Source organism: Haemaphysalis longicornis, unplaced genomic scaffold (assembly GCF_048455015.1).
Source record: "Haemaphysalis longicornis isolate Haplotype H1 unplaced genomic scaffold, Haemaphysalis longicornis Haplotype H1 scaffold_9, whole genome shotgun sequence".
NCBI classification, from domain to species: Eukaryota; Metazoa; Arthropoda; class Arachnida; order Ixodida; family Ixodidae; genus Haemaphysalis; species Haemaphysalis longicornis.
The window spans coordinates 155,407,790-155,479,878 of NW_027526460.1; the positions used below are offsets into that span (position 1 = coordinate 155,407,790).

The window sequence follows — 72,089 nt, forward strand, 5'->3', positions numbered from 1 at the left end:
TGCTGCACAGGTGATGAGGCGCAGCGTAGTGGAGGGCTCTGCATTCATTTTAACCACCTGGGGATATTTAATGTGCGTGCGCCGAAATCTCTAACACACCGACGTTTTTGCGTTTCGCCTCCATCAGAAAAGCGGCCGGCGCGGCCGGGGATCGAAGCGGCTTCCTTGGGCTCAAAAGTACAACGTCATATTCACTGCGCCACCGCGGCGGGTAATTGTTTGTTAACATGCTCCGTTGTCGCTTTTCGCGGTGGTAGTAGTAGTCATCGTCGGACAGCACCCCGCACGGCTCGCACGCAAATACCAAGATGTCAACGATCGCATCGCAAGAATCCTGGCTGATCACGACAGCAAAGCCTCAGGCAACACGCTTCGGAATATTGCCCGCAACATCCGCTTCTGAACTTATGCAGTGAACAACGTCGGAACCCAGCATTGAAGACGCCTACACTACGAGACAGCGAGACAACAGGGCAATTGTACAAATAGTACAACAGTACAAAGCAAGTGCAATAAACATTGTCTTTATTTCATGCACAACCTGTTGACTGCGTCATTTATAACACTTTGTTTACTTTTTCTGCGTGCCATTTAATACAAATTTGCATTCGATTCTCATTTTACTATAATTAACTCTGTACGGCATTTTCACTAAATTCCTACGTCAAAAACTTTGAAAGAACACTCGCTCACCTACATCCAGCTTTAAGTTAGCCTTGTACAATTATAGGTCCAGGATGATCTAAAAATGGTAAATTTCTTTGTTTTCATTGTCACACACGCTCTCACATACTTAGAGTCGAAGCTGAAACTCCAGTTTCTTGCCTTAGAATGGCGCGCTTCCATTCCTCACGCAGCTCCCCGTCGCTCGGTAAACATCAAGGAAAGTTTTTCCCTTGTAGCCTTGTACCCGGAACGACATCCCCGGAAACACCACGTGTTCGGCGTCGTCGTTGCATTACTTCAGTCGCATTACAATAGCGCGAGATGCACGTTACATTTCTTCCCCGCACAAAACAAACTCGCCGCGTCTCCGCCGTTCGAGCCAGCGCTACGCCGCCCGAGGGAGTGACCTCAGTGAGATGGTGGCGCCACCGCGCGGCGGCCAAACGCAGCATATGAAGCTCTCCCTTTCAGTTACGGAGCAGTTTCGTGACCAGTAAAGCATTGAAGGACTCTGGTTCGGGGCATATTCCTCATCACGGGGACTATTTCTCCACTTTCTCGTTTAACAATCTCAAGACAACTTCAGTTTATGGTAACTGGCGCACGCGACTCTTCAATACATCGTGTACATTGTTCGTTGTTGTGGGCAACCCTAATGCCGCTTCTGCGTCTCTGCGTAGTTTTCGAGCGATGAACCGCAGCTCTTGTCTGCCTTCAGTTCATCACGACGGATTCGTCGCACAGGAATACTCTGTACAGGTTGTTCATCTTCCACAGAGCAATAATCTGTCGCAGGAATTCTCAAACGAGGGTCTGCGGACCCCAGGGGATCCGAGAGAGCCTTTAAGTGGTCCGCCAAGCCTCCCTCAACACTTTACCCCTGCCATTCTTTTCTAGATTTTTGCCAGCAATTGCTCGCAATGCGAAAAGAAGGTGGCTCCACTGCATTTCATGTGGATTAAGTTTCGTCGCGTAGCACATATCTTAACATCTTGTTTTTGCTCAACACGCCAGCTATCACAAGAAAAAAGAGCAGACAAAGAAAAGGCAGCATATGGTGTTCAGAAAATTTTTAAATTCGAGAGCAGTTTTCTTAAAAGTATAACCCCCATCATCATTAACGTCCAACAGAAAAGGCAGATAGAAGGGTGGTTTGGGCTAGTTGGTGGTGCATACTGAAACTCGAAACAGCGCAAAAAGACGGGACGAGGAAACGACGACACAAGGCGCTTACTAACAACTACCATTTAATCAATGCACGTGTATCAATCTTGTATTTTGTGTGCACTGTTGGATGCACTTCTTTTTTCGTGCTCTTTTTTGTGCTTCCTTCTTTTTTATCGTGTTCCTTCTCGCCTTCTTTTCTGGGTATATTTCGCAACCCGCGCAATAAACCAACCAGTTGTTAGTCAGCGCCTTGTGTCGTCGTTTCCTTGTCCCGTCTCTCTGTGCTGTTTCGAATTTCAGAAAAGGCAGGCATTGGATAAGTGTGTGGGCGACGTAAGCTGCAAGTGCAAATTGTTTGAAATTATGACACCGATCAACGGGTTCTCAATCATGAGACCCTCCATCACTTTGGCAAGCCCAAATGGGCTCACCGGGCAGCCGTGGCTGAGAACCACTGATCTGTAGCATGCACCTTACCGTTAACCAAATCGGGGCCTGGACCCATTATGAAATCATGAGAGGGGACTCTACAACGTTTTCTCGTCTGCAAATCACGTCGGTCGCCTGAAGTTGCACCACCATGGCTCCGTCCATCACCATGGTCCGCTGTCGGCATCGAGGGGTCGTCTTTCTAATCGACCAAAGTTCGAATGACTCTGTGTCGCAGGCGGAACATTTTTTCAGGTTTCTCGGAACCAAAATGTAAAATAAGTGGAGAGACCTAGGTTCGCAACGTACCGCAGACACGGTGATAGTTCTATTTGCAATATGCAGATGCATCGAAGAGGAAGCGGCTCGAGCTAGAGCTGTTCACACGAATGCGGACACCGATGATGCGGACACCGACGATGATATATGGGAAGCCCATCGGTGCAGCTGCGAGAATTACGCATAAAGTATCAACACCCTGGATTGTTTTCGTACTCGACTCCAGCATAGGTATTCAGGTCCTTCTCGATCACTATGACTGGGCCACGCACGTTGTCGACTACGGGACCAAGGTCGACCGCGGAATGTCGAACCTCTACAAGGCCGTGGCCGGGATGTGAGAGAAACGCGGGGACATGGGTTACACCGACGTGTTCAAAGCAGTCGCTTTGAACACGGTCAAGGCGTTCTAGATTTTGGCACAGGAAGCAGCGTGGTTTCTCCTCCGTCAGGACATGTCCGAGAAGAGTCGAGGATTCATTTACATTCTCAAGCGCTTCCCCGAGCAGCAGATCGAGCCCGCAAGACCAGCAAAGAACTCAAAGAACTTCCTCCTAGCTAAAGCCGCAAGCACTGCGCTTTTTTCTGCCTTACGGGACTGGTTCAAGCCGGGCCAATTTTTTTGGTGTATTTAATAACTTGTATTTATTTACATTTACAAATCATTTGTATTCACGTTAATAACACTGACTTCAGTATTGCGGCTGTTTTGCACAAATAGCGGATGCTACACAGCGGGTGCTGTTGGTGTCTCAGGGAAGGAAGAATGCTTACGTAAGAAAATACTTCATCATCGTCATACCCATCCACATGTCAAAAGAACAGACGCAGGCAGCATCGGCTTGTTCCTCGCCATACGTCTACACGAGGTAACGCCGTCCTATTGAAGCGGAAGGCTAAACCGCGCGAGTGATATATACAAGTTTTTGAAGCTCATCAACTACAAAAGCTACTAATCGTGCCTGGGCACCACTAATGGACCGCCATGAAGGTGCGGGAGGAATTCTAGCAATGGTTTCATATTGACCAGACACTCCTTTTCTGAGGCTGAGTAGCTCTCTTCTGAACGCGAACCATTTTCCTCGACGTACGCTATGCCAATTCGCACTCCTCCTGCAACTGCAGGAGTACCGCTTCGAGCATAACGTTTCTGGCTTCGGTATGAAACGTGGTAGTGGCGACGTAGTTGAGATTTGCCTAAGGCAAGTGATGTTTCGAGTGGCGTAGGTTAAAGATAGCTTAATAAGGCGAACCTGTGCCTCCAACAACTCAGCCAAACAGTCCCCTTGCTCCCGCACACCACGCGCTATTCTTGCTCGCCCAGCTCGCTTCACGTGCTCTCTTGTAGAACCGCCCGAGACACTTCCCTCGTCTTTTTCGTCGTCATCATCAGTACGCGCTCGAGGAAGGCGGCGGTTGGCGTTCCCTTCGTTGTCGTCTTGTATGGAGCAGGGGAATGCGTTACAATATAATTTTAAAGACGATAGTCTTTCTTGGGCTACTTTAATCCAGAAATTTTGGTCTGTCTGTATGTCTGTTTGTCTGCCCGTCTGTCTGTCTGTGACTCGATTCAGCCACCCGGCCAAAGCAAAACAATGCCTGCGCAATAGTCTTATATAGTCAGAGCTAAATCTACCCGTCTATGTCCGGTGTAATGTTCATACTTGTCAACATTGTTGAAGAAGAACAAGACATTACGCAAATATGAGACAACAAATCAATACAGAAGTGATATTTGCAGTGTTCCTTTACAAAAAAATCAAACATGCTTGAGTTTGCGAAATTAAATACTTCATCAACTGCAGAAAAAGAATTCACTCCGCCGTCGCCTGCTGTCGCCCGCGCCACTATGGCTTCTGGCGTCATTTTAAGAAATCAACCGGCAACAGTTACGCAAGGTTCCACTAGATATGTTCCACGTTCTGCTTGCAGCGCACGTGGAGTAGGGAAACGCGGTTCTATAAACGTTGAAGTAGGGCGCCTCGATTAACGCGCGTCTTCGCTGTACGGCAGCGTTCGCATCGAGACACCCGGTTTGGAGCAGTGGAACGCGGGGACATTTAAAATGATTTAAGCAAACCTTTGGCGTCTTTACCTTGGGAGGAGCGCGATGCAAGAGGAACAACATGAGCGGTGAGCGGGAAAGCGAAGGGAGGCATTTACTTGGCAAAAGTCGATAAAGACTATCGTCTTTTGACGGCATTTGCAACGAAAGGAGCAGATACGCGGCCAATTTTATTAGGCTATAGCGCGATCAAGAAAATTTGTTATCAAATGAGAAATATTTGCGAAGTCGAATCTTATACGGGAAGATTCCGCTTCTTTCCTTCATGATTAACCGGCTCAAACTTGGCGCACACGTCGCGCCAGAAGTCAGTAATTTTGAGAGCGATAAGCCACGATATACTTGACACGGTTGAAACGTTTTACCGCAAACACTATTTATTTCTTTCAAGGCCGGAAATTGTTGAAATTTTTATTGTTCGGCAAATAGCACCGCGTCCAATCTATGGAAGGCACGTCTAATCTATGGAAGGCAAAGTTGCTGAAGGATTAGTTAATCCGGACTGTCACGAATGCATATTCGTATTATAGCTCTACTGCGTACTGGTGGGCGATAACATTATACACAGAATAATGTCCGGAAGGAAACATCGCACACATAAAAATAATAAGGTCGCTCATGGCAAGCGAGCCACTCCACATTTGAATGCAAGTTTATTGCACGGGTGAAAACAATGGCACAAGGTATTCAAATCCGAGATATCGCGAATTGTTTTCTTTTTCAATCTAGGCGACGGCCACCCCGTAAGCATGACGACTAAGCGCTAGAGGTAAGCTGACACGGATGTAGTTCACTTTCACGGTAGAAAATCCTGCGGCATACATGTCATCTTCGGGGATATCTCGGTTAATGTGGCAATTGCAGTTTGCGACCTTCATAAGCGGAGCGAGCAAATTCTGCAGAATTCGTTGCCATGTTCCTTTAGGAAAGGCGACGTGCTCCAGAAAAACGAGGTGACCACCCTGCAACATGATACACGCATAATGCTGAGTGAGGCCTTCACACACAAATAGAGGCATACATACACACACACAGACTGTTACACACACACGCACACACACACTGCAGATGAGGAGATAGGGGCCGTCCAACAATCTAGCGTCTGGCCCGATTTTCCAATTTTTCTTTTTTTTAATCACGGCAGAACGCAAAAGTTGCGGTGACCTGTTTCCCGTTTTGGTTTAGTTTTTTCTTTCAAGCATACTTTAGTCAGAACGATGTAATCTTGCCGTGCGCAAAGCCCCAACGTTGGACAAAAGTGTGGCCGCGAAAAATCACGCGTCACCCCCGCCACCTTTTCAAATTTTTTTCGCGTACAGTACGCACGCTAGAGGAAAACGGATTGCACTTTTACACTATGCCCTGGCTGGCGAATAGCTCATAAATATACTGGAACAAAAATGCTCGTGTACACGCATGTTCGTTCTGTCTTGGAATCACCCTGCTGCAACGTCCTCGTGTGGAAGACTAGTCGTCCAGACGTGTTCACCCCCGCCCATCGCACTTTGAAAGTATCGTTTAGACCGAACTGACGTTAGGACGCATCATATCGCTGCTATTCACTAAAAAGCTTAGCTGCACATTTCTTCGCTTTGCAACACTGGAACAGCGATGTCCATGGAGGAAAGATTACTTTCCTCCATGGCGATGTCTGTGCCGCTTCGTCACACACATGGCGCGGCTTGTGCCACTGCGCCTGCACCACAGAAAAAAAAATTTCCTCGCACTTCCCCGAGGGGGAGAGTGTGTAAGTGCGAATGCACGGTTGTTGATTGCGCGATTACGGTGGATATCGTGATCTTGGAGTGGAGAGGAGGCGCCCAACACCCGCAGTCACTGAGCGGAGAGAGGAGGAGGAGAATAGCGCCCGCCGTTACGGCGAGGGCTACACGAGCGCCCTCACGCGTCGGAATGCGGAGCGCCCGCTACGCGAGCAAGACCTCTCTCGCCCGAAGGGGAGAGGAGGCGCCCAACACCCGCAGTCACTGAGCGGAGAGAGGAGGAGGAGAGTAGCGCGCGCCCATCTCCCCCCGTTGCTAGGGGAGACGAGGAGGAAGACGAGGAGCGCGCGCACCCGCAGCTGTTGCTATGCGGACTACGGCGGCGGAAGATTCAGGCTCGCTTAAGAAGTGCATTCGCACTTAATACAATCGGCGTGCGTCGACTGCCCCGTTTCGACCCCATTCTCAACGGTGGGGTTAACAGATGTGTTATTAAGCGCCCTCACATTGGTGTCGAGGCATTACTTGGCGCTCGGTGGGGGGCAGTTTTGAACATCCAACACGCGTCGTGTGCTAAGCACGGACAAGTACCGCCATCTCGCGGGGCCAGTGACGGCGCACACACATGGTTGCCCGCATGCATGTCATGCCATTGCACTGCCGGACTGGATCGGCGGCGCGCGCTGTTTGATGGGGCCTTCGCAGCGGCGGCGAGAACAATGCAGACCAGTCTCTAGGTGAAGTTCCGCCGCTCTCCGCGTGGGGGCTGCGGGAGCCTACCCATGCCTGGTCCTTCCGCTCTTGCATTTGAAGTCTCTTTTACGCCCGCGGCGGCTTTTTTTCGCAGCGTTCGTGCTTATAGGATTTATCATCGATCATATCGGAGCAGAATTTTGTAGCTCGGTTATATTATAGCAGTGGAACCTGCATGCTTAACGGCGGACTTCGACGAAATTTCTGTCAGGGCCAGACAACGAACGATATTGACCAGTTATTCGCAATCAGGGGCGGATTTGTGGGTGCGCCGTAGAAATATGGTTTTTTTTTGCTGGGAATACGATGATATTCGACTAGACGATAATAATAATATTATTATTAGTATTGTATCATTCAATCATGTTTAATACGCCCCCTAGTATTGCCGATAGGCCTTCCTGGCCGCCGCCGAAAAATGGGTAATACTTGCTATATATAACTATTATGCGTATTATTGTATTGTTATATAATGTACTATTAAATTGGGCTCAGCGTCGATTAAAATTTTTAATTGGATTGGTCGAATAATCTATTATTCAACTAATTCGTCGGACGTGTTCATTTAAAAATGGCTTAGAAAGGGACCATTTTAATGGTTGTTTCAATTGGATTGTCGGTGCTACCGAATACAGGTCATTTTATGCGATCAATGGTAGCTCGTCCATGTAGTTGCGGAGGCCGAGAAATTCGTTGACAATTCGATCCGATAGCAGGGAGTTTCTTTTCTTGTTGACAGTCATCCCGGCTGCGCTGATCAGCATAGCAAGCGAGCGTTTCTTCAACACACGCTCGCGTTGAGGACAGGAAGTAAATGGGATTAAAAATGGCGTTGAGGTCAGAGGGACGCGGAGCAGCCTTTTTTACAATGGGTGATAGTTCCAGAAAGGAGGGATTTCTGCACATGGCACCCTTCCAAGGGATCCAGATGGTCGTTGGCGCTTGGCTCGCATTGACTTCAACCTATTACCTGATTTAAGAAAATAATAGCGTATAACAATAATCGATTAATCTGAAGGTTCATCGACCAATCGTCCACCTGTAGTACTAAAAAAGCCCTTACTACTACTTATAATGTACAAAAGTACGCAGTAGCAACATTCATTTTGGGGACATGAGTTCGAAAACTAAGAGTGATCGCGCGTAGCGACTGCTTCTGTCCGTCAAACGAGCAGGGCAAAATTATATAAGCTATGCGCAATTCAATACAGCCCGCATACAACAACATATACAAATGAATATTCAAACGGCTCTCATACCAAACGATCATAGTTTCAGACAACCTATCAAATTCATGTAATTTTCATGTGTTGCTGCCAGTCGCTGGACCTGAATTGGTGGCCAGAATTAACGCACTTGACGGAGGGTAGCTTCAAGCAGTTGGCGCTGCGCTGTACCAGAACTACCTCTACGCCAGAGAATGACGATGCACCCGCCTCTTTGTGCATACCAAAATGCCTACGGCTTTTACATACTTCCTATCACGGAGCGCTATTTTTTTGTCGCTTTCGTTTGGGTTCCTGAACACGCAAGGACATTTTCTCACTTCAGAGAGCGAGGGAAATTGTCAAGTCGTCTAGAAAGAGCCCCCCCCCCACCCCCCACCCTCTAATCAGGTACATTTAGATAAGGCGAAAAAATCTTCTGCCGCTACAGTGCTGCTCATTTTTGCCTTAAGTTCAGAGTTAAATCGTGAAGCCGATAAATAAAATGTCTGAAGAAACTCGTTTCCAGTCTGCCTCGTGCCCTTTAGTTCGCAGGTTGTGATCCACCGATGCATTTTCTCCGGAATGGTATCGTAACAGCCGCTGTGCTAGTTTTAATAAGGAACCTATGACAATTACAGTATTCTTCTAAGCAATGTACTCCAACGCTGCATACGAACCCGAGACATTAAAACTAGCAAAGACGAATCAGTTACGAGTTCAGAGCAAGATTAGTGAAATTTTGCTGCGATCAATCTGTTGCACCCAGTGGCGGGTGCCCACAACTGCTGAGTACTCAGGATTTCCGTTCGGGGGGAGGGAGGACCTGAAGGACCACAAAAGTAAATAAAACAAAAAAAGAGAAGGAAAATTTGATTGCTGCTTTGAGGTGGATGTCAAATTTTCCTTCCCATAAACTTACTCTGCATAGCGGTTTTCCCCTAAATCTGGCCAGTTAAACTAAAACTAAAAAACGGGAAAAACCAACGCTAGTAATATATAAGGACGATTTCGTGCTCCGTCTTATTTTCCAATGATTTAGTTAATTTCTTTAGAGAAATTGCATACATACATCGAAGCCGCGTATGGCTGGTACGTAGCGTGCGACACAAAAATATTAATCGGAACTCATTATTCGTTGATGAGAATGGATTTGTCTTCCGCGGTTGCTTCCTACCCCGCCCGCCTTCCCCCTCTTTTGCGTAGGCCCGTTGCCAGGCTTGTAGCGAAGAAGAAAAAGAAAACAAGAGCAGAATCGGCGCATAGCTTGCCCGCGGAGTGGGAGACGCGCGCATCAGCAGAGTAGGCTCGCAGCGCCGGCTCCTCGCAGCGGCCGCAGGCAGGAACTAGGTCCCTTGCGAAGGCCGTAGCAACGCGGGCACGCCACCGCTCTAGCCCGGCCGCGGCCAGTGAATACAAGTATAGACCGTTTACAGCGCGGCGCCCTAGGCGCAGCCATGGTGGCTCGCGTGACGTCATTCAGCATTACTGGCCTTTCCGGAAGCGTTTCTCGCCGTGGCCTTCGCTGGTGCCCGTGCGCATCGGCGGGTGCCGGCGAGGCTCGCTGGGCGAAGTTGACTTTTTTTTAAATGCAGAGCATTTCTTTAACTCACGATGTCACCCGGCGTTGGCGTGCCTCGGCGTCCGCAACAGCCGTTCCAGGTGCGCCCTCTCCCCCACTCCTCCTCTCCCGCATCACGCTACCCTCCTCGCTCTCAACAACAGGTCCGCACCCCTCCCCCTACACTATATAAAAAATAATACTTACCGGCGCCTGGTTTCGATCCCACGACCCTGCGGGCGGAACGCAAGGCACATGGTGCTCTACCCACTGCGCCACAAAGCCGACACAGAATGGAAGGCTACTAACGCGCCTTATATCCTTGACTCATTCAAACTACGTCAAGAAGCTGCTGATACAACGCATTCACTACCTGTGGGCGGAACGCGAGGTACATGGTGCTCTTCCCACTGCGCCACAAAACCGACACAGAATGAAAGGCTACGAACGCGCCTTATATCCTTGACTCATTCAAACTACGTCAAGAAGCTGCTGATACAACGCATTCACTACCACCAACTCCCCAAACACTAAACGTTAACGCAATACACCCACCCCCTATGCGACGCATTTACTCGAGTCCCCCTCGCGGGGAGATCTTCCTCCTTTTTTGTAGTGTTGCTATGTAGGAAGGCTGATTGTTAAAGTATGTAGGGTGTGCCAATGTTCACAGATTACTGTCACAACAAAGGATAAAGAAACATGACTGGCAGAACCGGAACGTGTTGTCCGCAAGCTTTCACACCCCTCCCAGAGTGGACCGCGTTAGCACGCGCTAAAGCCGCGGTAACCGGCCAACTCGGCGTTTGTAGCGCGAACTCGGCGTTTCTGATCCCCACTTGAGGCACCAAATGCACCACAAACGGCACCAGAATCCCGGGACGCTCGCCGCCGAGTCTGTACACAAAGCAGCCGCGTCGGCGGATTGCCTCGAAAGCGCGTCATCCCTATTTCATATTTGCCGCGCTTTTGAGGCGCTTTTTCAAAGAAAGTGCTACGAGTTGTGCCGCGCCTCCGCCAGATGGCGCCACGGGTCCCGTGACCGAGAGAAGACGCAGTGAAACATCTCCCTCGCGAGGGGCACGATCAAATGCAGAGCATTTCCGGGGGCGCACGACGTTAAGTAGTTTGCGTTACGTTAATGTTGTTGCACTTGTGGCAACTGCTGACGAGAGAGCGCTCGTCAGCAGTAATTTGAATGAGTCAACGATATAAGGCGCGTTCGTAGCGTCCCATTCTGTGTCGGCTTTGTGGCGCAGTGGGTAGAGCACCGTGTACATTGCGTTCCGCCTGCAGGGATCGAGGGATCGAAACCGGGCGCCGGATAGTATTTTTTTATATAGTAGGGAGGGGTGCGGTGCGGACTACGGACGTCAACGCGGGTGACATCGTGAGTTACTGAAATGCTCTGCATTTAATAAATCCCACATGGGGGTTGTTTTAGCGCTGTGTTGATTGGCGTTCGTCGCCTAGTTTCCTGTTCAGGCGTTTCGTGCAGATAAATCTGGGCGATGGCTCTACTTCTGTTTTTTCTGTTGCTACATACTGTCTTAGGGTAACAAAATAAATCTGAAGGGATGAAACATATTATAATAAAGCACAATCAATTCAATTATGCGTGTATTAATAATGTTCTAAGCGTTTTTTTTAATCTTTCCTTACCGGCCAACGCTAAATGGTTAGCTGTGGACGCAGTATATTATGAATATCAAAGGGCTGTAGAACAAAATATTCCTGCATGGTTCTGGTAGTTGTATATTACCTATTTGCCACTTCTTTATGTTTCGATGTGCGATGAAAAAGCTGCAGCGCTCAGCGTTATGATTGTCAGCTTACTTCCAGCTGACGCGTTTTGCATTGAATAGATCGCCCGCATTATGAGCTGTTTTCTGTTCGGTATGGGCTAATTTGCGGGTATGGAAACACACATGTTGCAACTGATATATCGCACAGACAATGGGCGGAAAAATCGAATTTGTGCCTGACTATTAACGTTACGCGCGCTCGCGCAAAAATCGCGAAATAACACTTAGCGCGTACAGTGAAGTTTATAAGCGCTCAAACCCGGTGTTCAAATTTTGACAACACTGCAACTATTTCCGGATGTGGCACATAAGGCTGTATTTCTGTATTTTTATATTATGTATTACGTAATTGGGTTGGTACCATTAGCGTCATGACAATTTTCGGATGTGTACTGAATTTTTATTTTTGCTTATGCATTCACGCATTATGGGTTGTTAACATTTTTTGTTATATTTCCAACTGCATGTTTTATTTATGAGTGACCTAATGGTTTGACTCCGATAACCATGTATGCCGCTGATTTGAACTTGAATTAGATTTTAATTACAGAGACTTCAAGCGGCGAACTTAAAAATTTGTGCAGCCTTAGTTGTGGGTGTGCATCAGAATACCGTGACAATGTACCGATAGAATAATATATTTCAATGAATTGCACTGAGAAATCTATCCCTCAAGACCTCAAGATTTGAGATACTGGTGTCACCGAGAGTGCCCTCACAAGCACGTGATGCTTGCTGAGGGCTCAGACTGAGCTTACTGAGCCACACCTCTAGCCTTAACGTTTTTTCTCTGCTTTTCCACACGTCACCTGATGTACCTGTCGTAATAAGTGCGACGCATGGGGCTTATATTGCGAACCTGAACGCTTCAGAGCGAATGATTGAGTCACGACTGGTGGTGCCGCGCCGGATAATTCACATGCTTTCGTATATTGGAATGCTTCCGCGAACGTTTTGTTCTATTTCGCGACGACCAATATAAGCTCAGACTGCGTTCATGATATTAAATTATAACTTTTCTTCGTGCATAACCCATTCTGCTAACGACAAAGTTCGAGATGACAATGGGAGTCTACGGAAAAACCAAAACTGAAAAAAGCTAGTACTGATGAGTGCAGCGCTAGCGTCATCTGGCTAAGGCTCGCCTAACTGCTGGTTGTAAACGGTCTATAGACACAGGTGACGCTAGCGCAATTTATGAGCGTCCATTCCACTCGTCTCGGGCTGGAGGCGGCATCATCGAAACCGAAGGGGATACGATGCTCTCGAAAGGGATTATAGAGCCTTACGGAGCAACCTCATCAGCTGTGGTGTCAATAAAAAAAAACGGCACTTGGTGCTCCTGCGTTTTTAGCGGTACCTCACTTACGTTCCGAAAGCGAACGCGTACTTCCTTGTCCACATTTACGGTTCTGTAGACGTCTTATTTCCTTTTGACAGTTTTCACTGAATTCCTTTAATTGACATCTGATATGGCTACATGTGGGTTCAAGATTTATTTCTTTTGTTATTAACTCCAAATACGCATTGCCTACAAAAGATTTGTTCCGCAAGCTGTTGTAAAGGGGCGCACTAATCGTTTCGGTGATTTGCACCAGATGTCCAATGCTCGCTGGCTTAAAACGTTCATCGCTTCTAAGGGGAATGGCAAGCTGATTTTCATGCATTTAACAGGTACCTGTCCAAAAATAAATTATTTAAAATTAACCACAAAATCATATTTGTAGCAGTACTGGCGACCGATGATGACTTGATGGTGCTCTTTACTAATTTGTTCCCACTGCTTCTTCAGCATTTTTTTCAGAGACCATAATAGGAAATTTGCAACGGGCAGAACATTACACCGGAAAACCTCTAAAACCGCAACACTACCGAAGTTCATTCAGCGGATTTTTTTTTTTTCACCAATGCGATAAGCCTAAAACAAATTACGTCAGGTAGCATAAGCAGACGCTGTACAAAGAGCAGACCCTGTACCAACGCGTTCTTTAAAAAGGTAGGTGGATACTTCGGCACCCCTGGCTCATTAACGGCACAAAAAATTCCAAGAAATGGTACAATAATGCCTCAAAGCAGAAAAACTCGAGGTCAAACGAAGGTTTGGCAATTTTGGGCTTCGGTGTTGGAAGCGAATTCGGAGCTTTCATTACGCGAGACCACCAGCACGCATCGCCACAAGAGACAACAGGTATACCAACAGAATTATTTGTTGCTTTCGGTTTAGAAAATGTTTGTTAAACACGTTGTGACGCCTATATGTCTACTTTGTGCATGAAAACAAGTATCAGCGAGGGGAGTAGCACAGCGCATCCTTGGTAAATGTCCTTATTTCTACCCTTTGCCAACGCGGATATATGTCAAGTCACAGTCACCGCGACAGGAAGCAAGATCAAAGGGCAAAGGACGGCAATAACAGTGGGAATAGGTTCAGCATTGGCACATTCGTGCTTTTGGAATCAGTACATCTTAAGGAGTACTTAAATGACGTCGTAATTTTTGGGGCTGTCGGGCACTGCAGCTCAATGTAGCTTCAAGTTGAGCAGGAGGGAGCTTTTGTTTTTGTGCGAAAGATTGCCCTACGGGATAAGAAAATAGTCTCATATGTACAACACTGAACCCGTAGAGCGCAGCAGAAAACCCTGATGACGAAAACCCTGAATCAGCTTACAATACATTTATGAATAAGTTCACGGCTGCTTATGATGTTTCTTTTCCTTATAAGACACACACCCCATCAAACAAAGCACGCAAACCATGGGTTTCAAAAGATATTCTGAAACTCATTAGAAAGCGTGACCGACTGTACGGCCGTTTTATTAAAACCAGGTGTCCTCAACTATTAAAGTTATTTAAAGAATTTAGAAATTACGTTACCAAAGAGCTGAGGCCTGCTAAAAAATGCTATTACCTCAATCTCTTTAGCTCATCAACAAGACGCTCAGAAGACGTTTGGAGAGTTTTAAATTCTTTAGTTCAACGCTCACCAGAGCCCATCAGCCGCATAATTAAAGATGATCGTGAAATAACTGGGGTAGATTTGGCTAATGCTTTTAATAACCATTTCTTGTCTGTAGCCCCCCCCCCCCCCATCCACAAGCCAAAGACGTAATCTATCATTTATGAAATCATGTAACCAAAATTGCATGTTTTTAGACCCAACTGATCCCAGAGAAATTATAACAGTTTTCATGAAATTAAAAAATAGCAAAGCAGAGGATGCATATGGTTTTCAGATTTTGCCTGGAAAATACGTAATCGATGTTATATCAGGCTGCTTAGCTCACATTTTTAACGCCTGTATTTTAACTGGTATATTTCCAGCTAGTATGCAACTTCCAAGAGTCCCAGTAACATATAAGAAAGGAAACCGCAATGAATTTTCCAACTAGTGTCCGATATCTATTTTACCCGTTTTTTCAAAGGGCCTGGAAAAAGTAATTCTAAAACGTTTAACTTCCTTTGCTGATCGATTCCAAATATTAACCTCGGCTCAATATGGTTTCCGAAAACACATGCCGACTGAATTGGCGCTACTAGCACAAAAAGAGTATATACTAGAAAATTTTGAAAATATGGTTCTCGGCGTTTTTTTGGATTTCACAAAAGCCTTTGACCTTATTAACCATGATATACTCCTTAAACTGGAACATTCTGGACTCCGTGGCAACCTACTATCTCTAATATCTTCTTATTTACAGTATCGCTGTCAGTTTGTTGACATAAACCGCAACCATTCTACAATACAACCCGTAAAATCAGGTGTTCCGCAGGGGAGCATACTAGGCCCATTTCTTTTTTTTCTATATATAAATGAAATCGTCAATATTGATGATTCTGTTAAGTATATTATATACGCTGATAACACTAGTTTGTTTTTCGCAGGTAAATCCTGAGTTAATTTACCTGAATGCGCCAACAAAACACTGCAACTCATAAACAATTGGGCTTTCCAAAATGATCTGCAGATTAATATCAGTAAAACTAAGGCAATATTATTTCGTCGAATGAATACAGTCTTTAAACGTCTTCCCATACGAATTAACAATACAGAGATAGAAACTGTGCCGTCTTTCAAAACTCTAGGTGTTTATTTCACAGAGCACAAGTCATGGTATAAGCACGTCAACTATATAACGGGGAAATTATCTGGTGTTACCGGTTGTCTGCGACAACACTGCCTTTATTTTCCTGTTTCAGTCAATGTTATTTTTTATAATTGTCTGTTTTCGTCATTGATGAGTTACGGTGCGCTGGTATGGGGAACAACCACGCTTGAAAACTTAGACAGACTGCTCGTGGTACAAAAGCGGATGGTACGTATAATGAGTAAAGTACACTACTTGTCCCATACAAGCTCTCTGTTTCAAGAACATAGAATTAATAATGTAAAGTCTCTCTACAGATATAAATTACTCCGATATTACAAATCACAAATAATAAAAAACACCAACCTACTGGCAACACTTGCACAACTTCGAAAAACCGTAAACACATATAACATCCGTCGTCCCGAGCAATGGAAAGTGAATACATGCCGTACCAACTACAGAAACAAATGCTTAAATTTTGTTTACCATCTTTGCTTAACAAATTTTACCTTGTACCAAATGTCGACATTTTTTCTGTTTCGTTCAAGGATTTGCGGAACATGTTCTTTTGATTGCGTTGTTTTGTAAAATTCTGCTGTTCCTCTTTTCCTGTACTTTGTTTATTTTCACATTTTTGAGTGTTTTTGTGCTTCCGTGCTACCGGTTTTTTCTGTTTATACTTTAGCCCTTCTTTTAAAAGTAAAACCTACGTAATCATGGGTTACTTAAAGAATGCCTAGTATTTGCCTGGTTATAAACATGTATTGTGTAGTTCTTTGTGGTCTGTAACTCTTATGATTTCCTTTTTTGTAGTGACCGTGTTTTTGTCATTGCTCTACTTGTGAGAGTTCGATGTTGTGAGAAGAAGAATAATGTACCTTGCCAAAGATGTACGTGCCCTTTGTAGCACTCACTGTATGCCATGTAGGGGGCATGGACCCCGTCAAGCCATTATACGGCTTTTTGTCCATGCCCCCAAACATCACTGATGTTGAAATAAAAAATGAATTGAATCGAATTGAAAAAGAATTGAATGTTCGAGGCCTTAGCTGACATATGTCACTTTTGCTAAATGGTAATCTTTCAATCACAAGGACGTTGTCGGCATTTTTTAGGTGGACCATCATTCTATATTTAATAACACACCCCAATACGTTAATTAAGCAAAGTTAATTGATTCTTGCGTCTATTTCGGCCTATGAAGGGACGCATGACTACCAATGCAATAGAGCTACAAACACAATACACCGAAACTGCATGCGATCGAATAGGTGTAGCTTACACTTGGCGTTTCTTGACTAAAATTGAACCGTATCCTTGGCCGTCTCTTAGTGTGCATTCCGAGCAATGTAGCACTAAAAAGGAATACTTCAAAACAATCCACTTGGCAGCTTCAGCATGGCTTTAATTTTCGTCAACAAACCGCTAGTGAAGAACAGTGAGCAAGTACAATGCAAACGGAAATGTTTTAGATTTTGCAAATACCTGCCACACAAAAAGGCCATGAGCGCACACGTTGATCGGCTTCCGTTAGTACATGCTGGTTTCAAGTTTTGACAGCACACGAAAGAAAAACGTGGCAAAAAAGACCAAAAGCAGTTTTCTACTCAATACTTGCATATCCGCTTTTAGAAAAATTGCTAAGACCATGTCAAATTTCCATAACTGAAGGACAAACAAGGGTGCACTACTTGCGACGAGATATCCAGTAGTTGGTTGCAATCAATGGGAAGCAAGAGGTTTGCTGCTTACCTTGACCAAAACCCTCCTAGCCTCGCGAAGTACTTTGAGCCGGTCCTGAACCGAGCAAAATGCGTACGTCAGCAGGACAACGTCGAATTCCCCGCTCGGGATCTCGCTCATGTCCTCCCCGTAACCGTGAACCCAGCGTTCCAACTCAATCTGTAAAGGGAGTGCGAGGGGGGATTAAGTGTTGTATGGCAAACTTCTGCTGGGGAAGTGACTTCCCTTCGGCAACAGAAGTCTGCCTCACATACAGAATTCACAACGATGACACGCAACTTCCTTACGGTACTAAAACCAGTAAACGCTTTTTTCGGCAAGGTAGGTCTTTACGCCAAGCCTTAAGATTCGATTGAAAAGATGTATGTTCCAAAACAACTATTGTTTGCTCAAGTAAGAAAAGTTATCGACTCACTCAAAACGGTTTCTGTTCTTTCTCGCCGCTCTTAAAAATAGGTAAACTCTTTTTGCGCTTTTCTGGCAGCACATGGTCAAAATATACTTTAAAATCAATAAACTGCAACAAAGAAAAAGAAATTGGATAGGCGTTTTTAAGAAATAATAAACATCATCAATGGAGATACCCAAAAAACTTCTCATAGGGCAAGAAAGGTGCGCTCTGTACTTGCAATACCTATAACTTTCGTAGCGCGTCTAAGCTCGAATAAAGAAAAGGAGGCATTCATAAGCCCTTTTACAGTGTCCTTTTAATGTAAAATCGTCGCGGTACGTACTAGTCACTTGGTTCTCAATCTACGACTTGGAATGAACCAATTCTTGCTTTTTGCGCTGTTTGGCTTTCGAATATTCCACTCAGAGAAGGAGGGGTTTGACAACAGCCGCACCTGTTCTTTCCCTTTTTAATATAGCTATTCACGGTTTTTACTCATTGTAACTCCTTCAGGCTATCAAACGGAGGCCATTCACGCTCCATGAGTGGTTGTGCGCAGTCTTATCTCATTTTCAATTCTAACAAATGTACCTGCCTCCCGATAAAAACAAACGATTGCAGCCGTTATAAATTTTATCGCGTCCTATAGCTAGCCTTTTAATTTTTGAAATGGTCGGATCTGGTACTTGAAAATCACCATTTAACTGTAGTAATGAGCACGGCGTGCCGGGTCGCTGGCGAAGACGTCAATGCGTACAGAACAAGGAAAACAAAGTGAATTATTGAATTGAGAATTTCAGCTATAATAGCGGTTGTCGCATCTGCAGAAGACGCTTTTTGTAACATTTGACGACAATAGTGTGCGTTTGACCGTGCAAAATGTATATACTAACAAAAGGTACGAGCAAAGGATGTAGATGGTAATAGCAGCTCATAACAAAATAGCGCAAGGTCCTAATTGTGGTCCTTTACCACTTCTTCGCGCTTCTCCCCTAATAGCCATCGCTTCATCCTAAGTTGCGAGATTTGACAGCATCATCATCATCCACAGCCTACTAGGTCCACTGCAGGACGGGGGCCTCTTCCATTGATCTCCAACCACTCCTCTCCAGCGCTGTTCGAGTTCAGTATTTGCTACAGATTTTCTTACTGCGTCTCTCCGTCGAGTTATTGGCCTTCCGCTTTTTTTTACCTATCTCTCGGTGTCCACTCTGTTTCAATGGTGGTCCAACGGCTGTCATGTCCCTAAGTACGCGGACAGCCCCCTCGAGTTTTTCCCCTTTATTTGAACTATGATATTACCCTCTCTAGTTTGTTCTTTCATCCAGGAAGTTCGTGTCCTCTCCTCTAACGCTACTCGTATCATTCTTCTTTCCATGACCCCCTGAGCCGGCATTAGTTTACTTTCAAGGAGTTTATTTGCTTTCAAGTAGTTTCAAGTAGTTTACAAAGCATAAATCCCTCAGCTTCAGGCGATGCAAAGAGGTCTCTAATATTCTCTAATTTACTGCAATGCAAACACAAATTTACGCTTGGTTGAGGCAGGATCATACACTATTTTTTGGCTTTTCCATTATTAAACCCTACCTTCTAAATGCATAGAGCATTTACGTCTCCTAATCAGGTCTTATTCATAGAAGCTTGATCGCAAAAATGAACTTTACGTGTCGATGGCAGTTGGAGGGAGAATTTAGAAATTACGTGAGAAAATATGGGCGTCACCGGTAGCAACAGTAATAAACTATCGGCAAACGCATACCTGTCCTCCTTTTAATGAGTTGAAGTAGTTTCGCCGTTAGCGTCCCTATATTAAGGGTATTGCTGCTCCAAAAAAATGCAAACACAACCGGGGCGGAACTTCGCCTCAGGTGGCCGTACAATGTGTAGCATTGCCAATTAAGGATTTCTTTGAAGTTGGAAACTGTAGTGGCGGTAAACAAATTAGTCGACACAGGCACCTGAACTTCGTTGGGAGTTTCTTGCTGCCTTTTCTAAAATGGCGGAGCTTGCCAAGTTCTAACGATTGCACGTGCACTGTACATATTACAACAGATAAGGCGCCGCGGCTTCAAACCATCCAACAGAGTTGTTCGAAGCCACCGTTCTAAGAATTTGTCAGTGAGGTTACAACAAATTCAAGCCATCTAAAATGTTTGTTTTAGCTTCATTCTACCCAAGCTAGGTGGCAACCACTCTTTACGCTGCGGGGTTGTGATATGGCTGCTCCTGCGCATGCGCATAATATTCATAAGGAACCTAAAAATAACTGCGTATTTTACTGTATATTTCACGGGCAAGCAGTGTGGGTATATTTCAACCGGAAGAAAAAAATGGTGCTTCATACCTGCGGATGTTTTTCAAGTTGTTCTCGAAAAACAGGTCCAAACACCTTGTTGGGATCCACATTTGTGTACTTGATTGGACGCGTGATGTACTCAAAGTTGGGGCCCGTTCCAGCTCCTACCTCAAGTAACTTCAGGGCGCCACACTTTCTCAGCCTCGAGTCGTGGGACTCAATGCCTTTCAGCGCCTCGAGCGCCTTCCCTCGCGCCTTTGCAAAACAGTCTGGAAAGGCGAACATCGCCACACGAAAAAAGAACACAAAGTACCGCTCACGAAATGGGCGAATCAGTAGCAGGGGCAGGAGGAACACCAAATCCAAGACGAGCCACAATAGGAAACCAAGCGGTCTCAGCAGGGGACGCAGAACAACAAGCACGTCTTGTGCCTTGGTTGCTTTCATTCCGGTGGCCCCCATGAGGACTGAAAGGACAAAATGTGAGTGCTGAGCGTGAGTACCTCCCCGCCAATTCTCCCAGTTGTTAAAAATGTGAGAAACAGCGCGAAAGGACAGGACTTGGAGTAGATGACAAACACCCGTCGTTGACTAACAACCTTTGAAGCCTTTTGCATTAGTGAGAGGGGCGATAAATGTGGAAGCAAACCGTGTGTGCTAGTGTATGAAAAGGAAATCATGTATCTTTCAAATGAATAACTGGGCCTTCTTATCGATGACCACGTCACAAGAACTTATGTGCATTTCTTGCCATCTGTAATTTCCTTTTTGTTTCCATTGCCTTGTAGATGTGTATATAACCGGCCTGCAACCAATGAAACTTGGTTGTTAGTCAGCGCCACGTGTTTGTCTTCTTCTCTACGTCCTGTCCTTTCGCACTGTTTCTTACATCTTTAACATGCACCAACCAGCCCTCTTACTCCCCGTTCTAAGATACACTTCCAGTAGTTATCGTGCTTGCTTGATTTCCATAATGTGTTTGCCACATGACACTAAACGAAAAGCCTGAAGCGAGTTTGCAGTAAACCCTGTATGCAACATTTTCGGAGTACTGATGATTTTCCTGGAATATCAAGAACCACACTTTTTTCAGTCGTACAAAATGATCTTTACCTTGGATAGGGCATGATGCAGCGAAGCTTTCGAATCAGCTCTGCCTCAGGGTCGCATTTTCGCTTAACATCGTGAGTTGTTACTTGTAGTTATCACAGAGATTGTGCAGGGATATTCGTCTGCCAAGACGGTATCTTCGGCTTCATTAACAGAATGTACACTTTCGTGTGTTGGTTTCCTTCGGAAATGCTGGCGGCAAATATATAGGAGGAAAGGGGCACAAAAGGCCTGACTCTTTGTCGAACGTTGACTTTTACTCTGCCCGTGCGATTAACCAAGGGTGAACTTAGCTCGCGGAACCGGTTAACCCTGTCATCCTACTACACTGGAACGTGATCACCATTTCGAGGCCGCCTTCCCACCAAGTGCAATTTTAAAAGAACTTTTCAGAACATTCCAGAGAACAAATCTCATCAAAATAGGTCATGCCTCAAATCCGGAAAAAGCTGCTACGTTTGGTTAAGTCTTCGAGCACGACTGTGGATGAACGCTTATGTACTTCACACAACTTCCTGTAGAAGGCGAAGTTTAGTGAACGGTAGGCAAAGCCTATCATGCGGCTGATTTGGTCGCACTTAGCGCCATTCCTCGCTGATCAGGGGTACAAATTGGGAAGAGTGTGTCAAGCGAAACGGCACAAGAAAGCATGTGACAGCAAATAAAATGACGCCCCCGAGACGATTCAACAAAAAGCTGTCTTCGCTTCATTCAAGAAGGGTAATTTGCGGTGACTTTAAATCTCGTTAATATACAAAATTCACTCGGTCATGGTTCATATTTGCGGCCGCTTAGCTTTACTTGTGCAAACTGGTTTTCAATACTGAGATTCAAGTATCCCTTACACCGATTAGAATAACTTGTGCTCACATGTGATCAATAGATATTTTTCCTTGCTTCTGTGCTAACGTTCAACTTCACCCAAAGTGTCAATATCCCGAAACGTGGCATTACCATTGATGACTGTTTTTTTCTTTAAAACCTGATTTATTTCAATCATTATCTGGCGTTGACGGGCTTGGTTTAATATACTGGGTGGTTTAATAAACTCCGTAGTTGAATATACGTTTTCTGATTTCTGGCCGACTACCCTCCATAAAGTATTTTCGTGATTACTACAAAGCAAACTTTACTCGTACTAGCACTGATCTTGAAAACCTGTGCAGATATTGCAAGGCTTGCGCCCTTTGCACAACAGTTGATGAAATTGTCGCCCTTACAAATATAACGCTCGAGGCATAAAGGGGAAGTAAAAAACACGTTCCATTTATTCGTTTTACGGCAATGCTAATAAACCATGGTATTATGCCTTAAAAAACTTTAGCAAACAAAAAGAACTCCGTTTAAGAGGGGGCGAAGAACGCGCAGTTGCAGCCAAGTGGCATAAATACTCCGCCTGACTTCACGAATATGTGTATCTGTTGGAATGTATCTGGCGTTATCCGCTAGTGGCACCGACACGATTACACGACCGCACGATAAGAGTGAACATCAGGCCCTAAGTTACAATGCTGGTTAAAACAAAAAGCGTTTGAAATTCTTTGGTCGCCTAATTACGCTGACAGCACCTTTCCGTGTTCATTCCAAGGCGGCAGCCGTCAATTTCTTGTGTGGAAATGTATAAATCATTGCCCCATGCCTATGTAGAATCCTGACGACTCTCATAAGCGCTGTTTGGGTGCAAAAAAGGCGTAAAATTTTACAGCACGCGGCAGTGTAGTGGGCGAGTAAGAAAGGCCGATTGTTGCGCTGTTTCGCTTTACCGTAAGCCGAATCAGGCTGCAGTGGATGTGTTAGTGTGAGATATTACTGTGGCCTATTTCTTGTATGGTTTTTCTGAAATCGTCGTCGTAGGATTTCATCTTAGATGTGCTTCATTATATGCGATATTTTTCAGCCCGCCTTGATTTTTCCTGAATTAACGCTCCCTGACACAGAAGCTATCCTCCCTTATGTGGCGGTGTGCCATTACCCTTGCCGCTCATTGCGGCCCCGCACTGTGATTTTGATTCCGCGTGCTTCTCGTGATAGTGCGCAAAGTTTGACATGTGAGATTTCAGTTGTCGCAGCGAAAGGAAACAAGTCGCTTGATAGAGCGATCAAGGGGAAAACAACATACAAAGGCACAACGACGAGATAGGTGTGAAAGGGGATGAAAGGAAAGCGAAAGCTGGGCGCCCGGTGGCTTGGGGGACATTATCGGCCCACGCAAATGATTTTTCATAGGACACCGGACACAGTCGGCGCTCCTCCTAATCTTACCGCGTGGTACAGACAAACAAGAACACTCTTTTCGGTCTAGTTATAGTCGGCGCAGAATGACTCTGAGAGCGGGGGAACGAAGAGTTCTTAGCAGAAGGCGTCCGCTCAAAGGTTGACGTCTTAACACGACCACGCTGGAGTAGTTTATTTGCAATTGCCACTGGAGCACTTTATCCCCAGCAAAGGACCACTCGGCGGACACGCTCCTGCGTGTCGTGCCTTGTTCGAGGAAGGTGGGCTGTGCGTCAAGCACACGAAGCTTCCCCGCTTTACACCAAACTTGTAACACGCACGCATATGGAATAGTCGCGCTGAATCGTAACAAACCGTTCTTTTAAGGGCGAAGCCCCTTAGAGGCCACGGCTGTCGGCGTCTCCATTCGCCATCGTTGTTTCCAGTTGTCAGTTTACTAACACACCGCGACACTAGTTTTCGAGCGCCTCACGCAAGAACGCTTCATGCTTCAAAGACACCAGACTTCTACATCAAGCCTATTGACCTCTAACCCCAATGGTTTCATCTCCGTGGACAAAAACGCTGAGGCGCCAAAAATACTGACACACTGCAGGCTTCACCCCAACCCAGGTTTCAGGTTAGTGAGGATGGCCTGGGATTTTGTTACCTGATTTCTGCACCTGACAAAGCGCTAGCTTCTAACAGCCGATTAGTATAAGCTTGCAGACCCGCGGTATAGGGTTACGAAAAAATCCAAAGAAAAAAAATTAAGAAATCTCGCACTAACGCGTAAGAGCTGAAGGTAGAGAAGCTTTACGCAACCTTCCAGGCCATCTCGGTGGTTTAAGTCTATGATTGCAGCCGTGTTGCTTGTTCTTCGTGGCCGCAACGACTTTTACTTCATCATTGTTGCGATAAGTGTGATCTTTCATTTGTTTGGAAGTGGTAATCATTTAAAATCCTATAGGTGTGGCCTACGCTATAGCGGGTCTTCCTCGTTCCGAGCAAGTGTTGCCACGATTACGGCGAACACTCGAGTCTTTCTCGTTCCGAGCCAGTGCGGCCACGATTACGGCAAACGCTGGAGTTCTTTTGCCAATCTTGGCCAGTCCCTGCAGAGTAAATAACAACAAGCCGGATGGAGAGTTTCATTGGGTGTGTGTTCCGGTAAATCCTCCAGCCATACAAAGTTTTCTCCGTACTACGGAGAGTATAAAGCACTATACGCCTAAACTCTCCGTCAACCAAGTGACTGTGCAAATACAAAGAGACAACATGCCATTCCTCCGGCTGAAGACAGAGTTAAGCACATAGCCTCGAAGAAAGCTCCGGCGGAGGAGTTTTATACCAGCAAAAGCTCCCTCTAGAGCGGAGTAAAGGACGAGCCTCTCGGGAGATCTCGGCGCAAACGAGAGGGCCGTCGTCGAGATGTCGGCTGCTCCCGGTGGACGTGCAGCGAGACGGTGAGCTCCGATGTAGAAAACGTGATCTGTCACGAGCATTTTCCGAACGGTGACGATCTTTACGCTTAAAAGGCACACAAGAAAAGAATGTACTGGCAAGATAAACCAAGACTGTTCCTGCCGCATTGTGTAATGCGCGCGTTTGCTTCACAATGGTGGAATATGGTGGTGTGTACGTGGGAGAGCACGAACGGGATACTTCAATGGTAATTGGTCCAACAACCAGCGTAGGGCTCGTCGACGCATAAAACCGTTGCGCTGTGAGAGCAAAGAATCTTCCTGCGCAGCAAGGTGGATGTTGAAAACGGTATGGAGACTTCCTGGCCTGTACTTTGTACTTCGGTAGGCGCACACTCGATGTAATCAGCTTAAGCCATGATGTTTCCCAAATCCTGTAATTTCAATATGGATTTAAAAGTGCAACTTGGGCGGAATGTGACGCGGCGTTGGTGGCGTGAAAGTAAACGTGTTTATGTCCTGCTGCAAGCATTGATTAAAGGTGAGCCGCCTGATTTCTGCATTTTTTATAAATAAATGTTCCGAAGACCTTAGCTTTGCTTCAAACTAGAGAAGAGACGTTCAAAGAGAAGCTAGTCTTTTATGCAATAGCCCCATCATTGGCAGCGTTCAGATTGCATTTCTTGTTTTACAAACAGCACAATATTGTAGAAAGTGGCTGTACTTTTTTATTTATTTTTGTTTTCTTAGCCTAACATCCTTAATCCCCCTTTATATTGGTGCGTTTTGAGGGAAAGAGAAGCTCTAAATGCGCCGTAAATACGCCGCGAAGGTGTTGAATCAAGCAGACGTGACCCGCTTCGCCGCCCATCACACGGGGAGAAAATGGGCCCATTGATTCCTGGGAACGTTTACGAACGTCTTGCCGCGCACACCGAGGCGCTGCCCACCGTTTAAGGAAAGCGATTAAAAGAAGGGGGATATACGCACACAAAGAAAGTCGGGTGGCACAGAAAACACAGACTTTACGCAGGTTCCTATGCGCGTTACAATGTCGTCATCTTGTTTACTTTCACGTAGTAAAATTTCTCTTTCTTGTCTTTGGCCTTCATGTTATTTTTACATTTCCGTCATGTCTGCATACCATGCTTATTTGTTTTCTTTTTGGGGAGTCCTCGTTTTTTTTTGTTGGAGGTGTCGTGTGTGGGTGACACGGTTTTCCGTAGTTGTTTTTTTCAGAGGCGCCTAGTCATAACATTCTTATGAACTGGGGGACAAGCTGGTTAATAATGACACTCGCCGAATATGGTGCTGATTTCCCATCTCATTTCTGGTTTATATATGTCGCATGGTTTAAAGAGAGACCGATATAACTTCCGCTTTACAACGTCTAGTCACTTTTTTTCTAATTCACGCTAATAAGTGAGCAAAATAGGTAGAGATGTGGTGTGCTTCTTTTGGAGTTTTATATATAAAATGTGTCGGGGGTTTCAGCAAGCTCAAGCTACTATGATTATGAGGCGCTCCGTTATGGAGGAATTTTGACCGTCTGCGGGTCTTTTACGTGGCGAAAATATAGGCACATGAAAATTCTTGTTTTTAGCGTTCATCCAAAAAGCGCCAACTGCGGCCGGAATCGAACCAGCATCCTTGGGCTCAAAATCCCATCCCCACTGGGAAACCGGGTGCCGGGTGGCTGCATATATTTTATTCCGCGTCTCATGTGTGTTCAACTGATTGGTATTTGATTTGAGTTTGATGCAATTCATTTCACATATAACTTAGTCTCTATTAGCCGGTGTATTTGTGTTCCATCTATGTGTTTAAGTATGCCGCGACGTATTTTTGTACGCAAAAATTTTGTTCGGTTGTGAACTTCACTTGTTGCTACTGGGACAATGGAATAAATGTCTGTTTGTTCCTTGCAAGTCTCGGTATTAAACTGCTCACGTGGTTCCTTTCACTTCACCAAATACTTCACTTGAGACTTGGAAGCACTCTTATTTGCGGAGGAGCTTTGAGTGACATGAAATGCTCCACCGGGTGTTCAAACATGCCCTCTTCTAGGGGTATTCTGAATGGCATGAAATACTCGGCTACCTGCCAGAAAAAACCTAGAACAAAATGCCCCCAAAAATGCCAAAAAAAAAACTCCTCTCCGAAGCGGAGTAATGCACAGCACGAAATACTGTGCTAAATCCACGAAAAGCTCCCCTCCCCGGCGGAGCAATTAAGAGCGAAAAATACTCCGCTAGAGGCATGAAAAATGGCTCTCCTTTAAGGGAGTTTATCAAATACTCCAGCTAAGGGAATAAACGAAACTCCGTGTACGGAGTGCGTTAGAGGACGAGCCATTTACTCCCTCTCCGGATCATTCCCGTCTAAATTGTAAGTGAGTATGCTTGGTTTGACAAACGTGCGCGGGGGACGCTGAGCGGTGGTCGCGGGGCACGCACACACGATCGCTACGCCTTTTCGTCGTTTTTATTTATTTATTTATTTATTTACCTATTTATTTATCTATTTATTTATTTATTTATTTATTTATTTATTTATTTATTTATTTATTTATTTATTTATTTAGGGGTTTAGCATGCCGACGCTTCACAGGGAATGAAGCGCACCATAGTGGAGGGCACCGGATTATTTTTGACCAACTGGGGATGTTTAACGTACGCCGTAATCTCGAACACACAGCCGTTTTTGCTTTTCGCCTCCGCGAGGAAAGCGGCCGCTGTGCCCGGGAATCGAATCGCTCCGCCGCCCATCGCCATAGCCGCTGGGGCACTGCGGCGGATTTTTTTCTTGGTTTTGTTAACTGCCGGGCGGTCGCCGCGACTGACGCGCTCACGTGCGCGCGCTAGCTAATTTCTTGGTGCTTTTAACTGCGGACGTGAAAAACTACGATTTGCTTAACACCTTTGTTGTTAAAAAGACCGAGAGCTCCTGAGCGTACGCTTCCTGAGGAGTGCCTGGCGGCGGCCAGCTCGACCTTCGAGAACACTTCGCCCAGTGTTATATTCGCTGAGGCGTCCCCTAGTCAGGCTCCGTCTCCTCCGTAATGCGGGTAGTAGCGTGGTGGGGAGTGGCGAGCAAAAGTTGCTGCCTTGGTGAAAACGACAAGAAGCCGAAGGCAAACTTAACTGGTGTACTGCATGCACAGAGATGAGGAGAACCAATACATGAACAATACACTTACGGGCGAGATTACAGCAGAACTCCACATGTATACAACGTGGATTCGCTGCTGCAAAACAATTGAATTTTCCTCTCGAAAGCACCCAGTATTTATGCCCGCTGCGTTAACGGTCAAAACGTTCACCTGGGGCTTTCTGCACACGGCACGAACATAGTACAGACACACGCGACGCTCTTTCCAGAGTTCGTGAGGGGCCGGCAGCAGCGGCGCTCGCTGTGTCTCAGATAGGGGGAAGAGAAGTTCTCGCCGCGGCGTCTGCCCCGCCGGTACGTGTTTTAACTTGAACCGTTCGCTGTCGCTGCAACGGCTTAAGTCATCGCCAACGTGGCGCCCACGGGGAAGGGGCATGTAGTGGTAGGCTCTGGCACCAAGTACAAGAGCGCTGCATGAAACTTGCAGTGCGCGCGAACAGAATAGCAACGCGCTGAATCGTAACACCATCATTCGTGGCGTGATCTCCGGCGTGCTCTTCTACTCGCGAGTTCACTTGCGTTCACGCATGAAGTAAGTGAGTGAATGAACAGACATTTCTCTTACAGTTATTACTTTAGCGCGCTTTTTTTTCTCTGTCAAGCTATCTCCATATGAGAGTGTAGATTGGTCGTGTATGTCCACAAATTTTTACTTTTACTCCTCCTCCTTTTATGGATGACTCAGAGTTCTTTCTAAACTTTTGTGTTGTAGTCCCTTGTGTGTGTTTTTTTGCTCACTTCATTTCTCATGCTCTCTTTTCGGTTGCTTTATCATATTTACTTAATGCCGCGTCGGTGATACATATTGCTCTGTTTTACTGCATACACAGACAGGCGTACTATGGTATACTTTCTATGAAATATTGGCTCCCGTTGCAATGCTGCTGACCAAGTGTGTAAGGAGCTGAGGATCTCTGTTAGGGTGTCTGCGCTTCAGTCCCAGTCTCCTCTAGCTTGACGAGAAATAAAGGTTTTTGAATTCAAATCCACGATCTTACTCAGGAACAACTTCCATTCCATTATACAATATACTGGATCTATGTTCGCTTAAGAATTCGGCTTCTTTCTCAGGTAGTCCACTAATTGCCGCCTTTTTATAAAAAGGTGCACATGAACAGACAAAGGAAACGTCTACCTATATTTTGTGCAGACGTCTAGCGTAATAGTTAGACCAACGACTTATTCAGTTATAGTCTGTTTCTGCCTTTGCCTAAGGTAATTTAGTCACAACTGCTGCATCTGAATTTGTTAGTCATGAGAGGTTGTGATGATGATGGCGTGGATAGCTTCTACGAGGACATCGAATCACCAAAGAAGAAGGAAACAATGCAGTTCATGTTGTGATGGGAGACTTTAAGGCAAAGGTCCGTAGAAGCAATTGGGAGAAAAGCCAGTGGGACAATTTGGAACAGACAAAAACAATAATCGAGGATATACACTTGTGGTATTTGCAGAGAGAAACAACCTTACGTGAATAAACACATTTTTCTACACACGAAACAATAGGAAATGGACGCAAAAAACTCCCGATGGTACAAGCAAAAACGAAATTGACTTCGTTATAAGTCACAATCCGGGTATTGTGGAAGGCTTTGAGGTGCTAAGTAAGATTCGGAGCCGCGATCATAGCATGGTTAGATGCCTGCTAATGCTGCTTCTCAAAACAGAAAAAACGAAACTCAGGAACACTACGCAACCCCGCATAGAGTCAGTCAGAGCCAGATGGAAGAAGTTTAAAATAACTCTTCAACACGAATTATCCCTCTTGAATGAGCAGATCTAGGCCAATGTAGACGCGCTGAATGACAACCTAACAACAGAACTCCGTGAATCAGTAGCAGGTGTGGGAAAAGCAACTTGTAGAGAACAAACTGGAAAACTAAGAAAACGAACTAATTGCCAAACGCAAGAACATGAGTGTCAAGTATTCGGATTGAATTAGACATTAGATTGAATTCTAAATGATCGGATTGAGTTCGAAAAGCTGTCAAAAGTGATTACCACGAATAGAACAAGAGCCAATCGAGCATATAGTATGCCAGTGATCGAGAAAACGCTGCATATAGGGGGAAGCTTGAAAGAACCTAACAGAAAGCTAGGATTCGGAAAAGACAGGATGTACGCACTAAGAGATGAGCAGAGAAAAATTCGCACAACTAAGACGAGATAATTAGGCTAGAACAACGATTCTACACAACGATGTATGAAAGCCACGTTAGGCCGGGGTAAACTACTGCTACAAGCTCAACTTGCGATATACCACTAGTAACTAAAGAGGAAGCTGGGAAGACTCTCAAATGCATTAAAATAAAAAAGCTAGAGGTGAGGGTGGCATACCCTTATATTTTTGAAGGAGTGAGGAGGTGTTGACTGACACAACTTTCTGTACTGTTTTCGGGATGCTTGGACACCCAAAAAGTGCCCTAACCCTACAAAAATGCCAACGTTGATCAGATTCATGAGAAGGGAGATGCAATAGAACTCAAGAATTATAGACTCAACACCCTACTCTCAGTTTTTTACAAGCTGTTTACCAAAGTTATAGTTAGCTGCATAGAAGAACACCAGGATTCCCATTAACCGAGAGAGCAGGCTGGGCTCAGACGACGGTACTCAACCATGGATCACAACCATGTCGTCAACCAAGTGATACAAATATTCGCAGAACATACTAAACCCCTTTATATGGCATTTATAGATAACGAGAGAACGCTCGACTCCGTTCTCACCGAAGCCGTTTTAGAAGCAGTAAAAGACCAGGGCATAGAGGAAACATACATAAGACGTCTAGAAGGCACATATAAGGGATGCTCGGGCAGGATAACCCTGTACAAGCAAGGCGATAAATTTCCGATCTGAAAAGGTGTAAAACAGGGAGATACCATGTCTTCAAAACTATTCACAGCACGTCTGGAGGGGATATTTAGAAAGCTTAACTGAGAAAACATAGGATTGTGGATAAACAAGAAATACGTAAGCCATTTGAGGTCTGCGGAAGTCATAGCCTGGCTGAATGAGACTGCAGAACAAATTCAAACAATGCTTTAGGAAGTACGATAAGAAAGCACGCCGTGTGCATTGAAATAATTATGAATAAATGTAAAGTAATGAAGATAAGGCATGCGAAGAACGTCTTCTTCAGCTCACGAAGCTAAACGGTGGAAGAAGTAACAGAACATAACTACCTCGAACAGATGGTTAGTGCTGACCCCAACCACTGGAGAGAAATCCGACGCAGTATAGGTATGGGCTGGAGAGCACTCGGCAAGCACCCCGAAATGATAAAAAGTAAGCTACCTTTGTCGCTTCAAAGAAAAATTGATAACCAGTGTATACTGCAGGTGATGACATACGGAGCTGAATCTTGGCGCCTTAGAACAAGAAGGCAAGCTTAGGTCGGCTCAATGGGCCATGAAACAAGTAATGTGAGGAATAACACTCATTGACAAGACGCGAGCTACCTGGAACAGAGAACAAACTGGAGTTGGCGATATCGTAGTGAAAATAAAGAAACAAAATAGAGGTGGGCTGCCATGGATTGAAACGAACCGACAACCGATGGATAATTAGGACAACAGAATGGATATTAAGAGACGGATGTGGAAGGCGGGGAATGCCAATAACAAGATAGACAGTCTAAATAGGGAACTTCGGGGATAAACTGGGAACTCTACCAGCGGAGGACCGACGGGGAGATGCGTTCGTCTGGCATTGGACATGAGTAGGCTGATGATTAGGATGACGACAACGACGACGGCGATGATGATGATGATGATTCATTCTTCTAAAGTAAATGGGGCACTTAGGTCCTCCACATCCGTTTCAACAGTTTTTCAGCACAATGTTTGAGATATTTTGCGTTAAAATAAAATCTGAAATTCAAGTTTAAAGGCGTCCCGCACTGTAGATATAGAATTGTACAGCTCTCGTTTTCTTTAAGTGATAAAATTCAGTTATCTCTACAGGGCCAAACTATTTTTACCGCTGACTATCTTGCCAAAATAAAGGAACCATATGACTATCAGTACGTGGATAATGGCAATCGAACGCATTAGTTATTTACTTCAACTTTTGTTGTGCGACTTATTTAACCCTTTCCAGACACCGTAATCAGCGAACATTCCAACCAGAGCACACATTTAGGCCTACTTAATTTGTAACGCCATTAAAACTGTACAACGCTACATATTTTCGCTCACAAACCATTCAGCAACAACGCAAGCATAGCGTCGTGCACGCATTATTGAGTAAATACAGTCTCATTGCAACGTCTATGAAAAAACTTCCCTTTATAACGACGTAACAATTGAGCCAAGGATACGGGTTCGATTACCGCCCGCAGCGCCGCTTTTTTGATGGAGGCAAAAAGCGAAAACGCCCGTGTGTTCGTGATTTCGGCGCGCGTTAAAGATTGCAAGGGGGTAAATATTAATACGAAGCCCTCCACTAAGGCGCACCTCATCGCCTGTGTAGCGTCGGTGCATAAAAACCTCATAATCAGCAACGTAAATGTGTTGTGGCGCCCATTTTAGATATTATCCAAGCCAAAAAACTGTGACAGTATTTCAGGCGATAGAGGACGTATAGTTGGGATCACCGGTTTGCTACAACGAACCGGGTACCAACTCCGTCATAAAAGATTACCATTATTCATGCAAACCACCCATGTAACGAGTAAGATTATTTTTATTTTCCCCATTTGATTTCTCGGAAACAATATTCTGCCCATGAACATTGTTTACAACTCCCTTTGTCACATTTAATATTTGCTTCGTAAGTATATCCAAATACTGTTCTTCGAATTTTGTGAATGCACTTTAAAATTCTACTAGATCTCAGACTGAACAGCTATATCAAAATTCTTGTTTCAAAACTATCTTTAAAAATTAGCATCTGTTCTTGGTAATAGCCCTTTTCGCTGCGTCACCAATACGTCGTCGTTGTACTTACTGCTTCACCGCGTTCTCTGCGTGGAAGCTTGATCGTCTTGGTGGTGTTGGCACTTGTTCACGGCTTCTTGGAAATGAACTTCTGGGTCGAGGTTTACTTGAGGCATGTGCTGAGCGTTTCGGGAGCGACCCTCTAGTCCCTGCATAACCGGCCGCTTGCGCTCACCTTCTTGGGTGCAGTCTTGATCCGCTTCGGCACGATCACAGCGCCATTTTTTAACTATGCGCTTTTGTTTCCTTCGCCGCTAACCACAATGAGGCTGCTTCTCGGCTGTTGCAGCTCTACATTCATCACACATCGCCTATTTGCTAAAACAATAAAATCAAGCGCTTGGCAGCTCTCCGTTTATACAGAAAGGTCTATTGGCGTCCCACCTTACTTTACATTCAGCCGTTGCCCGTTTTTAAAACGCTTTGCGCAACCCATAAAACCTGTGCGGAGCTCGTGCGATGCGTGCCTCGCGTTCTTAGTAGTTTCCTTAACATCTTTGCTGTTGCTTTCATACTTGTGGGTGCTTTTTCCTTATTGGAACGAACGCGTGGATGTGCTATGAAACCTGACACAGGTGCCGTGAGTCAGATTCTAAGGATACTGACGCCTAATTTCTTTTACTGGAGTTCTTTTTCCTACACAAACCGAACAGTGACACCAAAGAGTCTTAATAATTTGCTTGAGTGTAAACGAAAAGTTAACGACGTTTCACGTTGGAAATTTGGGATTAGCACCAGAGCGCTGTGCTGTAGTAGAAATGAGATATCTAGAAAAGGTAGCAGAAATGAGATGTATAACTACCGTCCCGTATCGGGTTTGCCAGCGTTTTGAAAAGGCTTCGAAAAAATAATTTTGACACGCCTAACCTCTTTTACTAACCGCTTGAACTTGAATAATTCTGCACAGTATGGTTTCTGTTGGAACAAGTCTAGAGAACGTGCGCTACTGACCCAGAAGTAATTGACTCTAGACACTTTTGAAAGTGAAAATATGGTTCTTCGGCTGTTCCTAGACTTCTCAAAAGCCTTCGACCTGATTAATCATAAAATTCTTCTTCACAAACTGGATCACTATGGCATAGGGGAATTGCACACAAGTAATTAGTTCCTTCTTCCAATGCCGCACTCAATTTGTTGTCATGGAAGCAAAACATTCGGCAATCAAACCCATCACAACCGGTGTCCCGCAGAGAAGCATCCTAGGACCTTTCTTATTTATACTTTATGTCAACGAAGTTGTCCGAATTTATGAAACAGTCTATTACATGGTATATGCTGATGATGCTAGTTTATACTTTTCAGGCAAGTCATGCGTTGAATTAGGTAGCAGAGCGAATCTTGTACTGGCTCAAATTATTTCATTGACTCTAATTAACTGCTTAAAACTAAACATTATTAAAACGAAGGCTGTTTTATTTCACCCCCCACCACACACCAGTTGAGTTGCCCAAAATTCAGTTGAACAACACTGAAATTGAAATTGTAAAAAGATTCAAATCCCTCGGTGTGTATTTCTCACAAAATATGACATGGGATGATAAAGTCAACTATACTGTTAATAAACTATCTAGGACAGTTGCTATCATGCGTCGCCACTGCCACTGTTTGCCTACCTCTGTTAATATACTCATACATAACGCCCTATTTTCTTCTCTGTTAAAATATGCGTTCCTCGTATGGTCAACAACATCTGTAAACATTATTTGGCTTACCTTCTTGCAGAAAAAAGCTTTACGTCTAGCTTATAAAGTGCCTTATCGTAGCCACACCACTGACGTATTTAGGAAGTATCACATAATTAAGGTTCCATCCATGTATGAATATAAATTATGTCATTCATATAAACTATGTATATTGAAAAATAACGGTGCCTTAACCAGCATTGCAAATTTAAAGAAAAACATCCCAGCATATAATGTACGCCATCATGAAGTGTGGCATGTCGCTAAATGCAGACCTAATTATGGAAATTAAATGTTAAAGTTTCAGTTACCTACAGCTTTAAACCGTATAATAACGTCAGCAAACATGGACGTGTCCTGTATACCAGTAAAAGAACTCCGCCTAATGTTTGTATGATGATGTGCTGTGGAGACTTGTGCTTGTATCTTATTTTTTTATGTTAATGTTCAAATTACAATGCAAAACCTCAATATGTTTCCCTAAGAAGGCTTTTATCGCTTAGCCGCATGCTTTGTATGCCGCCCCGTGTTCCAGGGGGTCAGGGCCTCTCAGGCGGTTTCCGCAGCTTTTACCTGTCCTCCTTCAACATTTTATTTTTGCGGAATAAATTTCAAGTTCAATTTCAATTTGTGATTGTTGAGATTCACAACTGCATCTGCTGATTCTCACTTTCATTTCTTTCGCTGTCGTGCCTTCTCTGCTATTCTTGCACGGTCTTGTGTCAAACTATGAACTGATGGTACTACTTCAACCTTGCCTACATAAACACGATGCACACATAATACACATACCGGATTACATTGATTTCAATTATTGGAGCCTTCAAGGCTAAGAGGCATTACATAAGGCGGGGGCAAAGAATGTTTGGGAATCGACCAGAAACAGCCAAACGAGGCATGATGCCACCGCGCCAAAAATGTTTCTTCCTGCAATAAAGCGGCATCTTTTCCTACCGAGGTTCACATACTGTCCTGGTTTTCGCTCGTAAGGTATGAATGCTATAGGGATAAAAATTGACTGTATTGGCTTATACCCGCAGAATTGCTTGACGCGTAGATCGTCTCAACCCTAAAAAGTATACCCTTTCGAACCTTTGCGCAAGACCAGTGAGATGACAACCAAACGCCATGTCACAGAATCCGATGCGGAATTACTGCACTGCAGTTGCTCATTGCATTCACTGGGACATATGCAGTAAAGGCCGAGAGCAAAAGGCCAGCCATGCCCGCTATTTCAGTGGTTCCACGGCAAACCCCGCGTAAATGCAACGCGACTACCAAATGATTTAGAGAATTTAATGCGATGAAAGTTACAGGCTTTAGGTGCATATAAGGCTCCTAATCTAAAGCCAAAATATCGTGATACTAGAAGATAGTTACAACGTGATCGACGCAGAGCCATCAAAGAATATGCGTTGCAGTAAATAGTGTGCAAAGTTTTAAGTGTAGATAAATATTAAAAAGGGCAATTACGTGAAACCATTGCCTAGTCCGCCAAAAAGTGTGCTGGGTGTAGCAAAAATGCTACGTGTGTATATGCATTGAGCATGTTTGTGGATTTTCGTGTCGTATTCCCTGTATTTCATAAAGATGTTGAGGCGACAAAGGCGCACTCCGCTTCTCGTGCGACGTCATCTCTGTGTAGCACTTACCACTCTTCATTGAATGTACGGCCTATTCTCAGCCGGCAGGCGTTGCGCTGCTGAGCACAAGGTCGCGGGTTCGATTCCCGGCCGCGGCGGCCGCTTTTCTGATTGAGGCGGAAAGCGAAAACGCTCATGTGTAGGAGATTTCGGCGCACGCTAAAGATCCGCAGGCGGTCAAAATTATTCGGGAACATCTCTTGCCCGTGTCGGCGGCAATCTTGTACACGTCTTTGTACTTTTGCCTAAAATCTGTTTTTGCTTCGTAGATAAGGATGGGCACACCAAAACGGGAAAGAATTGAGGCAAGAAATAGATTATTCGAATAAGCTGTGTTGAGAAGTCATGTCGCACAAGTTCTGAAGCACGTATTGACAAAAAAACGCGAGCAGAGGTCGGCGTGGTCCTACCTGGGTTTGCAAAAAGCAACAAAAATAGTAATAGGTTGCAATACGCGCTCATTGACAGAGATACAGACCAACAGTCTCGCGTCTAGAAAGCAAAACAAACGTTATCGGCCATAGAACTAAGATATCGAAATCTAGTTGCAATGCGTCTTTTATTAGTAAGGCAGATGGAGCAAAGCACTCTTCTTTTTCACCATTCGCCACCGAAGCGTGTGTTGGCGAGACGTGTTGAGCATGAAAGGCTTCCCTAACGCCACGCGCTCAGTGTGATCAGCTTTGCCGCTTGAAGCAAAGGAAAAGACAGGGTAGTATACAGGGCAAGGTAAACGTAACTGGTAGCGAAGCTTCCATAGAAGCCCATACGTTCAGAAAATGACGGCTCTTAAGCTGCTAATGGGGCTTAGCGCCATCTGTGTGAGGAGGGAGCACTTCCGGCGGAACAAAAAATAAACAGGATGTGACGCAAGATCCGGTAAGAAAGTGGCGTCATTATGGTGGCATTAGCGGGAAAGTTTGACTTCAAAATAGCCTGAGCAGGCCTCTGATCGCTGAGGGCTCATGTCATTGCCATCTGATGCAAGTGGGCGAGCCCTTGGCGTGTGTGGTTCAAGTCAACTCCAGCTGAACTGGTACAGACTCGGGACTAGAGAAACGTACTTTAGCATACTATCGTATGAGTACCCTCGGTGTTTATAAAAAAACATCTTGCATTTTCTCTGAACCTTTATTCTGTAGTCATGCCTTTCACTGCTGTATAAAAGCAATCAGTTGTTTATTTTGATTGCAGTTGGTGGCAAACCGGGAACAGGGCACCTCCGCCTCTTTCCCCCCCCCCCCCCCCGACTAGAATTGTTTTTTCTGCCTTGGGATAAAGAGCACAAAATGACACTTGACCACTGTCCCCGGCCCCCCTTCATATAAAAAACGTGCCCACTCCTTACCCCGATACAAATTTCTACCAACGCCACTGCTGGGTTTAACTGCGTCGCACATACGCAGGTTGCGTGCGTGCCTTAAGTATAGATCAAGGTTATATAATGCTTGCTCAGTTTGTGTACTTCTGTTCTAAAACACGAAATAACGCATAGTCATGCTATAATCAAGACATCTGAATTTTATTCCAGGATAAACATAAAACAACTTTACCACACTGCACAAAATAAGCACGATACAAAAAATACAAAATGTTCGCGGGCACTACATGCATTAGGATTTTCCTTACGCACTGAAAAATTGACTTTACCCGTAACACACATCATTATGAGCAATGGAAGCGTCAACGCAAGAACTACTTCGAAACAAGAGAAAAGAACTAGGCACTGCATCTTGACGCAGAAAACCGGGCCGCAGGTATGCCGATTCACGAAAGTGCAGCGAGCACATCGCAGCTGTCCCGGCGTCTTATCAAGTAGACGTAGGTTTCTACAGAAGTTCACTCAGCATTCACGCCTGCAATTTCCTGGTTGCATTATTAGGCAAGTGTCGCAGCAGATAAGCAAAAAGAGGAAAAATGGATCAATGCAAACAAAAGCGACGGTAGTATGCAAAGCACATAGCAGGAAAGATCTGGCTGCAGCGCAGCACGGAGCAGCACAACACAGTACTGCGATGGGAATTATGCTTGCGCATACAAGTGCGGGAAGTAACGAGCACTACAAGCGTTGTAATGCAATAGAGAAGACACTGACATAGACAATTAAAGCGACTCGTTTCAATTCGAGTGGTACTACGCTGACAAGTCCTACAGTAATTGACACCACTTGCTCCGAGCCAGCCTGAGGGACAATCAAGAGATAACTATGACATAACAAAGCTTTAGACCCATTTTTTCGAAGCACCACCACGTCACCTTACACAACCCCCGTGCACGTATTAACAGTACTATAGTTTCGCGTTACCTGTGGAAATGAGAGGAAAATGGTGCAGTTAAACGCCAGGCGACGGGAGTTGCTGTTGAAACCTTGCACAGCACAACGTTTCCGTAGGTACTGAGGAAACCACTCCGCTCCAACCGTTGGCAGCATCGTCCCGTAGTTCACCGTTCCCGCCGGGCACGGTACTAAACGTGTTCACCAACGATACAGCGCACCTCGCAACTCCACGCACATCAAAAATTAAGTGCACACCAAATCAACAAGGAAAAACGAATGCGAATGCGCACCACCGAAACACGCGAGGGGCGTTTGCTAGCAGGCGAACTTTAGGAGCGCCTTTCCGAACACTACAAGGGCTACAATGACATGTGCCATTCTTCAGAGGGCGCTACAAAAAAGGTTTTTGAGAATGAACAGCATTTTCGTAACCTATTTACACACTGTGCCTAAATAAATGTGATTCATAAATAAATATGGTTCGTAAATATAAATGTTGTTTTATTGTTTAGCAAAACTGTGTTTTTTGTTACTAGTGTTTGTTCTCTCCTCACCTAGTCGCGCTTCATTCGCCACTCCCATTGGCCCCCATGCTGATGTCGCTGGCAATAGGTTCTGAACCGCTTTTCACCCGAAGTTTCGCTACCATTTATATTTACCTTGTACAGGGGCTGGACGCGCACGCGGACATCGGTGTCTCGACACCAGAGGTGCAACGTCAGATGTCGCGGCGATGAATTTTACCGCGCGCTCTCGTGCCTCGGCCTATTTTGCCGCCGGGCGTACAGTGTGCTCTCGCTACGAACAGCCCTGAGCTGAAGAAAACGGACCACGGAAGCGGTGGCCAGATTAATCGCTGCGCCGTTTGCTTGTGCGGGCCTGCTGTCGAGACCGCACACAGCGCCGGCGCGGCCTACCAGTACAGCACACATGCCGCTATCACTCGCTTATTCGCGACTACTTTCTGCCCTCGATAAATCAGCGCCAGCGCCTCGACAAATCAGCGCCGCGCAGTTAAAGGAACACTGCCGGGCACCGCGTATCATGGTGCTACGCTGCCACACATAGCGTGCGGTGGCTGTGTTGGGCTCTTAGCCTTTTTTTACTCTACGGTATCACAAGGTCGTAGCGGGAAAGCATGGCAGTAAATACATCCGAAAAAAATAATAGCCAACCAACGTGGGTGCTTTCTCATACCTCAAGATAGTGTACGGGCTATTTTGCTTGCTTTGATATATTTGCGCCTGATGCTGGGAAAACTTGTCCCCTACTGAAACAGGCTTCCGATCACATTACAGTGAATCTCTATACTATTTAGCTGCCACAACCCCTTACGCCCCGTCACCAAATCCTGCAATTGTTCACATGAAACCTCGTTATGCCCCTTCGGTTTTCGCCAAGGAAACCCACCGAATCGAGCATAGTAGCTTTTTTGTGACCAATGTGTGGATGTGTGTGTGTGCTTGGTGCAGTTCGTACGTTTTCTATAAATTCAGCGGCTCAGAAAGAAATACCGCACAGGTGATTGGTTAGGTGAAACACAGTATGTCTTGCTTTTGGAGCATTTAATAACTGTTTTGGAGTTTTCAAAACCCAGTTATCGTTGATGATGTGCTTCTCCCGTATGTGTAGGAAGGCCCATTCAAGGATGGCTGCTTCAAGCTGCATCACGACTACAGACCCATCCAAAAGGCACGCTTGTCATCTAGCTTGTGGATGACAGGCAAGTGCCCCAGCTGGAATGGCCACAGAACGGCGCTGACCTGAACCCCATAGAAAATGTTCGGGGTCTCATGAAATCCCACTTAGCCCGCACCAACATTGCCTATGCAACCACAGACGCTTTGTGTGGTGCCGTTAAGGAGGAGTGGGAGCACCTACAGGGACGAACCGATGCGGTGGCTGACCTCCACAAGTCTATGCAAGGTCGGATTCACGAAGTAACTGCCGTTGACAGGAACTACACCGGTCACTCATTTCTTATTTCTTCTAAGTTGGAAACTATGTATATTACTATTTGTTCGAAGTTGGAGTTACCTGCAGTATTTTTAAATCTTTATACTGTAAGAAAAATCATTACCTCTACATATTTATTTTTGCAGAGACAAATGCAATGTTGTACCAACCTTTTGTTATGTTAGAGTGCCTCACTTAAATCATGAAAACCTCCAGTAGCTCATTTATTAGTGTCATTTAGCTTCCTTGGTTTTTAAATGCAGAGAATTTCTTTAACTCACGATGTCACTCGTTCTAGTTGTCCATCGTCGTCCGCACCCCTCCCCCTACACTATATAAAAAAATAACACTTACCGGTGCCTGGTTTCGATCCCACGACACTGCGGGCGGAACGCGAGGTACATGGTGCTCTACCCACTGCGCCACAAAGCCGACACAGAATGGAGGGCTACGAACGCGCCTTATATCCTTTCCTCATTCAAACTACGTCAAGAAACTGCTAATACAACGCATACACTACCTGTTCGCGGAACGCGAGGTACATGGTGCTCTTCCCACTGCGCCACAATAATCATACCCACCTGCTAATAAATGATGTCAGACCCACCTGCTAATAAATTATGTCACGTGACCACGTAATTACGTCTCCTCATTTAATTACAATACAACAACCAACAGCAACAAGTGCAACAACATTAACGTAACGCAAACTACTTAATGTCGTGCGGCCCCGGAAATGCTCTGCCTTTGATCGTGCCCCTCGCGAGGGGGATGTTTAGTTTCCTTCCGCAGCAAGAACCAGGCGGCCTCCTGCGCAGTTTGTGGCGCATACCCACTTGGGGGATTGGCCAGGATCGTTTCACTTACTACATGCCGGTTACGGCAGGGTTTGACTCGAATTTTGTGTTTGTTTTTATGCCGGGTGGGCTTATCTGCGTTTGGGGGTGCGGAGCACACGTGTGGGAACATTTTCTGCATTCCGCCGCTTCTAGGAAAGTCTGGATGTCGCGTATTATGCCGTAAACAGGCGGAGGTGAGCTGGCAAAGTTTATAAAATTTTTACCAGTGTTTTTGTTATGGCCTGAGCGGCACCATTTTTTTCCGGTGTTAGGGAGGCGACGGTAATTGTTTTTGAGGGTGTTGTAAGCCTGATGGTCATGGAGGAAAGAAAGCTTAGGAGAGGCCCTGACGTCACACCCAGCGCAGCCGGAAACGCCATTTCTGTAAGTCGAATGGCGGACCATTGGCCCTCCATGCCATTGGCGGACTCTTTTTGCCTCTCTCTCTCGGTGCACCTTCTCCGCCTCCTCCGTCCTGTATCGCCTCTCTTGTCGTCTGCATCTGCCAGCGCCGAGCCGGCGGAAATCAGCTGATAGGCAGGTAGAAGGCCGTTTTGCAGCGCGTGACCGTGAACCTAAACGCGTGGTTACACTGTTACACGTCTTCAGTGTGGCCGCAGCAGGTTTGCGAAGCGGCTCGCTCTAACAATGCCGCAATGCTCGGTGCCAGGCTGCAAGTCGCGATCGGTACCCAAGGAATTGGGCGTCACTTTCCACCGGTTAGTGCATCATTCCGCTGACAAGTATTGCTGTACATTGGTGTGCATTCATCCTTTGTTTGCAATCGCCGCCGTTTATAGGTTCCCAAGCGATGGAGAACGCCGCAAACAGTGGGCGAACGCCGTGCGGCTACCGGACTTGGAAAGTGCCCAAGATTGCGTTGCAGTTTCACTGGCAATCCCAGAGATGACCAGTCAATTAAACGGCCGTTCTATATATATAGGTAAGCAGTACTTCATGCAGATTTCACGCTAAAAAATTGTGGAATGTTTTTACCGTTGTTCGCGTGCCTTCGATAGAATTTTTTGCGAAGGAGGAGGAGAAGGAGGAGGAGGAGGCAAAACGTTTTATTGAGTAAAAAGAAATGAGAGGGTGGGTGGCGTCAATAAACTTTTTTTCGCCAAGTTTCAACTTGTCTCAGTGTCAATAAATTCAAGGTGATATCAGTTGAAAACGTTCATACACTAACCTCGCAGTATGAAGCGTTGAAAAGCGAAATCTAGAGCGAGACCACAAAAAGATCCAGATTCCAGATCCAGCACTCTTCCAGTCAACAGACGGACACCTACTAAGGTAATAGGACGATGGAATTATATCAACTGGGAATCTACCTTGTAACAGTTGCAAAGGCACTGCCGCGCATTGCCGGCCTAGCAAACTAATATTGCAGCGGCGATAACCAAAAAATTGAGTTGCGAATCGTTCGGTTGCAAGTCGCCTACGTACTGCACACCATGTATCACTTCCCGAAAATCTACCTGACGGGTGTCCGCGCGTACGACGGGACGGCGCGTTCACGATATCTGCACTTCAATAGGCGCGTCGTGATCGCGACCGGAGCAAAAGCTTGACGCGGTACAAGGTGCACTTGCAAGTAGAAATTAAATGACATATTCACATCGGCGCAGCTGTCGCAACTCGCACCATCCTTTTCGAGTTCCGCAAGACCACAGCGCAGCAAAGCGAAGCAGCAATCTTCGCAATCGGACGACAAGGCAGGCGCTGCCTTTCCTCCATGACTGGCGAACGGCGGGCGGGCTGTTGCTAGGACGCCGTTGCTAACGCGACTTCAAATGGCCGCCGAAAACACGTGACTTCCTCCACACTTTTGCCAATGCGCGGGGATAGCTGGGGGCCTCTCCTAAGCTTTTTTTTCCTCCATGCTGATGGTAGATAGAAGCTCCCAGTAAAGATATGAGAACTCTGAGGTCAATCGAGGGGTCAGGAGGTTTAAACGGGATGAACGCGAAAATGTGTCCACGGGGATTATGTTGCTAAAACTACGCAGCCGCGTTTCGATTCCCCGCGAGTCTACGGCTGTAGCCACTATCGCAGAGATATGTTGACGAAGGAGTGAGTGATGGCTTTTTTGTAATACGTGCGCAGCCCGTCTTCTTAGAATACCGGCGCCGGCTATCAATGAAGGAAACCTCCTGCGCAGAACTTAATTTTAGGCGTGCATTGCATGCCTATACGGAGCACCCAAGGTTTCTTTGTTAAGTGCTGAAGTTTCTCATTTGAGATCTGTTGTCTTATTGTTTGTTCGGTAGCGTGTTTTTGATAAACACCTTGGATTTTCCACACGAGAGTGAAAGCTAGAGTTGGGCCATATGAATATTTTTGTACACAACAACAATTGACTGTCTTTGCGGCCGCTCAGTGGCCTAGTATTGGTTAATTGATACGCCCTCCTCACGTTCCGTTGTGACGTCTCTTTCGTAGGCGGGGCATATGTGTATGGCGTTGTGAAATAAATATGGCTGCCCGTAGGACTTGGGCTTTGCACGACCGCTCATTTGTTATGCCAGTGGTACTCGGCCGGTAGCGTGCCGAGGACTACTTCTTGCCTTGAAAAAGTGGTTGGGAACCACACGATGAAATATGGTGATGTGGGTCCTATTGTCGTACAATTAACCCTTGCAGCTGAATTCGCTCATACACATATCTCTATGCCCGCCTTTTGAGTGTGGCTTTTCTCCACATTTAAAACGTTGTGCAAAAAGCCAGCTTTAAACTTTGTGGTGTGCGTAGACGTTAATCTAACGTGTCATGCGGCAAATTTACTTTTTTGAGTTCCCGGCAGGGTTTGGAAAAAAAAAGAATTTGGGAGTATGGCGGAGGCAGTGACCGAGTCCGAAGTGTCTTCACGTTCCTCTTTTTCTGCGGACCCTCATCTGAGAACTACGGCCCTGTGCAATGCTTTGTAAAATATTACGTGTAAATAAAATTGGCTGTTTTGAAGTATACCGTCGTTTGTTTGCCGCATGCCGTCGACCATAAGCTAGTAATCTCTTTATCTGAACGAGCCCCTTTTGGAGCAAATCCTTCAATTTCAACTCGTGTCACAGAAGTGCGCAAGAACTGTCAAGAATGTTTTCAAGTTCAAATAAATCAAATGGAAAATGTAGTTTGCATGAGTTTCGATAGTCGCTGGGCATTCAAGGCATGGTTCAATGGTGTCTCATACCGCAATAGAGTTTTTGAACATTAAATGCATGTGTCGGTGCCTCGAACTTAAAAAAATTGCGAAGCTGGATTTTCCCGAGCAATTGCCAAATGCCACACATGCCGCATACGGCAAGCGAAGTTTCATAAAGCAATGCAGTACATACCTAATCAAGGCCGTATTTGTCAACCTTAGCATGTAAGGTGTTGGAATCGCGGAGAACCACGGCCCGCGGTCCCGTGCCGGCACGCGCTTCGGGAGAGACGCTTGTGCGGTGAAACTGGTCCGGCGCTCCGCTGTTCATCGGCGTCCCCCGAGAGATGGCACCACCGGTCCGTGCGGAGGCATAGGTACGCGGGTGGCGCGAAAGTGGCGCGCAGAAGACGGAGAGAGTCTCGCCGGGGGCCCGGTCGGGGCGAGTTCGGCGGAGCATCGCGGCGGTGCCGGATACATGTATCTCAGGTGGGAACTTTGTTTGTCGTGCGCCGTGAGTGCCTGCCTTCCGTTCGCGGTCACGACCCGGACGGCGTGATTAGTGAACGCCGTCCAGCCTTGTGCCCGCATGCTTTGGGATTCCCCAAATAAACAGCTGTGCTTCGGCGCTACTGTCTACTGTGTTCTCGTATAGGCGAACCTCGCTGGGCTGCCGTATGCATGGGAGTCCGCGTGGTTGACACGCCTGGAGCTAGCATGGTGGCCTACGCCGGAGTGCTGGCTAGGTCACCGAGGAACCCCACATATCCCACAAAGGTTAGCATCAATAAGTTTTCGAGTTCGTTGATATTCTCGGGAGGCTACAATTTCGCATCTATCCTCAAAGCCGACAAAGGCGGTGTTTTGTCGTATTTTCTTCGACTGCACAGTGATTTTTTTCGCCTTCAATATATGACGCGTGGAGGGGGGGGGGGGGGGGGGGGAGGAGGATGCCAAAAAAAAGCTTCAAGCACGAGATAATCACCAGCGCGCCAACACTGCCAGCGAAGCAGCGGTGCCGCCGATTTCGCCAGCGCGCTGTTTCCACAGGTGTGTTGAACAGCCGACGGCAAAAGGGCAGTGCGATTACCCTGGCGTCCAATTATCGGAGCGTGAGACAATCGCGAAGAAGCGAGCGATAGCCCCATGTATGCTGTACTGCTAGGCCGCGCCAGCGCGGTGCGAGGTCTCGACAGCAGGCGCCACGCAACCAGACGGCGCAGCGATTAGTTTTGGCTAGAGATGCAAGTTTTCATGAAAATTTGAGGTGCTTGAAAAAAACAGGTTTTTTCTAGTTTTTTTCAGAAAATTACGAAAACTTGGAAAAAAAGACTTGTGCGCACACTGTTTTAAAAACCCGACACATTTATTTAGTAGCACTTTCCAGAATATAATTGTTTCATTACTGCACACAAAAATTCCAGCAGAGCTTTCAGTTTCAAAATCAATGGAGTGATTTCACGTCAATTCCTAAAGTTCCGATCAAAAAGTGCGAACAGTCGTCAATCCGTGTCTGATTCGGTTCCGCTGGCCACGTCGATTCTTTGCTGTGAAGCCGACGAAGCCTTCCGGACATTCAGGTTCGAGTGCACGTACACGAGCTTCTGAACGCGATCGCCTGAAAGCCGGTTGCGTAGCTTGGTGTGCACGTTTCCGAATTCCGACCAGTTCCTTTCGCAAGCCGCAGAAGGGGGAATTTGCAGTATTTGACCGGCGATGGGATTTAAGGGTTCATTAAAGCAAAGTCCTTCCCACCACGTGGATGGGTCTAGATGTTTTGCAGACTCCCAAACTCCTTCACTGGACCAAATTCCTTTGCAAGTCCGGTATTGTGCGACGTTAGATAAAATTTTCCCGACGTCTAGCGAGAGCTTCTTTGCATGTTGGGAAATCCAGTCAAACGTGACCACAATTTGCGCGTCAGCTAGGTTCTTGCCGCGATACCTTGGATCCAGGAAATTAGCAGCAATGTGAATGGGTCGCAAACAAAACTCTTCACGCCCCCTGAGCACACGCAATATGTGAGACTTTTCGTCTTCAGTGAAGGAGCTATTTTCTAGCCTCGCTGTGATGTCACTTTTGATGGAGTGAAAAACTTCGACGACGTCTGATAACAAGGCCTGGTCAGACTCAAGCTTTGTAATGGCCGAGGAGACTGGTGTCACCAAGTCTAGGCAGCTGCGAAGGTCTTTCCAAAACACTTCCTCATCCAATATGGCCTGGCGTATCGGCTTCGCCACACCGATATCTTCCACGATAACGGTCTCTTGCAGTGCTTCCTTGTTGTTGAGCAGGCTTTGCAATGACAGGGTGACGCCGCCCCATCTTGTTTTGCTAGCCAATTTAAGTGTCGTAAAAGTTCCTTTCCCGTTTTTTGACTCCTGTTTTTGTAGGAGCGCAGCAGCAACTACGTGGGTGTGCTTCACATATTTGATTATTTTTCTTGACGTCTCATGAATTCGTTCTAGAACTTTTAGGCGCATGATATCATTGAGGAGCAGGTTCAGTCCATGTGCTGCACATCCCATTGTTGCAATGTGTGGAAATTTTTCAACAACTTTCTGGCATGCTGCCTGTATGTTACTAGCATTGTCGATGACTAGGGCAACTACCTTGTTGGGTTGCAGAGAATCAATGACGTTAGAGATCTCGCTGCTGATGTAGGCGGCAGTGTGCCGGTTAGTGCCTGTGTCGACCGATTTGTAGAACACAGGCTTTGGTGTAGTGACTACAAAGTTCACTATTGACTCTCCCCGTATGTTGGTCCACCCATCTGTGAGCACGGTAAGGCACGTCGCTTTCATCAGAGTATCCTGCACGTCAGTCTTTGCAAGCTCATACTCAGCGTTGAGCAGGCGACTGCTCAAAATGTAACGGCTAGGAGGATTGTTTTTTTTCAATTTTACCTTAGTTGAAAAAAACGAAAAAAACATGTTTTTTCCTAATGCTTTTTTGTTTTTTTCAACTGCTCACAACTCTAGTTTTGGCCGCCGCTCCCGTGGTCCGTTTACTTCAGCTCACGGCTGTACTGGGCTGGACGTTCACCCGCTCCCGTAGCCACAGAAGTGAGCGGGGTTCACCCGCTCACGTTCCTGGCGCGTGAGCTGGCTGCTCGTTCTGGCGCTACGTTTTTGCCGCAGCTAGCGGTTGAACTCTGACTGGCTTGCGCAATAAAGGCATTCCTTCACGGCTCGCGACGGAATGAAGTGACTTGTTGTTTGGCCCCATAAATGCCAAGAAGCTGATGTTACCCTTACGACGAGTAGGAGGCAATCCATTGCACGTTGATTTTGCGCTTTGGCCTCAGAGCGCATACCCTGACGACGAATTTCATCGAAACCCATTTCTCGAACGTCTTGTTGAATAAACGTATGCGTCAAACCGGCTGTTTTGGTTCATGGCATAGGCTGCATTGGCTCAAAACAGGTGCCACAGGGGTTTGGTGATTCCACTAGGGCACGTGACTGATATTTGTATCCTGTTATGCATTTTTTTCATTCCACACTACCACCGAGGCGCTGGTTAGCACTGTTTTAGGTAGTCGTAAAAACTCCAGGCACACGCCTGGCATATGGGCTGATAGGCGAGCCGCTCCGCAACACTTTCAACAGGTGGGGCAGTAAGATCGTCAGCGTATGGGAACGAAAAACAGATAAAGCGCTTCACTAAAAGCTATTGCCATTCCGACAGAGCGGGCCACAAAAAGTTTGCGTTTCACGTAGGAAAACGAAAAAACACTTCAATAAAACTCGCGGCTGTGACTACAGTGCAATGTGAGATTGTAAACATGCTTTCATTGCTACCACTCCCTTTAAAAACGGCATTTTATTTTGCCGCATTACGCTTTGTTTCATCTGAGGCTTACAGCAGGCATTTGCAAAGGTTGCTCAATTACGTCACTTACTAAGATGAGATCTACAGCAGCAGAGGCTGGAATCTTCGGGTCCATGGAGTGGCAGAGTGGCTGCGCTGGCTGTTATAGTTTTTTGCGATTGCGCGGCTGGTAAATTTAGTAGTAGTAGCGCGGACGATACGCTTTGCCGCACCTTAGGGGCCAAAAACTTTCTACAGCTTTTCAATGGCGGATTCACCCGGAGTCACCACTTATATCCACGAGTTCACAGCAACTGCTAAACAACTAAGAACAGCTATTGGCCGTTTGTCTTGCAGTGAATGCCGGTTCAAGAGCTGGCTTGGCTGTGGGCCGCAGATTAAGATCAACACAGCCAGTCTAAACATTCGGCCAATTCCATTCTGGGCAAAGAGGGCCTTATTCCAGTTCCAGTCACACTCCAATCTTTGAAGCTTTTTTAAAATTCTATTCCCATTCCATTCCGTGGTCGCGAAGAAGTGGAATGAATCCTGCGTCATACTGATTTCGTAGTGATAACTCCGCCACATTGATTGCAGTAACTGGCGCGGTACCCGCGCAACTTGTCCACTGCTACTCGGCACCCGTTCCATAGCGTTCGGCTTTCTCCGCCAGGTGCCAGCACAGGCCTTACTTGCCTGCTCTGCTTTCTCACAAGGGGTGTTGCGAGTTTTGAAGAACGAACTTGAACAAATGTACTGGAGAGAGGGTCGACATGTCGACATGTCGAGAGGGCGAGAGGGTCGACATGTGAAGCTCGTATGTCAAAGGTTGCTCCGGATCAGGAGAAGACAGACATACGACTGACAAGCGTGTCCATAAAACGCGTTTTGTTCCAGGTACAAAAACGAAACTGGAGTATTGTGCTGCAATTCAACGCCTGCCATGTGCAGAGGCTAGACACGGATGTGGGAGGGAACGAGGCAGCACACAGAGCCACTCGAGAGCTCACCTTCCGTGCAGGTATTGTACTTGATGCCTTCCATGGAGCCCTGTCAGCTCGAGATCGGCTCCTTTCCTTTCATGAGGTTACGTCTCACGACGCTCTCTCACGACGAAGAACGCCTATGGCGCTTAGTGCAGACGTACACCCTTCCTTGCCTCACCAGCCTGCACTGCATGTACCCCGGTCTGTACTCTTCACTACACTACCCCGCTTGTGGGGTGGTCAAAAGCCTGGGTCACCTCCTCTAGCAATGCCCCCACAACCCATTCTCCCCATATCGAGACGGTGAGCACTGGGCGAGAGCGTGGGCAGCTCGGATTCGGCGGTGCAAGAAGCCATCGTCGTCCGGGCTGCCAAAGACACCGGGGACCTTCCTCCCTCGGTCACCACCCCTCCCCCGAATTAGCCCTTGCGGCAATAAAAGTTTTGTCTCTCTCTCTCTCGAGTAACTCGGAGAGTTAAGCCCCTGTGTAGAAGATTTCGGCGCACAATAAAGATCCCCAGGTGGTATAAATTAATCCGGAGCCCTCTACTACGGCACGCCTCATCGCCTGCGCTGCGTCAGCGCGTTAAATCCTACAATGAATCAATCAAATCGTAAATCGGAGAGTTGCAGCTGTATTTCTCGCCGCAGCGTTCGGCGGCTTATTAGGGACAGAGAGAAAGAAAATTTTTATTGTCGCGAGGGCTACTTGCAGGATGGGATGCTCGGTGCTGACCGACGGAGGAAGGTCCCGGGTGACTTCAGCTGCCCGAGTGACGATGGCTGTTTGCGTTGCCGAATTCGAGCTGCTCAATGCCCTCGCCCATTGCTCACCTACTCGATATGAGCGAATGGGTTGTAGGGCAATTGCCAGAGCAGGCGATCCATGGTTTGGACAGCCTCACAATCTAGGAAGTGGGGTTAGGGGTACAGAGCGGGGTTCATGCGGGGCAGGCGGAAGAGGCAAGAAAGGGTGTGTGCCTGCACTAGGGGCCATAGGCATTCTTCGGCGTGACAAAGCACTGGGTGTGCAGAGGGAGAGTAGACGGCAGGAGAGGCGGAAATGAGACGGTATCTTATGAACGGACATTAGCTGATCTGGAACTGACAGGGCTCCATGGAAGGGATCAAGGCATTACCCGCTCAAAAGGTGAACTCCTGAGAGGCTCTGTGTGCTGCCTCGTTCCCTCCCACACCCGTGTGGCCTTCGGTCCTCACCAGCTCTGTGGAAGAGTCAAGGGTATTTCGAAGAAGGATTTTGAGTGCCGGAGTAGAAATGCGTCCACGGGCGAAATTTCGGATGGCCGTCTTCGAATCGCAGAATATGACCGCAGGGCAAGGCCGGAGTGTTAAAGCAAAGTCGCCTCTTTCGAATCGCAGAGGAACAACTGCAAAGGGTTAGGGTGGTAGGAGGGACACTGTTTGGACCGTTGACAATTGAAACCGCGTAGGCATCATGGTGCCTGTAGCTAGCCGCGTCAACATAAAGAGTTGCCGCATGTACGGGGCATCGCTACGCACGGGCCCGCGAACGCTGCTTCCGGTGAGCTTGATTGTTCGTAGGGTCATGTTATGGGGAATGGAGCGGACGATTAATGCGTCATGGATATTTCTAGGTATGGGCAGAGAGGATTCCGCGGCTAAATGGAAATTGAGCGGAAGTTGCCGGAGGTGGGTATGCAGACTAACAAGACGAGCTTCAGCGAGTTCAGATGCGGTGTTGTAGACGCCCAGCGATTGTACACCTGCGGTGGCAGCTCTCTGTGAAATCATCAGCGCCGTCTTGTACATCTTGCTAATTACAGTCCAGCTTTTTGAGTTCCTTAGAGGAGGGTGCTACATAAGGAAGGGAGTACGTGATGTGACTTATGACGAAAGCCTGTATCAGCCGCAGTCGCTCTGCCTCTTTGAGCCCTCCGTGGCGGCTGGTAATGCGGCGGAGGAGGTTGATGGTCTCAATGACTTGGAATGTGAGGTGCGCGAGGAATGTGGTATTGGCGCGGTTCTGTTGGATATTGAGGCCTAAGAATTTAAGGCATCGCACTCGGGGAACGGAGTGTTCATGCAGGCTGATGGTAAGGTTTAGAGCTGCGCGGGCGCGTTTGTGGCTGATGCGCAAGAAAGAAAGCTCTGCCTTCTCGGGGCAACAATTTAAACCAACATCACAGGCATAGGCAGTGGCAAACTATGCCACCTGCTGGAGGGGACTGAAACCCATTGCGAGACATCGTCAGCATACAAAATGTGGCGAAGCAAGAGTATATTATCAAGAAGAGGGGTCAAGTGTTTTATAGCGATATTGAATTGTAGCGGGGCTCTTGTGGGGTACCTATGCAGAGGAACGGAATGACGTCGGAGCGCAGATCATTAATCTTGACTGACGGCCTTGCGATTAGCGAGAAAACACCGGACGCACTTGTAGGTGTGGGCTCCAGGAGACCGAGCCGCCAAATGGCGCAGAAGGGCATGTTGGGAGACTCGATAAAAGGCCTTTTAGAAATGTAGCGCTAAGACACCTGGCGAGTGGGTAGTAGGGGGCACAAGGACAAGACCATGCTTGAGCTTCAGTAAGACGTCCGCGGTGGAAAGGCTGGCTCAAAATGAAAATATTGTGTGTGGGTAACGCTGCCTGCTCTCTAGATATTGCGTCAGATGGGCATGTACGATCTGCTCGAGGATCTTACCTGCACCCGAGGTGAGAGAAATGCGCCTGAGCTGTTCAAGAGCGAGAGGTCTGCCCGGCTTCGGGATGAAAGAGATTTTGGCATGCTTCTGGGCGACAGCTCCCCAGTCTTCCAGTGGCTGTTGTAGCACGTTGTTCGGACCTCTATTGAATGATTGTCTATGTTTCGAAGGATGTTCTTGGTGGTTCCATTTTCTCCTGGCGATGAGTTTGGGCGCATTTGGAAAAGAGATACGCGTACCTCAGGTGTGGAGATGGGACGATTCATTGTCTCATTTGGTTGGCCAGCGTATGGTAAAAGGGGCTCCAGCGGGCCCTGGACGGGGTAAAGCTCCCTGAGGCGGCCGGGAAGCTGATCGCTTGTACCGGGAAACTTGGGTATGAAGCTGGTAAGGCGATGGCGGCAGGTTGCTTTTGAAGGAGAAGGACCAATCATAAGGCGATGTATGGTCCAGGTGCACCGCTAGCTAGGGTTGCCACGCATGCTTTCGCATAACTGACCCCAATTTCGCATAACTGACCCCAATTTCACATAACTGACCCCAATTTCGCATAACTGACCCCAATTGCGCACGAGCCAGTTTGGCCGCATAATTCTTAATAGTGGCGCGGAGATGAGCCAGGCGCCAGTGTTTCTGAAGGCCCTGGTACGCCGCATAAAGACGCTGAAGGCGAGTGTCAACAGTTTCCGAAAGAATGTCGGGGTCTCGGGGCGAACCGTGGGCCGCCTCAATCTCGAGTAGGTTGTTAAGCCAATCCTGAAAAGGAGCATCATCGGTACCGGGTGCCTATTCTAGACAGGCCGCCAATGGAATCTGAACATTGCAACGTTTAACGCGCGAACCTTATCTAGCGAAGCGAGTGTAGAGGTGTTGTTCGAGGAATTAGAGGGCATTAAATGGGATGTAATAGGGCTTAGCGAGGTTAGGAGGGCAGGCGAAGCATTTACGGTGCTGAAAAATGGACCCGTCTTATGTTACCGGGGTCTAGAGGACAGAAGAGAACTGGGAGTGGGATTTATAGTAAATAAAAGCATAGCTGGCAACATAGACGAATACTATAGAAAATAACGAAAGGGCAGCAGGTCTTGTAATTAGGCTCAATAGGAGGTACAAGCTCAAGGTGGTGCAGGGCTACGCGCCCACATCAAGCCATGACGACCAAGTAGTGGAACGCTTCCATGAAGATGTGGAATCGGCAATGGCTAAAGTAAAAACACAGTATACCGTAGTTATGGGGGACTTCAATGCTAAAGTAGGCAAGAATCAGGCTGGAGACAAGACAGTTGGGAACTATGGTCTGGGCTGTAGAAATAGCAGGGGGGACCTACTAGTTGAGTTTGCAGAACGGAATAACCTACGCATAATGAATACTTTCTTCTGTAAACGGGAGAGTCGGAAATGGACCTGAAGGAGCCCGAATTGGGAGCATAAAAATGAAATAGACTTCATAATATGCGATAACCCTGGCGTCGTGCAGGATGTGGAAGTGCTCAGAAGGATAAGTTAAGGGTAAGGGTAGCCTGACCTAACCTAACCTAACCTAAGATCTCGAATTAGGCTAGATTTGAGAAGGAACCGCAACAAGCTAGTACGAAAGCCGATAAATGAGCTAACAGTAAGACGTAAAGCAGAAGAACTCAGGATCGCGCTGCAGAGCGGATATTGAGCTCTTAACGATGAAGCCGGCCTTACGACACAGGAAGCCAGCGACAACCTTACATTCATTATCACGGAGTGTGCAGTAGAAGTCGAGGGCACTATAGCTAGACAGGATACTGGTAAACTTTCACAGGAGACTAAAGGTCTAATTAGGAAACGGCAAACCATGACAATCTCTACCGCAGCTGAGTGAATAGAACTAGCGGAGCTTTCGAAGTTAATCAATAAGCGTAAGACAGCTGACATACGGAAGTATGTCAGCTAATGAACGGAGGTAGCCTGAAAGCAGTGAAGAGGCGTCTTGGCGCGGGGAAAACTCAGATGTATGCACTTAAAGATAACCAAGGCAATGTCATCACAAATAGGGATAAAATAGTCACAATGGCCGAGGAGTTCTATATGGACCTGTACAGTAGCCGGGACGTCCAGGATAATGCCGAACGAGACAGTAGTTCAGAGGAGATACATATCCCACCAGTAATGACCGAAGAAGTAAGGAAGGCTTCGAAAGAAATGAAAGGGGGCAAAGAACCTGGTGAGGATCAGATAACAGCAGACCTCTTGAAGGATGGCGGAGAAATTATACTTGAAAAACTGGCAAACCTGTATACGCAATGCCTAATGACCGGAAGTGTACATGAATCTTGGAAGAACGCGAATATCATCCTAATCCATAAGAAAGGCGACATGAAGCACTTGAAAAATTACAGGCCGATCAGCTTACTGTCAGTCGTCTACAAGGTACTTACCAATCTAATCGCTAACAGAATTTTTCCAACCTTAGATTTCAGTCAACCTAAAGAATAAGCAGGGTTCCGTAAGGGTTATTCAACAATGAACCATATTCACACGATCAATCAGGTGATAGAGAAGTGAGCTGAGAACACTGAACCCCTATATATACCCTTCATAGATTATGAGAAAGCATTTGACTCGGTCGAAACCCTAGCAGTCATTCAGACATTACGGAACCAGGGGGCAGATGAGCATTATGTAGGAATACTAGAGGATATCTACAATGGATCCACAGCTACCATCATCCTCCATAAGGAAAGCAGTAAAATACCTATAAAGAAGGGTGTCAGGCAAAGAGACACAATCTCTCCAATGTTAGTCACAGCGTGTTTACAAGAAGTATTCAGAACGTTGGATTGGGAACAGGTGGGAGTAAGGGTTAATGGAGAATACCTCAGTAACCTCAGATTTGCTGATGACGTTGCCTTGCTAAGTAACTCGGGGGACGAATTGCAAAGCATGCTTTCCGCAATGGACGAACAGAGTAGAACCGTGGGCCTGAAAATTAATATGCAGAAAACTAAAGTAATGATCAATAACCTCGGGACAGCACAGCGGTTTGAGAAAAGTGGCGAGGCAGTGGAAGTGGTAAGCGAATATATCTACTTAGGGCAAGTTGTGACCCAAGATCCCAACCATGAGGCAGAGATAATTAGAAGGATAAGAATGGGGTGTGGTGCATATGGCAGACATGCTCAGATAATGAATAGCAGCCTACCATTGTCGCTGAAGAAGAAAGTGTATGACAGCTGCATCTTACCGGTACTCACCTACGGGGCAGAAACGTGGAGGCTCACTAAGACGGTTCAACTTAAATTGAGAACGACTGAGCGTGCAATGGAGCGGAAAATGATAGGTGTAACATTAAGGGACAAGAAGAGAGCGGAGTGGGTCAGGGAACAAACACGTGTTAAGGACATATTAGTAGAAATTAAGAAAAAGAAATGGACGTGGGCAGGGCATGTAATGCGAAGGCAAGATAACCGCTGGTCATTAAGGGTAAGAGAGTGGATCCCTAGAGAAGGCAAGCGTTGCACGGGGCGGTAGAAAGTTAGATGGGCAGATGAGATCAAGAAGTTTTGCGGGGATAAATTGGTCACAGTTGGCACAGGACCGAGGTAATTGGAGAATAATGGGAGAGGCCTTTGCCCTGCAGTGGGAGTAGATAGGCTGATGATGATGATGATGATGATTCTAGACAGGTGAGCCGAAAGGATGGCCACTTTGGGATATGAGTGATACTCATTCAACCTTGCGGCTGCATTGTGCACTTGCTCCAAAGCTGCTGCGCCATATCAAGTACGGGCCCCGTCAGTCTGGCCCAGCAATGGAACAGCGACCATCACTATCAGAGAGGGAGAGAGATGAAACTTTATTAGGCAGCTCAAGTCCGAGCCGCGGAGTTATCAGTCCACGGAGCGCAAAACTCGAAGGAACATTCAGCGGAATTAAATTGGACATTTATGCTTTCCCATTCTCAACTCATAAGTGCTTACAGAGTGGGTCTCTCAGCGGAGCATTATGAAATACATATAAAGAGAATTGTTTTTCATGGTACAGGCGACGTTAGCCTGCCGAAAGGCGCCTAGCTTGCTACGCCAGATGTTTAAGAAAAAATGAATTGCATAACTGTGTTATGATGAATATGATGCGGATATGCGCATGCTTGCGTACGTTTTCTTAGAGCCCCTTTCAAGTCTTGTACGTTGCGGAAAAGTGAAGAAAGTTTCTTCCTGGAACCCTATCGTACCTTGCACCACAGCAGCACGCCGACGGAGTTGCCATAAAGTGTTAAGAAACCGTAAAGACAAAATAAAAGTTTTCTTTATACGAAAGATTTGGTATTTTCTAGTTCCCTCAGCGCTTGTCCGGCGGCAAACGATGCTTTATTCAATGAGAAGTTACACAATTTCAGCCAAAAATTTATTTCTCCCGCCGAATTGTGTGTTTCGTGACGTTGACAATAACGTATCCCAGGCAGGTTTAAAAAACAAGTTTGTATGATCTCTAAGGCTGCCGCCCACGGCAAAACATTTTTTGTTTAGCGTGGTTGCCGTCTCGCTTCATAGATGGCGTCACGATACTGCTGAATAAGCACTTCCGCACAAAGTTTTTTTTTCTGAATGGACTTGTACCTGAATAATTGTTTCGATTGATAGTAATCGGGTGGGAAAATATTCTGCATGGCTCGATAGGAAGGGTCACGTAGGTGGCAGGGTCGCTTATGGCAGTGTCACACAAGCCGAACGCCCTTAACGGCTGTGGATCGTCAGCCGCCATTGTGCGCGCCGTCCGCACTAACGCATGTGTACGATTTTTTTCGTGAATTCTATTGCTTGTTCAACAATATTAGTGCTATAAAAAGAATGTGCACTACATTTAAGCGTCAATACTACCCTCTGAAATCTTGTACTCTCTGTCTAACCTGTTTATATGCGTTGGATATGGCGTCCTCAGCCAAACGCGACAAACGGATTATAATGCACCATAGATTTAGTGCAGAAAAGTCGCTAATGAGTCGAATGGTTATTCTATGCTTTCTTCATAATACAGCTTATTTCAGTGAAGTTCGCAGTCCAATGGGTGTCAGTGTTTTCTAAAGAGGCAATTTTTTAAATGAACCAAACTTGCATTTTCTCTTCATGGCACCTAAAGAAGGCTGGTCGTGAATACACTTAGGAATTCTTTACTCCATGCTGTTACAGACCTTCCAGCGTGGTATATTGAAAGATACGGTGGCTTCCCCCCCATTCAACTCAGCAGCCGGGGCTACTGAGAAGCTGCTTCAAAATATGCATTGCAGTAACTGTGTGCTTTGTGGAAACATCGTCCTTTCGCTACGAGCTGAAATCATTGCCAGCTGCGTGCACAGCTGCGTTAGAGATATCGCTGCTAGAAGCGGATGTAAGCCCATGTCACGTGCATGGCGCAAGTGTTGTAGTGGTGCAGTTTCAAGATGGCATTTTTTTCCAGCTAACACCGCTCGTGTTAAACCCAATGCACTTTACGGTGGACGTTCGGTATTTAGGCGTAATTCGCCCGCCTCGATACATGGCATGACATGCGGCTGCGGGCAGTTATTGTCGAAACGGCTGGCGGGGAACGCGCCGATAAAAGTCAGTGCGATAGCGACGTCCTTGCATGAAAGCATGGAGCATATTCAAGCCAGTCACACGATCTTCATCAGGCGCACGGGAAAAGTGAGCTGGATGGTAACGTTGGCTTAGGCGGAGGGTGCAGCGAGACGAAGTACGCCATGGCATGGTTGCACGTTCTTCGAACTGCAAACTCTCGCGCAAATATGTCATAACTGTGCGGTATGAAATCCAGTAGGTACAAATGCCATGGGACTATTGTAAAACACCTAGATCCGTTTCTAATACCTCGCAAACTGAAATTTGTATATCAGGATGTGTGTGTGCGTGTGTGACAGTTTTAAAGCGAAGTTTTCTACGCTTCACTAGTGCCGTATTTTCGCCCGAACGCACTGCAGAAAAGCCAGCTCTACAAAACGCGTTTCACAAAACAATGGTGATGATAAAGAAAGGCACATCACGCACCCCAAGAAAAAAAAATTGGCTGCTGATTACGATTCTCCCTAATGCGATATTTTGGCGCAGCAGCAGTGCGCTGAGACACCTTTTACTCGTGGGTTCTCTCGACGGCAGCGATGATAAGCCTCTGCGTCGGCGGCGCGAACTTCGTCTCAGTAAGGGACCGCGAAGTGCGTGTTAAGCTTAGTGACGCGCAAGCCCCCCTCAAGTTTTCGCCAAGTGTCGCGTCGTCGAGCGTATCGTGCGGGCACGGCATACTTCCCCCTCCACTCCCCCACCGCACACTTTCGCAACGCGCTGGCTCGCGCCGCTACGGCGAACCGCCCTCCCCTCCCAATTTGGCGACACTCCCCTCCTTTGTTTTCCTTCCCGTTCGCTTTTAAAGACGATAGTCTTTCTTGGGCTACTTAAACCAAGAAATTTTGGCATGTCTGTATGTCTGTCTGTCCGTCTGTCTGTCTCTGACTCGATTCAGCCACCCGGCCAAAGCAAAACAATGCCTGCGCAATAGTCGTATATAGTCACAGCTAAATCTACCCGTCTAAGTCCGGTGTAATGTTCATACTTGTCAACATTGCTGATGAAGAACAAGACATTACGCAAATATAAGACAACAAATTAATACAGAAGTTATACTTGCAGTGTTCCTTTTTAAGAAATCATACGGGCTTGACTTCTGCGAATTGAAATACTTAATCAACTGCAGAAAAAATGCACTCCGCCGTCGCCTGCTGTCGCCTGCGCCACTATAGCTTCTGGCGCCATTTAAAGAAATCAACCTGCAACAGTTACGAGAAGTTCGACTAGATAGGTTCCACGTTCTGCTTGCAACGCACGTGGAGTAGGGAAACGCGGTTCTATAAACGTTGAAGTAGGGCGCCTCGATTCACGCGCGTCTTCGCCGTACGGCAGCGTTGGCATCGCGACACCCGGTTTGGAGGAGTGGAACGCGGGAAATTTAAAATGATTTAAGCAAACCTTTGGCGTCTTTACCTTGGGAGGAGCACGACGCAAGAGGAACAACATGAGAGGTGAGCGGGAAAGCGAAGGGAGGCATTTACTTGGCAAAAGTCAATACAGACTATCGTCTTTTGACGACATTTGCAACGAAAGGAGCAGATACGCGGCCAATTTTTTCTTTCACTCCTCGGTCCAGCCGTCGTTCGCTCGGTCACGACCACGGAGTAAGGGTCACGACGACGGCGACGCTGCTCAGGCCACGAATAGGCGATAAATGGCTGCGCCTTAAAGCGCTTGCCGTAATCGGAATCGAGCCTCGGTCCCTAGCGTCGTGCCGCCGACGTGTATCCGCCATTTCAACAAGGTCGGAGCAGTTTGGATTTTGGACTTTGACTTTGACTGAGGTTTCATGAAAGAAATCTTCGCGTTTGAACCAGGTTTTCAAATGGCCTTTGATTTTTCACAGTAATTATCACGGCCTAGGCGGACAATCAGCACACGATGCTTATATGTCCCCATCTTCGGTTCGGAGTCCGTTCGCCTTCCATTTGAAATAAGTGGGATATCAAGTGTTCTGGGACGTTGCGGCGAAAATGTTGTACTCGTTTTTAGAATTATAACTCAATACTGAAACAGCCAGTGAAAACGTTCTTAATATTTGTTTTGTATTCAACTGGTTTTTTTTTATATTTTATAATTTTATAACTTACCATAGATTTGTAAAACCAATGGACCTGCTTCTAAATTTTTCGTGGCCCGATTACGGCCCCAGAAGAGGTTTGCACACCCCTTTCCCTACAAACCATTTATAACAGTGAAGCAAAATCGTGGTCATCGTCGACGTCCTTCTTGTTTTAGTCGCGACAAAGTGTCCTCCATTAAGATAAATATAGACCCCAGTAACACGCACCACCGTCTTCCAGGATGCGGCCACTACGAGCCGCATTTCCGCGACGGTTATGGACCCTATACGCCGAATCACTTTAAAACCGTATTTTTGGGGCGTAATATAAGCTTCGCCGCACGTGCAAACACAGTATTGACAGCGCTAAAACCGGCGAACCGAAGCAGCCAACGCCCGCTAATCGTCAGCTCAGTTTGGGGCGTCTGGTATGCAGCTATACTTGGATGTAGGGACCCTTTATTTACTGAATTCTTCAATTTGACGAAGTTTTCCAATTCCCCAGTACCAGCCTCATTAAAGTCCATGGGTTCGCCACCTCTGTGTAACGATGGCGCTGCTGTGCTCAACCTTGATCTAAAAGAGTCGGTAAGCTGATCAGTCATTGTTATTTGTTTGCAGTTTTACTGTAAAATTCTCCGGAGAAATAAAAACATCTGCAATCGCGTAAAAACAAAAGTCTTGATGATGATGATGATGATGAACGAAGTGGCTAGCAATCCTGTGGCTAACGTAGCATCCCCTTCTGATTTTGCTTGTGTTCCGTGAAACCACACCAGGCAGCAAGAGTAACTGCACTTCATTTTGTTTTTCGCAAGCACCGCCAACTACCCTGCGTTTCCACGAGCGAGTATGGTGTTCCTTCGAGGCTTCAGTGTTGAGGCTCTAGGCCGTCCTGTTGGCATGTAGTTGCGTGTTTCCACTTCTATATGTGGTAGCGGTTCATCGGTGATGACTTCTGCAGTGAGAAAACGAGAAGTTTTGTGTCTCGAGATAAGTTCACAATTTCAAATGCCGTCTTCGCCGGTGAGACTTGATAAAGAATGACCCTGCCTGGCACAATAGCCCAGCTAGCGCAACGATTTTGAGTGCGGAAAAGAGCATCAAGTTCCCGAAAATACGCCCTTCCCGCATACGTTTGTTTCATAAAACGCATTAGGGTAACCAAAAGTGCAAAAGTTAAGCGTGATACTTGAATTACGAGGGTACGTTACCTTGATTTTTTTCAGTGCTGTGTATACAGTTAAAGCTGAATGTAACGAGCCTATATTTAACGAATACCTGAATTTAACGAAGTTTTTAATTTCACATGTCCACCTTCACTGAAGCCCATGCGTTTGCGACTTCTATGTAACGAAGGAGTTTCGACGGTTAACCTGGGTGTAACGAATTTTCTACGCTGATGAGTCAAGGTTTTTTGTCCTTTTGATGAAAAAAAATGGGCTGGCGAAATGCCCTAATTTAGAGAATTTTGCCCGCACCGCAGTCTCTCGTGTGTTTCCACGTGTGAGTGTGGTGTCGGTTAGGTGCTAGGCTTGCCTGTCGGGGTAGTCACGTGTGTCCCCTGATATCTGTGGTATGGATTCGTGGATGATTTCTGCTGACCGAATACGAAAATATTTGCCTTTTCAAAGCAAGCTCGCAATTTTGAATGCCGTCTCCGCGGCGAGAAGAAAGAACGTCACCGCCCGGTACAGTGTCCCAGCTAGCTTCCGTTCAACAATTTTGACTGCAAAAAAAAGCATGAAGTTTGTGAAAAGGCACCCCTCCAGAATAAGTTTGGTTCTTGAAAGGCGTTAAGGCACGCCGAAAAGTATCAAAAAGCAAAAGTGATAGTAACGGTTGTGAACTGAGGGCCCGTGCAGTAGCACAAAGCGCAAATCACGCCGTTTTTCAGTGAGAACTATATCATTGAACAAGGGAGTTCAGCTTCACTGATACCTAGCATATTGGTTTCGTTTCTGCTTCATTACCGGGAGATTTAACTCGAAACATGCATGTGACGAAAACCTGGATGTAAAGAAAAAAAGGCCAATTTTCGTCAACTTTGTTACATCCAGCTGTAGTGCCTAAACTTCTGCGAAAGCAGAAGGCGCAACTCACGCACATTTTCACTGTGGAATAAATCTATGATGGGTGATTTCGTCTTCACTGATGTTTAGCATTATGGCTTTGTTTCTGCTTCATTCCCGCTATCCTTAACTGGAAACCTTCGTCTAACGAAAACCTGTATGCAACAAAAAACTGCGAAGTTTTGCCAACTTCGTTACATCCAGGTTTGACTGTACACATATCACACACATGCTCGCGGTCCAACCAAAACACACAATAACAATAACACGAAAACCAACACAGAAAAGTCACAAGGGAAAGCCCCTTTCTTGAAAGAAAGGTGGTTAAAACGCGAAGCTGATTCGACCGCGTAGAAATGGCGCAATCGGACACACGTCGGCTTCAGAACGCGAGGGACCCCGGTTGGATTCTGACCACGGGAAGCGTTTTTTTCGTGGGGTGCTGTATGACCCTTAGCTTATCACCATCATCGTTTTGCGAAGCTGATTGTGTAAAGTTGGCTTTTTTGCAGTGTGTTTTACTCGGACGCTCGACACCACCAGTGAGGCATGGCAAGCTTTGCTTTAAAACGCTCTCGCACCTCCCTCCCTCTCTGTTTCGGAACTTCTTTTCCGGATTTTGTGGAACCCCATATTCATATCTGGTATGTGCTCCCAAGAAAACTACAAGGAAAGTCTACACCTTTATAAAACTGTGAAGGTCGAAGCGTAGCACCTTCTTCTGTTAATCTTCTGTTAATCTGCTGTCAAGTGAAGCCGGTGGTGTAGGCGTCAGTTCTATGGCGGAATTCTTAATTGTGAAAGTTTCGAAATTGCCCAATCCGCATCCGTTTCAGCCGTGGCGTAGTGTCTCTGGCGAGACTTCTCATCACTGGATTTGCTGCGTAACATTCAGTGTTCTGCTTTAAGCCAATCAGCGCTCGCTCGAAACAGACACAACCGGACATGACATGGAGAAAAACTGATAATCCCGCCCTCGGAATGGAGTATATGTTCTGCGATGAGCCGCTAAAAAGAATGCTTACGCATTCTGCGACAAATGCAACCGGTAAGTTGCTGTGAAATCTTTCTGTTGTGTCTTACCCCTACGTGAGCCATATTTTGAAGCCATATTTCGTGCTTATTTATAAACTAAATACTTTGTATTGGCGGAATCTCGATATCAGGGAATAATAAGAACACATTCAAGCTCACTTAGCGAGCAAAATCGCTGCCGAAGAACCACACCAGGAAATTAACAAGCTACTAAATATAGTGCCTCGTTGAGTCCAAAATTAGAAACAGTGTATGGCGTAACTGTACTTTTCAACTGATGTTCTTAAAAAACTTCCAAAAAAATCATGCACCTCTCCGTCAAACGATGACGATGGTTGAACGCTAAGGTTTCTCGTGGCGGATTCTTTGGTTGTCGTCTGCCTTTTCCAAAGCGCTTTGGCCATGTCGGGATGAAACAATCTGGTAGGCGCCGGCTTCATAATGTGAGGAACCTAGGTTCGATTATCGTAATAGGAAGCGTTCTTCTTTTAACAGCATAGCTGTTGTACAAGCGATAGGTTCGTCGTTGCAGGAAGAAATACGTAGAAAATGCGCAGCACTCGCGAGCGCGTGCCTCGCGGCGACCGTCGAGCGTTCCCGGCACGCGCTGTGCCTTTAGAAAGAAACTGAGAGAAACCACGAAGAGCCAGAAAATGCCAAGCCCTAGTGAGTGCGTGACTCGCGGCGACCCCCGAGTCGCCGGCACGTGCAGTGGCTTTAGCAAAAAAAGAGAGAACTCCTGCGCTGTCGTCAAGCGCTACCGCTTTTGTAATACTTGGCATGAGGAACGTGACGATATCGATGAATATGGTGATGATCACTACTGGCTAAGTTGAACGCAATGACGGAACATGTAACTAAATAATTTTCAACTTGTACAAATACCTGGTCTTGTTTCCTTCAGTGCTCACGTATAGAGAAATCCCGCAATTTTGCTGTAATTCAAGCCTTGCGTGACTTAGCGCAAGCTTCGGCAGTTGAGCATGCGGAATCTACAATACTAAGAATGACTTTGCAGCCATCACTCGCCGCGAAGAAGACGACGAACCTTTCGATGCATATGGCGCCGATTACAACACCGCAACTGTGCACATAAACAATGATACTGAAATTTAACTATGTGTCACGCAATGCTGACCTTCAACAGCTTCGCCCTTCAAGTCTTGCGCATGAGTGCAATCTTCTAGGTATTCGTTTTTCACTTCGGCATTTTCGCGTTATACGGCCATCAGAGAGTGCACTAAAGCTTCGCTTTATTACAGGCCGTTTAACGAATGTAACTTCTGTTAGAAACTGACAATGATACGGGCTGTCCAACGAAGGGAACCTGTATTTCGCGTGATCATACTTTTAAGTGCGAATTCACTTCTTAAGCGACCCTGAATCACGCGTCCACCGCCGTCCGTCCATCCGCACCACATACCCACTTAGGGCGATTGGCCAAGAAGAGTTCCTAATTTCTTTAGCACATACCCACTTAGGGCGATTGGCCAAGAAGAATTCTTTCGCATCACCCGTGCATTCCCACTTCCCCATCGACGACTGCTGCTTCGCCAGGAGCGGAAGTCGGGGCGAGTACTGCGGCGTCTACCTCGTCGGTCACGTCTACGCGAACCTCGTGTCGCACGCCGTGTCCACCTCGCCGGTCAGGGACGAGTCGCCGTACAGTGCCGTCTACACCGACGCGTACTCGGGCGACGGAATCGTGGTCGTCACCCTCTACCTCGCGCCAAACATCTCGCGCGACGACGTCGTTGAATACGTGGACGCGGCGATGGAGAGTGTGGCCAGGCGCGTAAAGCCCTCGGACCCGGTCGTGGTTGTTGGGGACTTTAACGTGGACGTGCGAAAGGGCGGCGAGTGGTTGATGGAATACATGCTCGCCAACCACTCCATGACGTGCCTACCGCTAGAGGCTCCCACCACCATCAACGGCAGCTACATCGACCTGGCCTTTGCGAGGAACTGTCTGATACGCGCGGTCTTGCAACAACTCTTGACCGTACATTTCAGTGACCACAAGGCGGTCATAATGACCGTCAACTACAACGACAACACCAACAAGTGCTGAATAAAGAATACTGTCATTTCACTTTACTTGCGTGTGTGTGTGTGATCTCCTCGAACATACACTTTAATTCACCAAGGTTTCCAGAGAACGACTAACGGGGTGTGTGAATCCCCACTTTATCACGCGGGGGTGTTAAATGCAACTAACGGGCGAATGCTAACACAGTTCAAAATAACTCCCCCTCATAGCATCACCCGTGCATTCGCACTTCCCCATGCTCCCCTTCGGGGAAATGCGGGTGAATTTTTTCCTCTTTCTGCGTTCACTGTGCGTTTATTCTCCAATATTGCTTTAAATATTCATTTTATCTTGCACTTTAACATTCGTATTTCTACTCCGGGAAACCAAATCACACATTAACTTCGCGGTTTGCGACTTTAATTTCCGGAAATGGGTCTTGGCCGTACCCACTGCGTGGCCGTACCCATATCGGCATGCCCTGGACTACTGAAAAAATGGGGCTCCTGGGCAGATCAGACCTCCTGAGTTGTGGAAACATTTACCTTCCGGACCGAATGTATCCGATTTATATCCGGAGTCGGATCTGGGCTGGAGCCGGGCCGGGGACTCGGCGGTCGCCGCGAGGCACGTGTTCATGAGTGATCACCATTTTCTTGGTATTCTTTCCTGTCGCACTGGTACATCAGCTCCGCTATTTAAAGGATCGTCGGGTGAACGTGGTTACTTCAAAGAAGCTTCGAGCTGCTGCTAGGCAACGAAGGTTGCCGATGGACACGGCCGGAATGTGGAGAAGGGAAAGGAAATGATGCCTGGAGGTTATATCTAAAGTTTTAACAAGACCGGAGAAACTATTTTCAATCCGGACACATCGGACTGAGATAAGGTACGCAGATTAATTTTTCCTGCCAACCAGAGAGCAGGACTTACAAAGGAGAAACAAACCATCCGGTCATCCCTGCGTCTGACGAATGAAACAAACAAAAGAAATAAATTACACCCATCTCCCCGAAGAGAACCATGAGTAGGTTGAGGAGCGTCATGGGGGTTCCGTTTGCGTTTCCCTGATGTTGGTTAGCCAAATTTGCTGGAAATGTAGTGAAATATAATGCTCATATATCCTACTCATGGTTCCCTTCGAGGAGATGGGCGTAATTTTTCTTATTGCATGCGTATATACGCGAGTGAGACGAAATTGAAGTGGTATCTAAAGGTCCGTTAGTGTTTTCGCTGATGCTCTCACTTAATTGCGTCAGCACACTCACTGACGGGGCTGTTGCTTCCATCCTACTTCATCTGAAGAATCATGGAGTCAAGCGCAAGCACAACCGGAGTCAAGCGAAGCATGCGGCCAATCCCTACGCCAATCCGTAGGGGCATCCTGCCAAAATCATCACCACAAGTGCTGCGGACGGGGCGACAGCAACGTACACGCCATCGTCTTCGCATCTTTGTCTTCTTCTTCATATTCGTCTTCAGCGGTTCCCTTATGGGAAGATGACGACGGTGGCGCATGCGCAGGTGGTGTGCGGACGCCGGACCACCAACCACGCCGCGGGATAAACCCCCGAGCATAAGACGCTCCGCATCTAAAAACGAAGCCCCTTTTATATGAGAAAGATGCTTAAACCGCGAACCTTTCTATACGTTCCTAAATAAAAAAATTCAAATCTGCCAAAGTCAAAAGCAAACGTCCACTTCAACTCAGCCAAAGACGAAAGCCTATAACTGGGCTACGAAATCCCAAGGAAAATACCCCGAATGCGATGAAGGGCAATCGGATGGACTTGTTTCATAACGCGAGGAACCCAGGTTTGATACCGACCGCAGGAACCGTTTTTTTTTTGTGGTGGTGCGCTTGGTTTTTGAAACACCATCACGTGCTTGATGTCCATTTCTGGAAATCCATTGCATACAGGTGGTTACCCTGCAGTGGTTTTAGCGTACCTACATCGCCATCATGTAGGCCAGAGGAAGCTTCGGTTTAAAAAATCGTCAAAATAAATCGTCAAAAAATCGTCAAAAAAAATGCAATTCATGCCTCGTAAGGGAACCACAAATTATATGATTGAATTCGAAGGCTACAGCGGAATACTGAGCTGAGGTTTGTTGTCACACTGGTTTGAAAATTGCAGAGGGGGTTCAACAGGGGGATGCTAAATTATTTGCCGGATTTCACATTGACAAAGTCGTCCCCGTACCGAGCTCTGCCGCATCCGTCATGTAATGGTAGCATGGTGGATGACCGACCAGCAGAAGAGCTGCCTACTAAAAAAAAAGTACTGGGACACTCGTTTACGCCTCGCGCTGAAACGCTTCGTAACCCGTACTAAAAAGCACCGGGACACTCCTTTGCGCCTCGCACTAGAACGCTTCGTGCTTCAAAGACACGAGACTTTTGCAGCAAAGCTGCACACCTCCATCCCCCAACGGTTTAACCTCCGTTGACAAAAACGCTAAGGAGCCGAGAAAACACTGATATACTGGATGGTTCTCTCCTCCGCAGGTTTCACGTTAATGGAGATGGCCCGGGAATTCTTTACAACCCAAAGGGCCAACGAACAAACGGCATTTCCAGTGCTTTGCGGAGGGCCTCAAAAAAGTACGAACGCCGAAAAAACAACAATGTCCCGTGACGCACTTCACATCACGGACTCCGCTCCGCATCCCGTGATGCGCTTCCAGCATTGTTACGGAGTTACCACTCCGGAATCGGAATGAAAACGGATTCATTCGACTTTCAAGATGCCGCATTGGAATGGGAATTGAATGAGAACGACGCTTGAAGAGATAGAATGGTAATCAAATCAAGGGCCTTTTGCCCGGAACTGAAAAGTAACAAAACGGCAATTTTTAGGCGACGGCATCAGCTTCGCTGGCGCCGTAGGGCTACTTAGATTTTGGCGAGGACTGCGACTGTATATCTCGAAGGGAGTGCCGGCGGCGGAAGCAAAAACGCATACGAGGCATCTCAGATAACTGAACCCGCGCATCGTCTGGCAGCGTGTGTGAAAGTGAACTTCGAGCGCCGCAAGCGCGCGATGAGTGCATTCCACTTTGCGTGGAAGCGTTAAGTCAGGTCATTGCAAGACAAAAGATTTTATTGCAACCTGAAGGTTGATGCTTAGGATATACAGGAGGAGATCCCAAAGTCACAGGCTGCAACGAGAGCGCCTATAAAATTGATATACGTGATTCTACAACGTGCAACACGCAGGTGATTCGAATAAACGGTGTTTTTAGCGTAAATATCTAGACAATAACGTTTTCATTAGCAAGATTGCAGATGTTATGTTCCGAAAAATGCGAGTAAACATACCTAAATATGGATATATTAAAAACACTCAATTAAAATATCTAGAAAAATGAACAATGAAACAACAAGAAATAATTACTGCTATATATAAACAGAGGAAGAGTACAAGCACTTGAACAGAGATTTGTAATAAATATAATAATGTCAAAGGGAAAACTAGCAGCGAGAAGAGCGTGTAAATTTTATAACTTTTTTCTCACTCGATGCTGTTCGTATGCCTGTCAGAACATAAATATCCAAAAAAAGTTATGAATTCTTTTTGAGGAGAATGCATTTCAGAGCAATTTTGAATCACTAAAGTGTTTTCAGTTCCTTATTTTCTTTGGAAGTGCATTCCAAATGGCAAAGAGCCGCTTTTTTACCCTCATTAGTTCGACGTTCAGGCAGGAAATAAATTACCATTAGCCGAAAACCTCGTGAGGTTGTGGAGGTCAAGGAATGTGGCGAAAACACTTACCGGGGCAATTAAGTTATCTGTTGTCCTATAGAGGAAGGTACAAAGTCTATATCTGAAGAGAGTCGCAATTCTCTCAAAATGCAGTAATATTCCAGTAGAGTCTTGGCCTGAGAAAGGTACGAGCTGAATTTTATGATTTTAAGCGCCTGATTCTGGAGTGTTCCGATTGACGTGATATGACTTTTGTATGTGTTGCCCACGAACTGATACAATAGGTAATATGAGAGTGAACAAATGAATATAGCGTGGTGAGACTCTGACAACTGAAATATGGCTGGGTTTCGATGATTACGCGTATGCCATATGCCATTTTCTTTTAATTGTGATTCAATGCTTCTCCACGGTCTAAGGTTGTGTTTCAGAAGCTTGTTAATACCCAAAATTCCAAGCAGTGTTTTCAAAGGTATTGCTTATACCTTACTACAGCCTTTTTTCCATTATTGATAGCACTTTGTACACTTTGTACTGTAGAAAAATGCGTTGCATCGCTCACAGCCGCTCCCGTGCATGCAGGTAAGTCGCCGCAACAAGAAGCAGGGCTTTTTAAAAACGTGTGTTGAAGCTATACCAGAAAAAATACGTTAGAAGTTAGTGGTTACTGGAGAAACAGCTCGCTCATATAGTTGTTTTACTCGTCTGGCTGCATTCGGCATTTTGCTACAACGCTGTCAGACCCTCGATCCGTTACCTGAAGTACCTACTGCCTAAAACTGATTCGTTGCGTAATATTAACTGAATTCTTATCTTCTTTTCTCACCCATTTTCTCCCTACCGACATTGCGCAACATCGTGTTTTTATTATTCTGCTTCGGGAACTGAAAAAAATTATATCCAATCCACGCTGTGAAGGTAGTTGGCAACCAAAGCTTTAAACGACACCCACAACAATTGCCCATGCGACGTCATTTGAATTCACACACGTGGCTCTACAAAGAGTGAAATCAGAGATTCTGCCAGCCGTTACCTGAAGTTCGCGGGGGCGGCTTCTCGAAGGCAGCAGTGTGGGCCACGCCCGGGCTAGAGCGGCGGACGCCGCCGCTGTAGACCCGCCGTGATTCCGGGGAAAGGAAACGGAGGGAAGCGTCTTTCGAAGGGTGAGACAGTGGAACCCAGCCATTCAGATCTGCTAGCTTGGGGCTACACCACCGTGCGGCACAAGCTCAGACATCGACACAATTCGGCATCTGAGCTTAGTGATTCTCATTTATACCGATCTAAACTTGTTAGTTTAGTAAATTTGAGCAAAACGAGAATGCTGAGGGAACTTTTATAATTGCTATTTGTGAGAACCGGTTGCTACTTTCGGCTTTTCTAATACCCCTTAAAACACAACCGAATTGGTATTCATGAATTTCGAAACCGGACTACCATTAGTGGCAAGCAGTGCGCGAAAGGTAGCGTTCGCCTAGAGGCCAGATGTCTGTATGTGCTTTGTACATTTTGTTTTCCCGCCCTGCAAACAAATCCTTAATGTAAGGTTGTCGTATGACCACCTAATTTCGTCGAATGCGGGTTACTCCGGAGGTTCTGTCAAGCCGTGCGAAGGAAGCGCACATTCGACGCCAAGCTGCTCTAAAAGAGGCCCAAAACAATCGTAGCTAAAGCAGACGGCAAAGCCGTACCGCTTACGCCACCACCGGCGAGCAGGCACTTCCGCGCCGCGAACGCAGGGTAAATTCGTCGCGCCATCTCTAGAGTGCTGCGTGAGTGAAACTCTCTACCCCCCTCCCGCCGCCGCCTCCGCCGCGTTGGGACTTTGTTGTCCCGCACGCCATGAAAGAAACGTTGGCTGGTACAGCTAGAAACCTTTACTTAAAAAAAATCAGTGAAGTCATTGTACCAACATTATTGGCCTGTAAGGAAGTATTTTGATAACTAATTGTGAGCAAATGTAGCCCCACTTGTGGTTTTTAAACGACTTACTCTAGCTTTGTAGCTTGCAGTAGCGATTTCTGATGCCACAGTCACTTGGGCGAAGTGTGTCCATACCGTGAACCACTGGTCGCCCACGATGAAATACCTTGACCATGTGATCACGGGATTGTGTCACTTGGGGGTGAATCATCCGCCTGACCAGGGGCGCCGTTCGGTCAGCGCTTCGGGCCTGGGGATCCTTTCTGAGGCATAACTTTCTCGGTCCGACTGTCTGTGGAGCCGATAGCAAATGGGCGTCTCAGTGGGAGGGGCCGTGTGCGCAGGCCACAAGGCGGTTAAACGCATCGCGAAGGGATTGGGAAAGGAGGGAAGGGTAAAGAGTTGGTAGAGAAATGGCGAGCAGGCGAAGCTCGCTGTTTCTCACCGCAGGCTGACACTGCAAAAGTTTTCTGCTAACAGTACAAAGCGACCTAGCACTAAATGTTGGACAACGAGTCTGCTTGGCGTTTGTGTCAAACCCTCTGTTACCTGGCGCGCAATGAAGAACGTCGTAACCTGTGCGCCGACTTGTTAGGCTTCTCCCGTGGAACGCGGCGCCAACCGGTAGACCCTTTGTCCGACTGTTAGAGGGGTACCCCGGGTTTCCAGCAAAGGTATTTAATGTCGCCCCTATAGACCATGAGATACAGTAAAATCAAAACCAAGGCAAGAAAGAAAAAATTGTGAGTAAAGGCCATGCGTGCACGGCACCCGCCATGAGCGCAGGAAGCGAGCTTCGGATGTGTTACTAAGCTTTCTACCTCCACGCTCTCCTACGGTATTGGGCAGCTGGGATATACGAATACATTATATATTATGTATGATAATACAGAAGACCCAACTGCCGAAGTACATTTATTTATAACAGCAACGTTTTCAGCAACGTTTTCCTTTGAGGGTGATTTGACAGCCATCAGCGGTGGTATACCGTACATGTTCGTGGTTTGGTTGTTGTGTTTCTGTGCCCGTGGGCTTTGCGCCTGGGTACAAACATCTGATTACTGAAGCCTTAGTCTTCAGCTTGAAATATGGGGCATCACCGCTATATAGGCAGCAAGGCCTGATTTCAAAATTTTGATCCTATCTCCATGCATATAGATTGCCCGTTCGTGCAAACTGCCTGACCACACTTCTTGATTTCGCCATAGCTCCCATAACGATATGGATTTGTCACTTTAAATGAGGGTGTCATAAATAATATTGTGCATTAAAGGATTCGGCTGAGGTAAAGCCAGAGCACTAAACGTGGGAAATGGTAGTCAACATTGAAGCTGTGGCGACCTTCTTACGGTGAAAACTCTTAACGGTGTTCCGTGAGCATGCCCTTCCGTTTCTCGCAATAGTACAGCAGAGTACTCTTTAATGCTCTACATTCGCATGACATCATTCAAGTAAGCATTTCGAGTGCTTGTAGATGTGAGCAAGCTCCGTGTTACATGCCTGTGAGTTAGTAACACCACACTAATGGTGCTGGTAGAACGTTACGCGAAGCAGATAGCAATATAGCGCGCGAAAGCCTGTGCAAAGAAACGAAAAAAAAGCAGAAATCAACGTACTAGCTCTTGC

General features: G+C 46.5%; 1 protein-coding gene across 1 annotated transcript; it reads right to left on the minus strand.

The window, feature by feature from the left end:
- Positions 1 to 5,242: 5,242 nt before the first annotated feature.
- LOC144152038 (thiol S-methyltransferase TMT1B-like) lies at positions 5,243 to 33,403 on the minus strand. The gene is made up of 4 exons (XM_077683228.1): positions 33,039 to 33,403; positions 20,218 to 20,636; positions 17,492 to 17,641; positions 5,243 to 5,568 (listed from the first exon to the last, which is right to left on the minus strand). Exons 2-4 carry the CDS (start codon positions 20,629 to 20,631, stop codon positions 5,332 to 5,334), a joined length of 801 nt encoding a protein of 266 aa, XP_077539354.1. The 5' UTR covers positions 20,632 to 20,636; positions 33,039 to 33,403; the 3' UTR covers positions 5,243 to 5,331.
- Between the last annotated feature and the right edge of the window lie 38,686 nt (positions 33,404 to 72,089).

Excerpts from the sequence above, each read along its gene's own strand:
- LOC144152038 (XM_077683228.1), bottom strand. The coding sequence starts at position 20,631 with ATGGGGGCCACCGGAATGAAAGCAACCAAGGCACAAGACGTGCTTGTT. Across the intron at positions 17,642-20,217 it reads AACTTGAAAAACATCCGCAG|ATTGAGTTGGAACGCTGGGT; the intron begins GTATGAAGCACC and ends CTCCCTTTACAG. Across the intron at positions 5,569-17,491 it reads CTAGGAGGGTTTTGGTCAAG|GGTGGTCACCTCGTTTTTCT; the intron begins GTAAGCAGCAAA and ends ATCATGTTGCAG.